This window comes from Trichosurus vulpecula, chromosome 6 (genome assembly GCF_011100635.1).
Source record: "Trichosurus vulpecula isolate mTriVul1 chromosome 6, mTriVul1.pri, whole genome shotgun sequence".
NCBI lineage: Eukaryota > Metazoa > Chordata > Mammalia > Diprotodontia > Phalangeridae > Trichosurus > Trichosurus vulpecula.
Genome location: NC_050578.1, coordinates 38,652,178 through 38,724,266, shown reverse-complemented (window position 1 = coordinate 38,724,266; position 72,089 = coordinate 38,652,178). Strand labels below are relative to the sequence as shown.

General features: G+C 36.1%; 1 protein-coding gene and 1 non-coding gene across 2 annotated transcripts; one reads left to right on the top strand and one right to left on the bottom strand.

The window, feature by feature from the left end:
* Positions 1-51,506: 51,506 nt before the first annotated feature.
* Positions 51,507-51,610, bottom strand: LOC118855617. Its single transcript, XR_005010786.1, has one exon. It is a non-coding gene; the product is annotated as a U6 spliceosomal RNA (small nuclear RNA).
* A 14,532-nt stretch (positions 51,611-66,142) lies between these two features.
* On the top strand, positions 66,143-66,511 carry LOC118855496 (biogenesis of lysosome-related organelles complex 1 subunit 2-like). The gene has a single exon (XM_036765599.1). It carries the CDS (start codon positions 66,146-66,148, stop codon positions 66,509-66,511), a length of 366 nt encoding a protein of 121 aa, XP_036621494.1. The 5' UTR covers positions 66,143-66,145.
* The last annotated feature ends 5,578 nt before the right edge of the window (positions 66,512-72,089 follow it).

Here is a 72,089-nt window from a genome sequence, read left to right as displayed (position 1 = left end):
GATAAGATGACCTAAAATGGCAATATAAAGTAGTATAAATTTACTTAACTCAACACACACTTGATACCTACCATGTGTTAACCAGTCTACATTATGTAATGATGCTAGATCACACAAAGACTGGAACCATGCCTTTGTGACTCCACTCTCCTCATGATTCCCTGATAATTAAATGATACCTGACTCTTCGTGACCCCATAGCAGCTTCTTTGTCAATAACTCGTTCCCACTGTCTATTTCATCACTCCATCATATTTTAGGGCTTGAACATCTCATAAAGATATCTGGTTTCTGAGAACATCTGCTAATGCAGTCCTCTGATCCCCTGAAGATCTCTCCTCTTAGGCATGTGTAAGGTTAAGCAGGGTGGGACTTTTTTACTGTTTTCTCTTTTGGAGCACTTATATAATTAAGTGCCTTTGATGAGTCTGAACTTTGTTTCTTTGATTAAGTCAGGACTCCTTGATGACCTGCTTACCTCAAAGGAAAGCCTAGTTTACATGGGTTTGAGCCACATGTTCGTGACACCCTTTGACCCTGAAGAGGCTTTTAGGTCATGTGGGTTTAAGTTACATGGTTGTGATGCCCTTTCACCCTGAGCAGGATATATAAACTCAGAAGTTAGCGTTTTGTTTGGGGTTCTCACTCACTGGAAGAGTTTTGGTGTAGAGATTCTGGGTAGCCACTGGAGCCCCCCAGCTTTGAAAAAAACCCAGATTTTGGTGTTTCCCTTTTTCATAACTATGTATGTGATATCTTGATTAGACAAAGCCTGTCTGTTGAATTGTGTTATTTGATCTGTTGCTATTTTCTGTTTGTAATTTCTATTTGTATTTGCTCTGAAGTTCAGAGTGTTGGCTTTTCTCCCAGAACTAAGTGAATGATATATGTATATTTGATTAAAATGAGATTGCTAACCCCTTAAAGATGCTTTCCTTAGAAAAGCAGATCAAAGAACATGTGCTGGCAGCTTTTGTGGCTGTTCTTGTTGGGTCTTACACCCTTACAGAAGCTGCTAGCCACATTGTTATTACAGCATGCTGGAATAAGTGGGTTTTCAGAATAACTATTAGTGGATTTGCTTCTCCAGTCCAGATCACTTACAGTGATCCCCTTCTGTTAAAATCTGTTGCAAAATAGAATTTAATACGATTCAAGTTAGCTTTACCAAAAACCGAGTCATATATTGGGGGCCAGCTCAAACCTTATAGTTTTACTGAGAACATCAAATTAGGAAGCTCTATACCAAAAAATTACATATTTTTTTTCCATCTTCCTTGCTGCCCCCCCAAAAAGTTATTTACTGATACTGTTTTCAAATTTCCCTATATGGTTTTGACTTTATCAAAATAAATTTCAAAAGTATCCTACTCCAAGTTTCAGTAGGATAAAGTTGACATGTAACCATTGACTTTGAGAAAGCCCTAATAATTTCCAATTAGTTTAGAATATCAAACTTTTATAAGTTGTTGGAAAGATCCCCTATCTGTTTGTTTGTTATTTTTTTTTTTTTATTTTGGTCACAATCAAAAGACAGAAGTTGTTTTTTTGTTTTGTTTTATTTTTGTTTTCTCCTTACTCTTGCACTTTAGACTTTAAACATAGATAACACAACAAAAGAGGCAGCAGAAGTGTCTCCTGGAAATATCTTGCTGGTTTAGCTGGTTAAGACCCCATCCTATTTTAGGCTCTCTGCCTAGCTAAAACTGAAGTCACACTGAAGCACATACAGGCAAAGCATAGACACACAGAGACCAAAAGACACAAAGACTGATAAAAACACACCCATACAATACAAAGTCTTATTGACTATAAATAAAGATTACTAGAAATAAAATTACTTTTAATGCATTCTCAGAAGATGTCAGAGCATGTCAGAAATTCCTAGCTCTCCAGATATTCTCCTCAAACAGAAAATTGCCACAAAATGAATGTAGAACAGCAAAAAATAAAGGAGTAAAGCAGTTGTCCTCCTAGGTCATCTTCAGAGGACCTCAGAGAAGACTTCAGTGCCTGAGGTTTGGTCTGAGTGATGTGTAAAACATCTCCAGGCTGACTTCACTGAATTAAGAAACAATGGGCCCTGAGAGAAGCAGACTAAGCCTCAGGAAATTTCACCTCAATTTTCACATCATTCACAGTCTCATGAACTTTTGCCTCAGTAACTTTTATCTCAAAAACTTTCACCTAAAGAACAGTAGGCAGCTGTGTTAAGACCTCCCTAATGTTTCCAGAAGTCAGGCCTAGTGGCTGACTAGATGTGATCCTGGGGTATTGCTGTGGGCAAGAAGGAGTGAGCACACTCCAGGTGAGTGTGGTACCACAGGGAGCAAGAACATTTTCAGGAAAGTGTTTTTGGGGGATTGACATGTGACTTAGAAGAGGAGAGGAACCTCTGAGATTAAGCCCTCAGACAGAAAGAAAAAAAAATAATAGCAAAGAGGACCTGAGGCATAGGACAACATTACATAAAACTAGGAATTAAAACTTGACTGGAATAATATTAAGTGCCCCAAAATAAAATAAGACAAATTAAAATAAGAATGAGTAAGCAAGAAAAAAAAAACAATGTTACCACTGATAGCTACTTTGGTGTAAAAGAAGATATGGTTCATATTCAGAAGATATTAAAGTTTAAAAAAAGTCACTGCTCCCCTCAAGAATCGACATCAAGTGGTCATATGCCCAAAAAGAAACCTTGGAAGAATGTAAAAAAGGCATTCAAAAATCTAACAAGTGAGAATGAGGGAAAATTATTTTTAAAAAAAATAAAAGCAGTAAAAGGAAAGTATGAAAAGAAAATTAATCAATTAGAAAAGGAGATACAAAATCTTAAGAAACAAAATAACTCCTTGAAAAGTAGAATTGGGCAAGTGGAATCAAATGACATTATAAGACAACAAGATATAATAAAACTAGAAAAATTAGAAGAAAATCTGAAACATTTTATGAGAAAAACAACAGATCAAGGAGAAAAAAATAAGGATTGCTGGTCTACCTGAAAGTTATAAAAAAATTATCTGGATACAATATTACAAGAAATTATTAAAGAAAATTTCCCTGATGTTCTAGAACAAGAAGGCAAAGAAATAAAAAGTATCCACCAATTACCACCTGAAAGAGAAGCTAGGGAAAAAATACAGGAATGTCATAGCCAAGTTTCAAAATTCCTAGCTTAAAGAGAAAATATTGCAAACAACAAGAAAATATATTCTAAAATACCACAGAAAAACAATCAAGATTTTCACAAGTTTCTACACTACAAGACCATATATCTGGGAAACTTATATTTTGAAAAGCAAAGGAGCTGGGGTTGCACCCAAGAATAACTTACTCAGCAAATCTGAGGATAATTCTTAATAGAAGAAATGGACATTTGATGAACGGAAAGACTTTCATGTATTTGTAACAAAAAGACCAGAACTCAATGGAAAATCTGATATAAGCTATCTAGAAGAAATGTAAGGAAATCATTAAAAAAACCTATAAGGCAACAATTAAGTTCAAATTGTTTACTAGTGTTATATGAAAACGCTATTAAAATATTATTAGTAGTATTAGTATTCTTAGCATTGCTATCATTACTAAAATAGTTTGAAAGAAAGATTGGGGCTGAATTGTGTATGATATGATTCTGAGGAAGAGAATTGTGTTAAAAAGGTAAAAGGGAGAAAATATCTTACGAAAATGGGTTGTGAAAAGAAGAACTAATAAGGAGGAAGCTCGTGGGGATGAAGGGTAGGTAATATTGGAACCTAACCCTCCTATGGGTTGAAGTGGAAACAATTTATACATCTAAAGAAGTTTAGAAGTCTTCTGAACTTCTAAAGAGGTGAGAAAATCAGGAGAGAAGGTTGAGGGAGGGACTTTTAGAAGGCTGTATATAATAAGATTAGGAGGGTAAGGAAAAAGATAAGGGAGGGAATTTGAGAGGGGTGGGTAAAATAAAGAATAAGAGGGTAAGGGGAGAAGATAAAGTAACAGAAATATGGTGAAAAGAGAGGCATAAAATAGTAAGTAAAAATAAGATGGAAGGAAATTCACAAATACTAATGACAACTTTGAAAGTTCATTAGAAAATGCAACTAGAAAATAAGGTACACAGGCAATGGGGCATAGAAATTTATCTTGCCCTACAAGAAAGGAAGGGAAAAGGGGATGGGAGGGGAGTAGGATAATAGAGGGGAGGGCTGACTGAGGAACAGGGCAATCAGAATATATGCCATCTTGGAGTGCGGGGGAGGGTAGAAATGGGGAGAAAATTTGTAATTCAAACTCTTGTGAAAATCAATGCTGAAAACTAAATATGTTAAATAAATAAATTTAAATTTAAAAAAATCTGGATAGGCAATTCAGTAGACACTAATAACTATTGTCAACTATGTTTATTTTCCATATCTTTAAAAATCTTTATTAATAACTTATGTATCTTTTGAGCTATCCCTCATGACAATAGCAGGTGATTTTTTGCTTATGTTACATAAAAAGGACACTATCTTCAAAATCACATGATTAAGATTTGTATGAAATACAAAATCCTGGGGGGCGGAGCCAAGATGGCCATGTGAAGGCAGTGTCTTACCAGAGCTCTCTCACAAGGTCTGTCAGATTCCCATAAAAAAGTGAATTTGAGCAGATTTGAGAGAGTCAGAAACCGCGAGCAGTCTGCGTGGGGCCACTTTCCGAGCCGGGAGAGTCTGAAAGGCTGAAGACACGATCCTGTAGGCTCGGAGAGTGCTCGGCTGCGGCGATGCTCCAGACCAAAGCAGAAACAGCCGGCGGGGAAATCCACGTGGGAGACGGGCTGGGAGAAAGCTGGGCGCCCGAAACCGGCAGAGATCCCCAGGACTCCCAACACAGGACGGCAATCTGTGGAAGCGACGAGAGGCAGCGCAACGCCACCGGCCGTGAAAACACCAATGAGGCACCAAGAAGTAATAAAACAAAACGTAAAGAATGAAAAAATAGAAAAAAATGTGAAATATCTGATTGGCAAAACAACTGACCTGGAAAATAGATCCAGGAGAGACAATTTGAGAGTTATTGGTCTACCGGAAATCCACAATGAAAAAAAGAGCCTTGACAGTATCTTTGAAGGAATTATCAAAGACAACTGCCCAGAGGTCCTAGAACCAGAGGGCAAAATAGTCATAGAAAGAATTCACCGATCACCCCCTGAAAGAGATCCCAAACTGAAAACACCAAGAAATATTATAGCCAAATTTCAGAGCTATAAACTCAAGGAGAAAATACTGCAAGCAGCCAAAAAGAAGCAATTCAAATATCGTGGAACTACAGTCAGGATCACGCAGGATCTCTCAGCTTCCACATTAAAAGACAGGAGAAATTGGAATATGATATTCCGAAGGGCAAAGGAGCTGGGACTACAACGAAGGATCAACTACCCAGCAAAACTAAGCATAATTTTCCAGGCAAGGCGATGGATATTCAATGAAATAAGGGAATTCCAGACCTTCCTGATGAAAAGGCCAGAACTCAATGGAAAATTTGATCTCCAAATACAAAACTCAAGAGAGACATAAAAAGGTAACCGGGGGAAAAACCCCACAAACCTTATTAACCAATAAGGGTAGGTTGTTTACATCTTTATGTGGGATTATATCATCTTATGTATGTTTTATACATACATGTATATATATATATACATATATATACATATATATATATATATATATATATATACACACACACACATATATATAAGTCATTCTTGTGAATGGTACAGCTATTATGACAATTGAAAGGGATATACATAGGTTGTGAATGCCTGTATAAATTAACTGATGTAAAGATATAAAATATAAGTAAGAGATATAAAGGGAGGGCTATGAGGGAAGTGGTAAGGAGGTAGTAGAAAAGGGTAAATTACACCAAATGAAGTGGCACAAAAACATATTATAGTAGAGGGAAAGAAGGGAGGGAGAAGAGCAGTATTTGAGCTTTACTGTCATCTGATCTAGTTCAAGAAGGGAATAACATACTCTGATAAGTTTAGAAATCTATCTTGTCCTACGGGAAGTGGGAGGGTAAGGGGGGAAAAAGGGAGGAGGGTGGTCAGAAGGTGGAGGAGAAGTAGCAAGTGGGTAACAGTAAGATAAGGGAGGGGAATAAAGAGGGAGGGGTAACTGAGGAAAGCGGTGGTCAAAAGCATAACTTTGTTGAGGAGGAGAAGGGGAAAGGGAGAAATAAAAGCATAAACAGGGGGAATTAGGATGGAGAAAAAGACACAGATAGAAATCATAACCCTGAACGTGCAGGGGATGAACATTCTCACAAAACAGAAGCAGATAGCAGAATGGATTAAAAACCATAATCCTACAATATGCTGTTTACAAGAAACGCATTTGAAACAGGGGGATACACATAGGTAAAGGTAAAAGGCTGGAGTAAAATATATTGGGCCTCAGCTAAACTAAAAAAAGCAGGTGTAGCAATCCTAATCTCAGACAAAGCAAAAATAAAGATAGATTCAATTAAAAGAGATAAGGAAGGACATTATATCCTGCTAAAAGGCACCATAAACAATGAAGCAATATCATTGCTTAACATATATGCACCAAGTGGTAAGGCATACAATTTCTTAGAGGAGAGGTTAAGGGAGTTACAGGAAGAATTAGACAGCAAAACTATAATATTGGGAGACTTCAACCTCCCCCTTTCTGAACTTGATAAATCTAACCTCAAACTAAATAAGAAAATAGTTAAGGAGGTAAACAGAATTTTTGAAAAGTCACATATGATAGACCTCTGGAGAAAACTGAATGGGGATAAAAGGGAATATACTTGCTTCTCAAAAGTACATGGCACATACTCAAAAATTGACCATGTACTAGGGCATAAAAACCTCACAATCCAGTGCAGAAAAGCAGAAGTAGTCAATGCATCCTTTTCAGATCATGATGCAATAAGAATCATTTTTAATAAAGTACCATGGAAAAATAAGCTAAAAACTAATTGGAAACTAAATAATTTAATTCTAAAGAGTGAGTGGGCCAAAGAACAAATCAGAGAAACAATTAATAATTTCATTCAAGAGAATAACAACAATGAAACAACATACCAAACCTTATGGGATGCAGCAAAAGCAGTTCTTAGGGGAAGTTTTATATCCCTAAATGCCTACATGAATAAAATAGGGAAAGAGGAGATCAATGATCTGGGCATACAGCTGAAAAAGCTAGAAAAAGAGCAAATTGAAAACCCCCAATTAAATACCAAATTAGAAATAATGAAAATCAAAGGAGAGATGAATAAAATTGAAACCAAGAAAACTATTGAATTAATAAATAAAACAAAGAGCCGGTTTTATGAAAAAACCAATCAAATTGATAAACCTTTGGCCAATTTGATTAAAAAAAAGAAAGAAGAAAATCAAATTACTAGTATCAAAAATGAAAAGGGTGAGGTCACCTCTAATGAAGAGGAAATCAAAACAATAATTAGGAATTATTTTGCCCATCTGTATGCCCGTAAATTTGACAACCTTAGAGATATGGATGAATATCTACAAAAACATAAACTGCCCAGGCTAACAGAGAAGGAAGTGAAATTTCTTAATGACCCCATATCAGAGAGAGAAATTGAGCATGCCATCAATGAACTCCCTAGGAAAAAATCTCCAGGGCCAGATGGTTTTACATGTGAATTCTATCAAACATTTAAAGAACAACTAATTCCAATACTTTGTAGACTATTTGGGAAAATAGGTGAAGAAGGAGTCCTACCAAATTCTTTTTATGACACAAATATGGTACTAATACCCAAAACAGGTAGAGTCAAAACAGAGAAAGAAAATTATAGACCAATTTCTCTAATGAATATTGATGCAAAAATTTTAAATAAAATATTAGCAAAAAGATTGCAGCAATTCATTACGAGAATAATACACTATGACCAGGTAGGATTTGTTCCAGGAATGCAAGGCTGGTTCAATATTAGGAAAACTATTAGCATAATTGACCATATCAACAACAAAACTAGCAGAAACCATATGATCATCTCAATAGACACAGAAAAGGCCTTTGACAAAGTACAACACCCATTCCTATTAAAAACACTAGAAAGCATAGGAATAAGGGGAACCTTCTTCAAAATTATAAATAGCATCTACCTAAAACCATCGACAAGCATTATTTGTAATGGGGATAAGCTAGATGTATTCCCAATAAGATCAGGGGTGAAACAAGGATGTCCATTATCACCCCTATTATTCAACTTGGTACTAGAAACGTTAGCTGTAGCAATAAGAGAAGAAAAGGAAATTGAAGGGATTAGAATAGGAAAAGAAGAAACTAAATTATCACTTTTTGCAGATGATATGATGATTTATCTAGAGAATCCTAGTGAATCAAGTAAAAAACTACTTGAAATAGTAAACAACTTTAGCAAAGTTGCAGGATATAAAATAAACCCACATAAATCCTCAGCATTCCTATACATTACTGACAAAGCCCAACAGCAAGAGATAGAAAGGGAAATTCCATTCAAAGTTACTGAAAGCACTATAAAATATTTGGGAGTCTATTTGCCAAGACAAACCCAGGGCCTATATGAACATAACTATGAAACGCTTTTCACGCGAATAAAATCAGATCTAAATAAATGGAAAAATGTCAGTTGCTCATGGTTAGGCCAAGCTAATATAATAAAAATGACAATTTTACCTAAATTAATCTATCTATTCAGTGCCATACCAATCGAACTACCAAAAAATTATTTTACTGAGCTGGACAAAATAATAACAAAATTCATTTGGAAAAACAAGAGGTCTAGAGTATCTAGGGTATTAATGAAAAGACATGCTAGAGAAGGTGGCTTAGCCACACCAGATATTAAACTGTACTACAGAGCAGCAGTCATCAAAACTGCCTGGTACTGGTTAAGAAATAGGGTTGTGAATCAGTGGAATAGGATAGGTACACAAGTAGGAGAAATCAACAAGTTTAGCAATCTACTCTTTGATAAACCCAAGAGGCCAGCTTCTGGGCTAATAATTCACTATTTCACAAAAACTGTTGGGAAAATTGGAAAATGGTAGGGCAAAAACTGGGCATAGACCAATATCTTACACCATATACCAAAATAAAGTCAAAATGGGTTCATGATTTAGGAGTAAAAGTTGATACTCTAAGTAATTTGGGAAAGCAAGGAATAGTTTACTTATCAGATTTATGGAAAAGTAAAGAATTCATGACCCAACAAGAGATAGAGAGCATTACAAAATGCAAAATGGATAATTTTGATTATGTCAAATTGAAATGTTTTTGTACAAAAAAAGCCAATGCAACAAGAATTAGGAGGGAAGCAAAAAATTGGGAGAAAATCTTTGCAACTAGTATCTCTGATAAAGGCCTCATTTCTAAAATATACAGGGAACTGAGCCAAATATATAGGAATACAAGCCATTCCCCAATTGAGAAATGCTCAAAGGATATGAACAGGCAGTTTTCAGAGGAAGAAATTAAAGCTATCTATAGGCATATGAAAAAATGCTCTGGATCACTACTGATTAGAGAAATGCAAATCAAAACAACTCTTAGATACCACATCTCTCCTGTCAGATTGGCTAAAATAACAAAACAGGAAAATGATAAATGCTGGAAAGCATGTGGGGAAATTGGAACATTGTTGCATTGCTGGTGGAGTTGTGAGCTGATCCAGCCATTTTGGAGAGCAGTTTGGAACTATGCCCAAAGGGCTATAGATATGTTCATACCCTTTGACCCAGTAATATCACTTCTAGGGTTGTATCCCAAAGAAATCACACAAGCAGGAAAAGGACCCATATGTACAAGGATATTTACAGCAGCTCTTTTTGTGGTAGCCAAGAATTGGAAATCAAAGGGATGCCCATCAGTTGGGGAATGGCTGAACAAGCTGTGGTATATGAAGGTGATGGAATACTACTGTGCCATAAGAAATGGGGATGATGCAGACTTCGCAACAACCTGCAAAAACCTACACGACATAATGCTGAGTGAGCAGAGCAGAGCCAGGAGAACGTTGTGCACAGCCACAGATATATGGATTCTGTGAGGACTAACCCTGACATATTGCGCTCTTATCAGCAACCTAAGGGGCAAGGACAACTCCAGGGGACTCATGATGGAGAATGCTATCTTCATCCAGAGAAAGAACTGTGAAGTTTGAATACAGAATGAGGCACACTACATGCTCGCCTTTTCTGCTTCTCTTTTGTTTTTGTGCTTGGGTTTTTTTTTTTTTTTTTGGTTCTGTTTCTTCTTTCTCATGATTCATTCCGTTGGTCAAAATTCTTCTCCACAACTTGACTACTGCATAAATTAATCCAATGCGAAGTTATACAGGACAGTTATATGAGCTTCCATGCCGTCTTGGGGAGGGAGGGGGGAGGGAGGGGAGAAAATCTGGAACTCAAAACTGTGTAGAACCATGTGTGGTAAACTAAAAATAAATAAATTAATTTAAAAAAAACCTACTACATAAAAAAAAAGAAATACAAAATCCTACTGTGTTCATTTTTTTTTATTGTTGTTACTTACCCTCTTCCTTCCCCAAAATAAAAATAATAAACTTGCCCCAGAAGAGCATAGATCACAAAAAAAAAAATAATTAAATTCATTTGGAAAAACAAAAAAAATGGGAAGAATAAAAAGAAACTAATGAAAAAAGTGTAATGCATCTTAAATAGTATTATAACACAGTAAATATCAGAACTATGTGGTACTAGCTAAGAAACAGAAAGGTAGATCAATGGAATAGAATAGACATACAGTTTACTGCATCAAATAAACTTAATAACCTTATATTTGACAAGTGAAAAGGACTAGGATTTTGGGATAAGAATTCATCATTGGGTATAAAAAATGTGGGAAAACTGGAAAGCTGTATTGTGAAAATTGGGTATATACCAATATCTTGCACCATTTAGCAAGAAAATGTCAAAATGGATACATGACCTAGATATAAAGAGAGATTTTACAAGAAAATTAGAAGAACATGAAATATATTACTTATCAGACTCATGGATAGGTAAACAATTTATGTATAAACAAAAGGTAGAGAGCAAACTATGGCATAAAATGGATAATTTTGATTACATCAAATTAATAAGTTTTTGTAGAAATAAAAAAATGTAGCCAAGATAAGAAGGAAAACATAAAGGTGGGGGAAAATTCTATAGACAGTTTATCAGATTAAGATCTCATATCAAAACTATATAAAGAACTTTGTAAAATCTCTAAGAATACGTGTCATTCCCCAATCGATACATGATTAAAGGAGATGAACAGACAGTTTTATGGTGAAGAAACCAAAATAAATTATGGTCTTATGAAAAAGATGTTCTAAATAATTATTGATGCAAGAAATGCAAACTAAAACAACTTTGAGATATCATTTTACATATACCAAGTTGGCTAAAATAATTGAGGGAAAAAGTGATAAATGCTGGAGGGGATGTGGAAAAAATGGACTCTAATTGTTGGTGAAACAATTTTGGTGTGAAATCTGGAACTATTCCCAGAGTTATTAAACCACCTATATGTTTTGACACAGCAATAGCACTATTTGGTGAATTTATGAAGATAATTGGGGGAAAAGAAAAAGAACCTATATGTGCTAAAATGTTTATTGCAGCTCTTTGAGGTGGCAAAGAACTGGAAATTGCCCGCATGGCCATCAATTGGGGAATGGTTGAACTAGTTGCGGTCTATGATTATGATGGAATATTACTTCACTGTTAAAAAATATGACCTCAAAATCTTAGTAAAATATGAAAAGACTTGCTTGAAATAATGAAGAGTGTAATTGTCAAAACTAAGAAAACACTGTATATAGTAATAGTAATATTGTTTTAAGAATGACTTTGAGCTAATAAGTTATTTTGACTATGTATATATACATAGGCATATATATATACACACACAGATATAGAAAAAGATAGATATAGATACAGATAGATTGATAGATAGAGATAGATAAAGATGTAGATAAAATATGGATGTAGATATAAATATGTAGATGTATAGATATACATATCTATATAGCTGTAGAGAGATAGAGATATATAAACATATATAGTTACAGAGATATAGATATATGATATAGAGATAGATATATGTATGTATATGTGTATACATGTATGTGTGTATATATATATATACATACACAGATATACACATAAACACACATATATACTTACATACGCATATATTACATGCATATGTCTATACATATACGCATACAAGTTCATATACATGTACAGGTCTTTGTAAAAAAATGACTTTTACACATTTACTAATTTCCAGATACAATTATAACAATGAAAGTAACTACATTCCAAATTCTTAAAAAAATAAATGAATAATATATACAATATTTATAGAGGCTAATTGAAACAGGTGTCAGTAACCCATAACTGCTTAATTTATTTTTTTTTATTTAAAAATATTTTATTTTTTCCAATCTCAAGTAAAGATAAATTTCAACATTCTTTTTTTATGATTTTGAATTCAAATTTTTTCTCCTTCTCTCCTTCCCACCCACCTCTGCAGGATATAAAGTAATCTTATATAGGTTACACATGTGCAATCATGTTAAACCTATGTAATTTACTTTTCTTTTTTTCCCTTTTTTATTTTATACTTTATAATTAATTTAATATTTTTAATTTTCAGAATTGATTTCCACAAGATTGTGAATTACAAATTTTCTCCCCATTTCTGCCCTTGCCCCAAATCCAAGATGGCATATATTCTGATTGCCTGGTTGCCCAGTCAGCCCTCCCTTCTGTCACCCCACTTCCCTCCCATCCTCTTTTCCCTTACTTTCTTGTAGGGCAACATAGATTTCTATGTCCCATTGCCTGTGTATCTTATTTCCTAGTTGAATGCAAAAACAATTTTTTTTTGAAAATCTGCTTTTAAAACTTTGAGTTCCAAATTCTCTCCCCTCTTCCCTCCCCACTCACCCTCCCTAAGAAAGCAAGCAATTCAACATAGGTCATACATGTATAATTATGCAAAACCCTTCCACAATACACATGTTGTGAAAGACTAAATATATTATCCTCCCTCCTATCTTGTCCCACTTTATTCAATTTTCACCCTTGACCCTGTCCCTTTACAAAAGTGTTTGCTTTTGATTACCTCCTCCCTCATCTGCCCTCCCTTCTATCATCCTCCCTTTTTATCCACTTCCCCCTACTTCCCAGGGGGGTAAGATACCCAAATGAGTGTGTATGTTATTGCCTCCTCAAGTCAAATCTGATGAGAGCAAGATTCACTCATTCCCCCTCACCTGCCCCTCTTCCCTTCCAATGAATTGCTTTTTCTTGCCACTTTCATATGAGATAATTTGCCCCATTCTATCTCTCCCTTTCTCACTCTCTCAATATAATCTTCTCATATCCCTTAATTTAATTTTATTTTTTTAGATATCATCCCTTCATATTCAACTCACCCTGTGCCCTCTGTCTATATATGCATATATATATACACACATATGCATATGTATATATATATTTATATATATACATATATATGTATATGTATATGTATATGTATGTATGTATGTATGTATGTATGTATGTATCTGTGTATGTATATTCCCTTAAGCTACCCTAACACTGAGGTCTTGTGAATTTCCCACATCATCTTCCCATGTGGGAATGTAAATAAAACAGTTCAACTTTAGTAAATCCCTTATGATTTCTCTTTCTTGTTTACCTTTTCATGCTTCCCTTGATTCTTGTGTTTGAAAGTCAAATTTTCTATTCAGCTCTTGTCTTTTTCACTGAGAAAACTTAAAAGGCCTCCATTTTATGAAAATCCATATTTTGCCTTGGAGCATGATACTCAGTTTTGCTAGGTAGGTGATTCTTGGTTTTAATCCTAGCTCCTCTGACCTCTGGAATATCATACTCCAATCCCTTCAACCCCTTAATTTAGAAGCTGCTAGATCTTGTGTTAACCTGATAGTGTTTCCACAGTACTCAAATCGTTTCTTTCTGGCTGCCTGTAATATTTTCTCTTTTATCTAGGAGCTCTGGAATGTGATGACAATATTCCTAGGAATTTTCTTTTTGGGATCATTTTCAGGAAGAAATTGGTGGATTCTTTCAATTTCTATGTTTCCCTCTGGCTCTAGAATATCAAGGCAGTTCTCCTTGATAATTTCTTGAAAGATGATGTCTAGGCTCTTTTTTGATGATGGCTTTCAGGTATTCCAATAATTTTTAAATTATCTTTCCTGGATCTATTTTCCAGGTCAGTGGTTTTTCTAATGAGATATTTCACATTCACTTCCATTTTTTCATTCCTTTTGTTCTGTTTTATAATATCTTGATTTCTCATAAAGTCACTAGCTTCCACTTGCTCCAATCTAATTTCTAAGGTAGTATTTTCTTCAGTGGTCTTTTGGACCTCCTTTTCCATTTGGCTAATTCTGCTTTTCAAGGCATTCTTCTCCTCCTTGGCTTTTTGGAGCTCTTTTGCCATCTGAGTTAGTCTAGTTTTAAGGTGTTGTTTTCTTCAGTATTTTGGGGGGTCTCCTTTTGCAAGTCATTGACTTGTTTTTCACAGTTTTTTCACATCATTCTCGTTTCTCTTCCGCAATTTTTGTTCTACTTCTCTTTCTTTTCCAAATCCTTTTTGAGCTCTTCCATGGCCTGAGACCAATTCATATTTTTCTTGAAGGCTTTTGATGTAGGTTCTTTGACTTTGTTGACTTCTTCTGGCTCTATGTTTTGGTCTTCTTTTTCAACAAAAAAGATCCAAAGTCTGAGTCTGAATCTGAGACCATTTTCACTGCCTGTTCATGTTCCTAGACTCTTTGTAGAGTAGAGAGTACTTTGTCCCAAACTTGAGGGGTTGTGCTGCTGTTTTCAGAGCTACTTCTATACGGGAAGCTCTGCCACGCCAACGTTCCTTCTGCCAGCCAGGATTGTGGCCCAGATCCACGCAGTGCAAAGCAGGCTTTGCACTCTTGCTCTAATCTGTGAGTTAATTCCCCCTACCAGGTGGGCCTGGAGCTGAAAACAACTGCAGCTGTAGCTCTGGAAGCAGCCTCAGAAGTGCACCACCTCCACTGCCCCTGGGGCACTGGCCAAATGCAAACTCCTTTCACTCTGTCCCAGCAGCTTTTCCCACTAACCTTCTCTGTTGTCTTTGGTGCTTATGGGTTGAGAAGTCTGGTAACTGACAGAGCTCACTGATTCATCGTGCTACTCTCTCTTCTGCCCGGCTCCTGGTCTGGTTGGTCCTGGCATGGCCCCCACTGAGCTCTGCTCCATTCCACTCCCAGCTCCTTGCAATAGACCCTTCCCAGAGACCATCCAGGCTGTTCTGAGCTGGAGCCCTGCTTCCCGCTGCTATTTCATGGGTTCTGCAGCTCTAGAATTTGTTCACAGACATTTTATACAGTTGTTTGGAGGGACCTGGGGGGGAACTTAAACATGCCCCTGCTTTCCAGCTGCCATCTTGACTCTGCCTCCCTTTGATTTGCTTTCCAAGGAGAAAAAGACCTGCCAGAAAACTTAAGGCACTCTGGACAGAGATTTCACCTTTTCTTTTCACTTCACGGTGCTTGGATATCTGGCTTGGCAGGAGACTGTCTGTTTTTAGCATTTTTTTCTGTATTATCCTACTGTTTTTGATCATCTTCTCCTATAACCAGTTGCTCCAATCATCACGTCTTACCTTTCAAGCTGGACCCAAGCACTATTGCCCTCTTCAGTACACTAGCCTATTGCCAAAGTTAGTAATAAGCATCTTAAAATAACTTGTGCTCAAAGGGAATACACACACACACACACACACACACACACACACACACACACACAGCAACCAGAGATTTAAAACTCACCATCAGAATCATTTAAGAAAGAATATGTGTTCATTGTGGTGTGCTAATAGTTACTGCAGCACCTGAAGAGAAGGAAAGGAGAAAAAATTCCTTCTCTTATCATGAGAGATTTTGAAGAGTCTACACACCCAATATGTGAGAAGAAAGAATAATAGTGGAAGTTGTCTCTTTTTCTTTATAAATTCTACTGCAGCACTCTTCCTCCTCAACAACCAATATTCTTTTTATTCCCTCTGACATGAGGATGGCAAGGGTCAAATACACTTTTGATATGAGGAAATATTTTACAATAGTTAATGTCAGAAGAGGTGACATTATTCCCCTCATTGAGTATATTTAAGAGGAAATACTTTCAGGGGTATGAAGACTAGATGACTGCTAAAATCCTTTTAAATTCTGAAAGTCACTAATTCTTATAACCATAATAATGTAAAAGAAAAAAATGACAACAAAATAATTAAAGATATATGCTATTGATTTATGATGAATGAGCTTCATACCAAACATGAGATATGAGAAGACTTTGCTCCCTGTTCTTTTTCAGAGGTAGTGGTCCACGTATTGGGAACCCTGAAAATAATGTCAATTTTTTTTCTTGGTTGATTCTACTTTAGACTTTTTTTTTTTACTTCTTTTTTCCTTTACTTTGAAGGATGGCTCTTTTGAAGGTGGTTGGGGGAGTAATGTAGTGGGGAAAATGGATAAAATAAATAAAAAAAACAAAGATTACCTGTAAAATATTTTAATAGTAATATGTAGTATTATTCTGAGTTGAATCACTGTTTTTTATAAAAAAGTATGCAAATTATTGGGATAAGCAATAATTTTGATATAATTTCATTTTGTTACAGTAATTGTAAAGGGTGCCTCTATGTAATGGCAAGCAAAGTGGGGCTTTTCACTGTTCTTTTCCTTTGGAATGTTTCTCAGAACTAAGGCAATCAAGTGCCTTTGATTGAGTCTTGCCTTTGTTTCAGTCAATAGTCTTTGATCAAATCAAGAGTCTTTGATGTGCTTAAGTCACAAGATAGCCTAAACCACAGGAGTTTGAGTCACAAGGTTGTGCCACCCTCTGACTCTGAAGAAGTGCATATATACTCTGAGGTCAATATTTTGCTTCAGGGGGCTCACTCATTGGAGAGGAGTTCATGTGATTTGGCAGATGAGACTCTGGGTTGCCATTAAGGAACCCCCCTGGCTTTGAAAACCCAGATGTTGGTGCTTCTCTCTCAGATAACTATGTATGTATTGCTATGGACAGACAGAAGCCCTATCCATGTCCCCTTAACTATGTGAATGCTATACATATGTTTAATTAAAGTGAGATTATAAAGCCCTTAAAGTTGCTTTCCTTAAAAAAGCAGATTAAAGAACCTCTGCTAGTAGCCCTCCTGTGTACTGGTGTTGTTGGTCTTACACCTTCACAGCAGCTGCTGTAACATGGCTGTTACACTCTATTGACACTAAACTGAATCAGAAATATTCAGTGTTGAAAAAATGAAACTAGATTAAGCTAAATTAAGTTGGTTTCCTTGCTTTTCATTATTTCCATCAGTTGAGTATATGATTTAGCAATCATTATTTTCTTTGGTTGTTACTACTGCTGCTTTTTAAAAGTGTGGTTACTTCTACAATGAACCATGAGAAAGTCGTAGATCTTAAAAATCATATTTTAATGACCACTAGAGATATTGCAGTTTTTTTTTTTCAGTGTAGAGAACTCAAGTGTGTGAATGATCATTTGAGCCCATAAATAAACAGAATAAATCCCACCAAAGTGGGGAGGAAAATGCAGACCAAAAACTTGTAAAACCCTACTTAAAAACTACTTGTGCAAAATGGACTAAGTACTACTTAAAACAATAAAAGACTTCCAGGAAGACTTAGGACATGGAACAATTGTTACACATTTATCTATAATAAAGCATAAGCTTCTAGAAGTTTGAATGACAGTAATGTCAATTTAAGAAAACAAGCATTAACCATAGCTATAAAAGAAACAAACATTTGTTACAGGAAGCAAATATAAAAGTTAGACCACTGCCGTTTGTAGACTTTTCTTTAACTGATGTAACTTGTGTTGTTGTTCTCATTATTCAAGATTATGCCAAAACCTTTGTTAGGTAAGTATCGTGGCCCATTCATTATACTATGTCTGCAAGTAAAAGTAAACTGGTGTGTGTGTGTGTGTGTGTGTGTGTGTGTGTGTGTGTGTGTGGGCACATGTGCACACATGTGTATGCCTGTATGTGAAATTTCTTTTAGCATCAGTGGGCTTAGCAGTCTTGTATTTATCTAGGAGAATGATAAAATAGGGTAAATATCTAATGAATCATTACCTTTTCTGTGATTTGATTCTTATATAGTAATTATACATTTATTAGACATCTCCAAGGACATATCTCTTTGGACAAGTGAAAGTATAGTATGGACTGGTACCTATTAAATGTTAAAAAATTTGAAGAAAGGCTTCCATTACATTGATTAGATACTCCACAGGAGATATGGGGAAAATAGAAGAATATGGAAAAGAATGGCAGACAAGGGTATGACATGTCTGAGTTGAGACTGGCAGAGTGAGTGTTCTCGTTCTGTCCATGTGAACAAGTGTTCATGTTGATGAAATTATGGATATCAATTTATCAAAGCAATGATATAATTTCTTGTAATTATTTTTTTCAATACCAGTATTATATTGAATAGAAAAATCTGGCTTTCACTAATGAAGAAGAAATAATATTTACTTTATGTTTTGTTCTAGTCTCTTAGAGATAGGTTTATTATTATTACAAGCAAATGCAGGGGCACCTGGTGAACTAACATGAACTAACATTGAGGCAGTGAAATCTGTTTAAAGGCAATTGCTAGCAGTTAAAAAAAAAACATAAAATGCAGAAGTAATATCAAGGGCAGTTAGGCAGTGTCATAATCAGTGACTAAAAAATCCTATTACCTCAAGGATCACACATAATCTTTTTTTGGTCTTTAAAACTGTACACAGCATAGTCCCTTTTTGCGTTTTTTTGTCTTAAATACTTTGCCTTCCCCCTCCATGGGCCATATATTCTAACAACATTTCTTTTTGGTCAGATGCAGTATTCCATCTCCTATCTCTGTACACTTATCTTGGCTATACTCTATGTCTGGAATGCATTTTCTCTTCATTTTCACCTCTTAGAATCACTGGATTCCTTCAAGATTTATTTGAAGAGGAACAGAACCAAGATGGTGGCTGGAAAACAGGGGCTTGACTAAAGCTCTACCCCAAAATACTTCAAACACCTATAAAAAATTGTTCTGAACAAATTCTAGAACTGCAGATCACAAAAATAGCAGAGGGAAGCATGGGACCCAGCCCAGGACAGCCTGGATGGTCTCTGAGTAAGGTCTATCACAGTGTGCCAGGAGCGAGGCAGAGCAAAGCCCAGCATGGGCAGTGCCCTGACCAACCTTACCCAGGAGCCAGACAGAACAGGCCGTACCACCCTGAATTAGTGAGCTTTGGCAGTTACAAGACTTCTCAACCCACAAACACCAAAGACAATAGAGAAAATTAACGGGAAAAACTGCAGGAACAGAATGAAAGGAGTTCCAAGTTGGCTACTGCCCCAGGGGGCAGCGGAGGTAGTGCAGCTGTGAGGCTGCTTTCAGAGCCACAGCTGCAGTTGCTTCTGGCCCCAGGCACAACCGGTGGGAGGAATTAAGTGGTGGATCAGGGCAGGAGTGCAAAGCCTCCTTTGATCTGAGTCGTGGTCCTGGTTGGCGGTTCTTGGGGGAGGAGGAATGCTGGTGTGGCAGAGCTGGCTGTGTAGAAATAGCTCTGAAAACAACAGCACAGCCCCTCAAGTTTGGGACAAACTACTCTCTACTCTACAAGCAGTCATACCCCAAAGAAAAGCCCTAGGGTCAAGTAGTTGGTTGGGAACATGAACAGGCAGCTAAAATGGTCTCAGATTCGGATTCAGACTTTGGATTCTTTCTTTGGTGACAAACACAATCAGAATAACCCAAGATCTAGCAGCTTCTACGCTAAGAGATCGAAGGGCTTGGAATACAATATTCCAGAGGTCAGGGGAGCTAGGATCAAAAGCAAGAATTACCTATCCAGCAAAATTCAGTATCATGCTCCAAGGCAAAATATGGATTTTCAATAAAATAGAGGACTTTTAAGCTTTCTCAGAGAAAAGACCAGAGGATATCCACAGTTAGAAGGCATAAAAGTGATAGAGGTATAGGAGAAAAAAAAGATTAAGGAGAGCTATTCAGATAGATAAGAGTTGAACCAAGAGATGAGAGTTAGGAAAGCTAGAGAAGAAGTACCCAGTAGGAGAACATAATCAACAACGTTAAATGCTACAGAAAAACCAGAAAGGATTAGGCTTGAGAAAGTTCATTCAATTCCACAAATAAGACTTCATCATTGGCAACATTAGAGAAGGCAGTTTGAACTGAGTGATTAAATCAGAAGGTAGATTTCAAAGGCTTATAATTGATTGATAATAGAGAAAGTTTGTGCACAAAGTAAAAGAAGTTTTTGTTTGTCTCTTTATTTGTTTTTCCATTGAGTTTACCCAACAAGGGCAAAGGAAATATAGGATGACTGATATCAGAGATAGTAGGATGGAAATCAAGGTTTATCCAGGATGTGGAAAACATGAACATGACTGTGGTCAGTAGAGAAAGAGCTGGTAGAAAAAGATTGAGATACAGTGGTGATAATACCAGGGACAACTTCTTGGAGAAGATAGGAGGAAATAGAAGCAATGGTGCATGTAAGGTGTTTTTACAGAGGAGAGCTAATTATCCATCAGACACTGCAGTAAAGAAGAAAGTGTGGGATGATGTCACATTTCCCTCTCACACAGAGAAAAGAGGGAACACTTAAAAAAATGACCTTAATAATACTTTGGGTAAAGTATGAGTTGAGGTGGTCAACTGAGAGTATAGCAGGGGAGGAAGGGGAAGTAAAAAGAGTATTGTGGGAGGTATTAGGAGATAAGAGGTTTGGAACAGTTGCTGTGGAGAGTAGGATCTAGAATTGATCAGAGAGGAGGAAAGATCAGATAATATTAACTTCTAGTGAATATAATCTGCACAGTTTTGTGGCTTCCTCCAACTCCAGGACATTAGTAGGACTGAAGGAGATAGAAGGTAAAAGTGATTCAGGATTAGCTTTGGCCAAGGTGTTATCATCAAGGCAAGGGTAAGAAATGAAGAGTTGAAGATAATGTGAAATTGAGCTTATTCACTAATGGACAGAGATTGAGAAGAGAGGAGATGATAGCCTCTGCAGGAATGAGGGGTAGAGGGATTGAAAATCATGGTAGGGATGGAGAATAAGGTCAAGTGTGGCAAAGGAATAGGTAAATATGATAAAATATTAGATATACAATGATAAAAAATTTAAAGTTCATGGACATGGAAGTGGAGTATTTGTTGATTATGGTAAAATGAAGTGAGTGACTATTTCTATATATAACTGAAGTGGAGTAGAGAATTAAGTCATGAGAAATGAGTAAACCATAGAACTTTGAAATCAAAACATCAGAAGGAACACACATCAACCCACACACAAGAAGCTAGGGCACAGTGAATAATTGTGGACAAAAGCAGTAAACTCTTTAAAGAAGGAAAAATGATGTTCTAGTAGTTGGTTGTTAAAGGTCACCAGGATCTTGATTGGGTGATAAATTTGTGTGTTACAAACCTCAAAGGATCTGAAAGGTGGTAAAGGGAAAATATAGAAGTGACCATGTGGAGGAAGAAATGTTATAATTCTATTCTGACAATGCATTGATAGTATGAGAGGAAATCAACTAGTATTCATTATGTACGTAGTACTTGCCAGGCAAATACTAGTTACTATATGATGGCAGTACTAGAAAGGTTGGTTGTCCAGGGAAGCATTGTTGTTGGAAGAGAGTTTGGTCTCAGTGAAAGCTAGAAAATGGAGCAAGAGAGGAAGAGGATGAAGAGGAAGATAATTGTTAATTATGCAAATTGTGGAGAAAACATTCTAGAAGGCAAAGTTGATGCTAGGGACAGAGAAACAAAGTCTATGAAAATAACCTCTGTTGCTCTAAGGAGGCAGCAGAGTGATATAGATAGAAAGATAGATAGATAGATAGATAGATAGATAGATAGATGGATAGATGGATAGATAGATAGATATAGATACATATGTATATATTCCTTCCTAACTAAACTAACTAGCTAAACAATCTATAATTCCAAAGAAATTTCCCAACTTATTACACAAATTTTTTTTCCTTATATCATATCAAATTCAATATTTTAAAAAAAAGGAAGCAAAACAAATAGGTACAAGTTGATACAAGTTCAGTGCAAATAGGGCCCCACTGAAGTATGGCAGTTGTATAAATTGCTGTTTATCATGGCAAATAAAATTTTCAGAGCCAATCAAGATACATTTTTCGTTAGCCTAATATATGATAATATTGTATATTTCTACAATTCTTCTTCCTTCACAACAGTGGTGAGGGGTAGCAATTGCAAGTATTATAATCTTCATTTTATAGATGGGGAAACTAAGGCTCAAAGTATTTAAGTAGCTTGATTCCTGTCACTATGTGGAGTACAGGCAGTTCTTTTATTCAAATACAGGACTTCCGAATACAAGTACACTACTCTTTCTACTAATCTACCAGGCCTCTGTTCCCAGGGTATTTCTTGTGCCATAGAACAAACTGTTTAAGTAAATATCTAAATCCATTGTACCTCTTCTTAACATTTGTAAAGTGCTACAAAGAGAAATTGCTTCCTCCATGTTAATTGTTTTGAACATATGTTACTGAAAATAAAATGAGTACTCAGTAAGATATTTCAATGCATGCAAAATGAGAAAGGCATTTAGTGAGTAGACCCTGAATGCTAGCCCTAACATCCCATCTTGCACTTATTTCATTGGCTTTGGGAAGACACTAAGACAGACTGTAGTTTACTAGCAATAAAATATTGACATTGACAATCCTAGTTTAAGCAGATGTTCTGCAGATGCAGAGAAAGATTTAGAATGTGTTCTGGACAAGCAGCCTGAAAATTACTCTTGCACAGATGAGTAAGTACCAAAATAGAATACACTGTCACAAGCCTTGTATTTCTGTATAACAGATAATGAAAAACCATCTGGCCACTGTAGTGATTTGACTAAAAGTCAGACTCACAACTTATTCTGCTTTCCTGTATTTAAAAATTCTCTAATAAGCAGAATTTCTTATCAAGTTTCTTTTTCCTTATAATCAATAAAAAGAAAAAAAAATCAATTGTCTACCTTAACCTAGTTCAGTCATGTAGATAATCAATGAATTAATACCTGGTGTGGTTGTTGCTGTTGGTGGTGGACACGTTTAGATTCAAATCTACCAAACAAACAAAAAATGCAGAAAATTTCATTGAAAGTTGTTTCTCTTTACTTTCATTTAAAGTCTGCATTGAAACAGAAACAGTGTGTGTGTGTGTGTGTGTGTGTGTGTGTGTGTGTGTGTGTACTTCTAAGGAAGGGGTTGTGAGCTGAAGGGGGTACAAAGATTTGGAGCAAGAAAAAAAAAGAAAAGCATCAGAGCATTGGTCTATGAACTGGCAATACTGAACGTATTGACCTCCTCATATTTTCCAGGTTAATTTTGGAGTATGAGTAAAAAAAAAAAGAAAACTAAATGGAAATATCTACTTCAGTTTTTTTTGGAGGTAAGAGTAGGAGGGATAGAAATTTTGGAACCCAAAAACTTGTGGAACAGAGTGTTATAAACTAAAAATAAAAAATAAATTAAAAAAAAGAATTTGTATGCCATACCATTTGGTACATTTAAGTTTAACATTGAAATTACTTAATTGTCTAATATTGAACCATCCTTGCATTCCTGGAATAAATCCTACCTGGTCATAGTGTATTATTGTCGTAATGAGTTTCTGCAATCTTTTTGCTAATATTTTATTTAAAATTTTTGCATCAATATTCATTAGAGAAATTGGTCTATAATTTTCTTTCTCTGTTTTAACTCTACCTGGTTTGGGTATTAGTACCATATTTGTGTCATAAAAAGAATTTGGTAGGACTCCTTCTTCACCTATTTTCCCAAATAGTCTACAAAGTATTGGAATTAGTTGTTCTTTAAATGTTTGATAGAATTCACATGTAAAACCATCTGGCCCTGGAGATTTTTTCCTAGGGAGTTCGTTGATGGCCTGCTCAATTTCTTTTTCTGATATGGGGTGATTAAGAAATTTCACTTCCTTCTCTGTTAGTCTGGGCAGTTTATGTTTTTGTAGATATTCATCCATATCTCTAAGGTTGTCAAATTTATGGGCATACAGTTGGGCAAAATAATTCCTAATTATTGTTTTGATTTCCTCTTCATTAGAGATGACCTCACCCTTTTCATTTTTTATACTGGTAATTTGATTTTCTTCTTTTTTTTTAATCAAATTGGCCAAAGTTTTGTCAATTTTATTGGTTTTTTCATAAAACCAGCTCTTTGTTTTATTTATTAATTCAATAGTTTTCTTGGTTTCAATTTTATTCATCTCTCCTTTGATTTTCAGTATTTCTAATTTGGTATTTAATTGGGGGTTTTCAATTTGCTCTTTTTCTAGCTTTTTCAGCTGTATGCCCAGATCATTGATCTCCTCTTTTCCTATTTTATTCATGTAGGCATTTAGAGATATAAAACTTCCCCTAAGAACTGCTTTTGCTGCATCCCATAAGTTTTGGTATGTTGTTTCATTATTGTCATTCTCTTGAATGAAATTATTAATTGTTTCTCTGATTTGTTCTTTGGCCCACTCATTCTTTAGAATTAAATTATTTAGTTTCCAATTAGTTTTTAGCTTATTTTTCCATGGTAATTTATTAAAACTGATTCTTATTGCATCATGATCTGAAAAGGATGCATTGACTACTTCTGCTTTTCTGCACTGGATTGTGAGGTTTTTATGCCCTAGTACATGGTCAATTTTTGAGTATGTGCCATGTACTTTTGAGAAGAAAGTATATTCCTTTTTATCCCCATTCAGTTTTCTCCAGAGGTCTATCATATGTGCCTTTTCTAAAATTCTGTTTACCTCCTTAACTTTTTTCTTATTTATTTTGAGGTTAGATTTATCAAGTTCAGAAAGGGGGAGGTTGAGGTCTCCCAATATTATAGTTTTGCTGTCTATTTCTTCCTGTAACTCCCTTAACCTCTCCTCTAAGAAATTGTATGCCTTACCACTTGGTGCATATATGTTAAGCAATGATATTGCTTCATTGTTTATGGTGCCTTTTAGCAGGATATAATGTCCTTCCTTATCTCTTTTAATTGAATCTATCTTTACTTTTGCTTTGTCTAAGATTAGGATTGCTACACCTGCTTTTTTACTTTAGCTGAGGCCCAATATATTTTACTCCAGCCTTTTACCTTAACCCTATGTGTATCCCCCTGTTTCAGATGCGTTTCTTGTAAACAGCATATTGTAGGATTATGGTTTTCAATCCATTCTGCTATCTGCTTCTGTTTTGTGAGAATGTTCATCCCCTGCACGTTCAGGGTTATGATTTCTATCTGTGTCTCTTTCTCCATCCTAATTCCCCCTGTTTATGCTTTTATTTCTCCCTTTCCCCTTCTCCTCCTCAACAAAGTTTTGCTTTTGACCGCCGCTTTCCTCAGTCAACGCTCCCTCTTTATTCCCCTCCCTTATCTTACCGTTACCCACTTGCTACTTCTCCTCTTCCTTCTGCCCTCCCCCCTCCCTTTTTCCCTCCTTACCCTCCCACTTCCCGTAGGACAAGTTAGATTTCTAAACTTATCAGAGTATGTTATTCCCTTCTTGAACTAGATCAGATGACAGTAAAGCTCAAATACTGCTCTTCTCCCTCCCTTCTTTCCCTCTACTATAATATGTTTTTTTGCCACTTCCTTTGGTGTAATTTACCCTTTTCTACTACCTCCTTACCACTTCCCTCATAGCCCTCCCTTTATACCTCTTATTTATATTTTATATCTTTACATCAGTTAATTTATACAGGCATTCACAACCTATGTATATCCCTTTCATTTGTCATAATAGTTGTACCATTCGCAAGAATGACTTATATATGTATATGTGTATATATGTATATATATATATATATATATATATATACATACATACATAAAAAACATACATAAGATGATATAATCCCACATAAAGATGTAAACAACCTAACCTTATTGGTTAATGAGGTTTGTGGGGTTTTTCCCCCTGGTTACCTTTTTATGTCTCTCTTGAGTTTTTTATTTGGAGATCAAATTTTCCATTGAGTTCTGGCCTTTTCATCAGGAAGGTCTGGAATTCCCTTATTTCATTGAATGTCCATCGCCTTGCGTGGAAATTTATGCTTAGTTTTGCCGGGTAGTTGATCCTTGGTTGTAGTCCCAGCTCCTTTGCCCTTCAGAATATCATATTCCAATTTCTCCTGTCTTTTAATGTGGAAGCTGAGAGATCCTGCGTGATCCTGACTGTAGTTCCACGATATTTGAATTGCTTCTTTTTGGCTGCTTGCAGTATTTTCTCCTTGAGTTTATAGCTCTGAAATTTGGCTATAACATTTCTTGGTGCTTTCAGTTTGGGATCTCTTTCAGGGGGTGATCGGTGAATTCTTTCAATGACTATTTTGCCCTCTGGTTCTAGGACCTCTGGGCAGTTGTCTTTGATAATTTCTTCGAAGATACTGTCAAGGCTCCTTTTTTCATCGTGGATTTCCGGTAGACCAATAACTCTCAAATTGTCTCTCCTGGATCTATTTTCCAGGTCACTTGTTTTGCCAATCAGATATTTCACATTTTTGTCTATTTTTTCATTCTTTACGTTTTATTTTATTACTTCTTGATGCCTCATAGATTCATTAGCTTCCACTTGCTCAAGTCTAATTTTAAATGAGTTAGTGTTTACATTTTGCTTTTGAGCCTCCATTTTCAATTGGTTGATTTCACCTCTCAGGGTGTCCTTTTCTCTCTCTAGATTCTGAATCTCCGTAGCCATTTCGCCAATCTTATTCTTTAGGGACTTGATTTCATCAGTGGATTTTTTCTCCCTTTTTTCCATTTTTTCCATATTTTCTTTTAGCTCCCTAATTTGGTTTTTAAAATCCTCCTTTAGCTCTTCCAGCAGTGCTTTTTGGGCTGGTGACCAGTTCATATTAGCTTTTGAGGTATCTGATGTATCTACCGTGTCATTGCCGTTCTCCTCCATATCGATATTTTGAACCTGCCTGTCTCCATAAAAAGAATCTAGTGTCCTCGGTTTTTTTGTATTCTTCTTCATGTTTGTTGTTTTCCCTTTTCCTGGCGTTACAACGAATTTCTATCTTTGGGCTCTCTGTCCCAGCTTTCTTATTCTGGGGGTTGTGAGTCTAGAATTATAACCTTCAGTTTCCTGAGGTGTGGTAAACTAAAAATAAATAAAGAAATTTATAAAAAAAAAAAGAAATTACTTAATTGTCTATGGTATCTTTTATTTAGCAAGATGTAGCTTCTTTCCTTATCTCCCTTAATTAAATCTATTTCTGCTTTTGCTTTGTCTGAGATCAGGATTGCTACCCCTATTGTTTTATTCTTCAGATGAAGCAGGATAGATTATGCTCCAGCTCCTTATGTTTACTCTCTCTCTCTCTCTCTCTCTCTCTCTCTCTCTCTCTCTCTCTCTCTCTCTCTCTCTCTCTTTCTGTGTGTGTGTGTGTGTGTGTGTGTGTGTGTATGTGTGTGTGCTTCTAGTGTGCTTCTTGTAAACAAGATATTGTAGAATTCTGGGTTTTGATCCACCTTGCAATCTGCTTCTACTTAATAGGAGAGTTCATTCCATTCACATTCACAGTTATGATTACTAACTGCGTACTCCCCCCATGCTAATTTTGCTCCTATTTATTCTCTCTTTCCTTTCACCTTTTCTCTTCTTGACAGAATTTTGCTTCTGTATTCCACCTTCCTTGGTCTGCCCTCTCTTCTGCCAGTCCCGTCCCCCTTTATTTAATCTCCTTCCCTCCTGCTTCCGTGTCAGGTAAGATAGAATCCTCTATTTTCTGTATTCATCTGATTTTGTATATTATTCCCTCTCCAAGCCAATATTGATGAGAGTAAGGTTCAAGCAATACCCATTGCCAACCCTCCCATCCTCCCCTCCACTGTAAAAGCTCTTTCATACCTCTTCATGTGAAATAATTTACCCCCTTCTTCCTTTCCCTTCCTTCTGTATCCAGGGTACTTGTAATGGTAAATAGGGTGGGAATATTTTTTATTTTTACTGTTTTCTTATTTGGAGCACTGAGGTAATCAAGTACCTTTAATGAGTCTGGCCTTTGTTTCTTTGATTAAATGTGGAGTCTTTGACCTGCTTAAGAAACAAGAAAGCCTAGTTCACATACGTTTGAGTTACATGGTTGTGATGTTGTACTAGAAGCGAGCGAGACACACCACAGAGTATAAGTTTTAAGTGGAGAATTTATTAGCCAGCGGCCATCGGGGTATGGCACCACAAATCAATGGCAAATGTGTTGGGGTGATGGCTTGGCTTATATAGGATATGGGGGTACAGGGTGGGGGGAGCAGGAACAAAGGTCCTGGCTGATCAAAAGATTCAGTCAGGTTATCATACTAGTGGGATAATCTCATTTACATTCCTTGGTGGAGTCATGGAGCCCCAGGGATATCTGCTAGAAAGGGTCTGCCAGGTTATGCTTCAGTTGGATGGTCCTATCTATTCACATTCCTTGGTGGAGTCATGGAGTCCCAGGGGGTTTGCTAAATGGCAAAGATATCTGAGTCCATTCTTTCTGGGGGTGCTTGTCAGTAGCTAGGGGTTACTCAGGGGTTCCTAATTTTCCTTGTATTACAGTGACACCCTTTGATCCTGAACAGGGTATAAAAGATGTGAGGCTGATTTGTTTTAGGGCTCTCACTCACTGGAATATTTGACCAGACAAGACTCTGGGTAGCCTCTGGAGCCCACCAGCTTTGAAAACCCAGATGTTGGTGCTTCTCTGGTAACTATGTATTGAGATGTTGGACAGACAGCTAGAAACGTGTCTGCTGGTTTGTGTTATTTGCTCTGTTTATACAATTTCTGATTATAATTTCTGTTTGTATTCTCTCTGAAGTTCAGGGTGGTGGTTTTTCTGCATGCATTAAGTGAATGCTGTATGTATGTTTAGACTGTAAACCCCTTAAAGTGGCTTTCCTTAGAAAAGCAGATCAATGGACCTGAGCTAGCAGCCTTTTTGTGTGCTGGTGTTACGTAGCCACAGTAGCAGCAAGAAGCATTGTTATTATGTTATCCTTCTCTCATATCCCTTAATTGTTTCTATGTCATTACCTCAAAGCCACCTAATACCCATATATTCTGTGTATATTACTTCTTACTTTACAATTTAAAAAAAAATTACAAGCATCATCTTTCCTTAATAGGGATGTAAATAATTCAGCTACATTCAATCCCTTATATTTTCTTTTCCCTTTTTCCCTGTTTATGTTTCTCTTGGGTCTTGATATTGGAGCTCAAATTTTTGGTTTTGTTCTGGTTTTCTCCTTATGAAAGCTTGGAATTCCTCTATTTTGTTGAATAGCCATTTTTCCCCTTGATGTATTATCCTTAATTTTTCTCAGTAAGTGATTCTTGATTGTAACCCTACCTCTTTTGCCTTCCAGAATATCATCTTCCGTGACCTCAAGGCCTTTAATGTAGAAGCTGCCAAGTCCTATGTAATTCAGATTGTGACTCCCCAATATTTGAATTGTTTCTTTCTGGCCACTTGTAGTATTTTTTCCTTGACCAGATATTTCAGAAATTTAGTCCTAATATTCCTTGTATTTTTTTTTTATTTTGAGATCTCTTTCCTGAGGTGACTGGTGGATTATGTCAATGCCTATTTTGCCCTCTGGTTCCAGGGTGTCAGGGCAGTTTTCCTTCATAATTTCTTGAAAGATGCTATCCAAGTCATCCTTTTGATTATGGCTCTCAGGGAGTCCAATGATTCTAATATTGCCTCTCCTGGATCTGTACTTTTTCAGGTTACTTGTTTATCCAATGAGGTATTTTACATTTTCTTCTATTTTTTTCCATTCCTTTGAATGTATTTGATTGATTCTTGATGTCTCAGAGATGTATTAGCTTCCACTTCCCCAATTCTAACTTTAAAGGAGATGTTTTCCTCAGTCAGCTTTTGTACTTCCTTTTCCATTTGCCTAATTCTAGTTTTTAAGCAGTTGTTTTATTTTTCTAAGCTGTTGACTTTTTTTTCTTAATTTCCTTGCATCACTATCATTACTTTTCCCATTTTTCTTTTACCTTTTTTACCTGATTTCTAAATTCATTTTTGAGCTCACCCATGAGTTGTTTCTGGCCTTGAGACCACTTCCTGTTTTTATGTAGCGTTTTGCCCACAGGTGTCTTGACATTGCTGTCCTCTTCTGAGTTTGCATCTTGGTCTTCCATCACCATGATAATATTCTACGGTTAGATCCTTTGTGTGGTTGTTGTTGTTGCTATTGTTTGCTCATCTTTTTTTGGGGGGAGGGGGTTTCCTTTCTTTTAAATTTGAATACTGTTCCTAGGGTGGAAGGCACCCACTCAGACTTCTTCTGCCAAGGCTTTCAAGCCCTGGCTGTTTACCTGGGCCTGCACTGATGTTGCCCTGAGGTCTACAGGGGACACTCATATCTTGTGCTGCATAGAGGGAGTGTGGTGGGGAAGTACTGGTGCTGCTTGAGGCTGCAGGACTTTGGCAGCTTACAATGGTGCTGATACAGGGTCCTAACAGTCCTGTCTGAGATGTGCTAAGGCTGGCAGAGTGTTTCTTCATTTCCCCTGGGATACATTAAAGTTCTTGATGGTCTGGCCACTGGCTGCTGTTTGTTTTCTCTGGGCTAAGCTGAACCACATGGCAGGGGTAGATGTTGGTGGCTGCCTATTGGCTTAGGCACCCATTGGGTTGGCATCTACTTGGTTGCCAAGTCTATGCTGAAGCATGTGGTGGTCTTGGTGCTGGAGGTTGCCTGTTTGTCTGGGATTATGCTATATACATTGCAGTTTAGGGAGCTGGAGTCTGTGCATTCCCCTGGCTTTGCTGAAGTATGTGGGGGATCCTGGTATTGCCTTTTTCAAGCTCTACTACACTGGAGCTCAGGATTTTCAACTTGTTCACTTAGGTGGATCTTGCTGCTGCCTTGCTGAGATGCTTCCTGGCCTGGCCTGTACTCTCCTTTCACCCAAGTGAGGCAGACTTTTCTTTCCAATCTTCCAAGTTTCTTGGGCTCAAATATTGTTTCATTCTGTCTTTTTGTTGGTTTTGCTGTACCAGGATTTGTTTGGGGGCACTATTTTATGGTTATTTGGAGGTGAATATGGGAGAGTTAGGGTGATTTACTGCTTACTCTACCATCTTTGCTCCCCTTAACTCATTTCTGTACAACAAATGTTCATATTGTGCTCACAGGCAAAACAATAATTCTATATACTCTAAGGATCAGACATTCTGCGGGAACCCAGAGGATAGAAGTAGTAACAATGGATAAATATTATAGGATAATAGATTAAAACTCTATATAGGAAAAAAAATCTTAATCATTAAACTTAGTTTGTAGTGAAGCACACAAAACATTGGACTTAGATTCCAAAAGACCTGTCTTGGAATCATGACTGAGATACTTACTGGCTGTGTGTTCTGAACAAGTCACTTAATCTTCTGCGCCTCAGTTTCATCATCTACAAAATGGGGATAATAATAACATCTAAATGAGTTATTTATATAGACTATTTTGCAAATCTTAAAGCACTCCTACTACTGTTACTACTATTACTACCAGTACCACCACCACCACCACTACTACTACTGCTACTACTACTACTACTACCACTATTACTATTATTATTAATCTGGTACATGTTTATTTCCAAAGCTGATTAGAGAAAGAGGGGGAAAAACTATATTGTTAAAATATTTATAGCAGCTCTTTTTGTGGTAGTGGAAAATTGTGTGGATGCCTTTCAACTGGGGAATTGCTGAACAAGTTGTGGTATATAATTATGGTGGAATGCATCTATGCTATAAGACTGTAGAAAAATATGGATAGATTTACATACAATAATGAAAATGAAAAGAGCAGAACCAAGAGAATATTGTATACAGTACAGCAATATTGTTTTAAAAATAACTTTGAGTGACTAAGTGATTTTGACTACTATGAACATCCAAATTTACTATAAAGATCATATGAAGAAAGATACTATCTACATCCAGAGAAAGAACTGACAAATAGAAGAACGTCCAGAATGTCTAATAGTAGCCATCTCTAGTGTGTTGGGGAAGGGAAGGAAAAAAGGAAAAAAAAAGTTACATGTAACTTTAAAATATGTTTAAAAGGAATAACAAGTTGTACAAAATAGATGTGCAGTTTCTTGTGCAATCATCTTTTTATTATTATTGTTATTATACTATGTTATGGAAATGCTTGTATTATTTCATAAATTAAAAATAAAATTAAACAGAAAAAATAAACAGAAGTGATAGTGGTTGGAGTGGGAGTAGCACCAGCAGTAGCAACATCAGCAGCAGCTCTAGTAGTAGAAATAGAAGTAGTAGTAACTATTTTGTAGAGTGCTTTAAGATTTGCAAAAGACTTTACATAAACAACTCATTTAGATATGATTATAAATGAGCTGTCCGATAAGATGGTAGGCTTCCTTTCATTGGATGTTTACAAGCAGAAACTTAATGTTCAAATAGGAATACCGTAGAAGACATTCAAATGCATTTTTGTAGTCAGAGTTGCAGGAGATTACTCCTTGGATCCCTTCCCAATTAAGAATTTGATCATTCTCCTTCTTTTCACACAGGTTCTTAATCTTGAAGTTATCTTCCACTTCTTGCTCTCCCCCACTCATCTCAACCCTGCCTTCCAAACCTCCTATAGTGATTATTCTATAATAAAGCACTTTTGGGATAATACAATATTAAGTGCTTGTTTCTTAAATATATATATATATTACTATTGGGATCATAGGCAGAAGGATAACAGAAATATTTAAGTCATTCTACCATATTATCTCTATGAATATGAAATCATAACTGCTTTATTGGTAATATTATAAAATCTAGGAAATAATCGATATTTGTAATGACTGGGCATAGCTTAAATATGGTTTTATAGGAAGGTAACACAATATAATTTTGTCATAAAAAATGATAACTGTAAAATAAAGGAAACAGACTCATTAAGTACTATGGAATATAGAAATAAGAATCAGAACAAATTCTACACGCTCAATAACTTTTTAAAGGTGACACTTTTAAAAAGAAGAAAGATAAATGAGATGACAAGGAAGCAGTTTTTATAAAAGTGTAGAGTTGTCTTTCAAGGCATTTCAAATAATTTTGATTATGCTTTTAAAACCAAAATCTTACATTTTGGCTTTTTTTGAAATAATCATTTTTATAAAATTGTTTCACAAGTTTAGACTCTACAAGAAGTAAACATATACAATGATACTTCATAAAGAATAAAGTTATTTTATTGCTTATAACAGTTTTCAGGTGTACTGCTTTCCCAGGACTTGGTTATCTTGGTGAACAGTACCTATGGTTTACAAAATAGAAAATTGAAAAAAGAAAATATCATTTCTAAACACTGTAACCAATTTTAACACTGCCTCTCCTACAGACAAGTAAGGTTACATTTTATCCTTCTCTCAATATTCTCCAGTACCCTTTAAGGGGTTTGGGGCCCTAACTGATGTTATTCCCTCAAGTGTGCAAAAGATATCCTGAAACCTAGTTCCATTTAACCACTCAAAAGTAAGATTAGTTTTTTAAAAGAATGTTTAATTCAAAAGGCATAATAACAAATATACAAACTTTCTCTCCAGTGTATGAGAGATGATCTTTCTCCTCCCACACATCTTCATACTCTGGGGAAGGGAAAAGGAATAGTTTCATAGCTTAGTTAAGTTTCTATAGAACACAGTTTGAGTTCCAAGTCCAAATCATCTCTCAGGTTTGAATCTCAGGTTCCCTGGCTTCTACGGACTTTCCTAACAGGCTAGCTGGTTATACTGTCCTGCCTGTAATCCTTCCTCTAAGGGCATCATGGCTCAGATTCCCAAGTCTGATGGAGATCCAAGCCTCTATCTGGAAATGAGAAATATCAACAACATTGAATAGAAGCAAACTATCCTTGATGCATTTCTCAGAGCAAGAGTAAAAGAGGGAGAAAAGGGGGAAGGAGTCCTTCCTTTCTCACTGGTTTATTTCATGACTCCTGCATGTGGTTAACCTGGGATCCTCACTCATTGGAGGCAGCAGGAAGGACTAAGAACCAGAAAGAGAACTACTGTACCAGTTTGGCCACTTTTAAATATATAGCTAATCAAAAGAGGCTACCCCCACCCATGTGATAAAGGGTATAAGGAGCATCCCTAATAGGTGATCTGGGAATGACCAGACAAGCTCCATTATAAATTATTCATTCATTATAATTCATTTGTTGTTAAGTTAAAACAATAAATACATATTAATGTACTACACATTGGTAAGAATTTAACCAACACTAACCTACCATGTGCAAAACACTATATATGTCTTAGCCACTGGGGTAAGGAGGTAAAGAAATATGTGAGATATGACATTTTAAAATCCCATGGAAAAATCATCCCTCAGTTATTTTCTATCCTGAAAGGAATATTGATATTTACATCAAATGACCTTTATGACTTTTTCTCACTATTAAAAAAGAATGCAAAACTATATTTGAATGAAGATGAAAATGTGTTTTAATGGGTACTGAATCCTTCTTAATTTAAGAAATAGAAGGGAAAAGAGGGATGAAATTTAGAAAATATAAACAGCTTGACATTTAAAATGATAATACTAATGATTCCAACCCTGTAACAGACATTTGCCTGTGAACCAATGAATTTTCCTCATTTGTGGACATTTTATCTTCTATTTCTAATTGCAAATTCAAGAACTTAAAAATACATTGTAAGAAAAAATCAAGAATTTTTTAGGATAAAATAGTAGTAAAGAGAACACCAATAACTATTTCCCTTTATATAAGGTAAGTATATCTTTGTATATACATAGATAGATAAATATATATATGTATATTATGCATGCTATCTTGATAGCAATAGGACACACTCATATCATATGTAGGATAAACTTCCCAACATTCACTAACAAATGCCTTTAGTGAAATAGTATAGTAAGAATATTTATGATAGAATGCCCCCCCAAACCTTAGCACATACTCTCATAAATACATATAAACAATGAGAGGTGAGAATGAGTAGACATAGAGATCACACATGAGGGAGAATATATATGGAGGGACAAGTGGCACCTCCAATCACTTATGATCCCTGAAGTCTTTGATGATTTTAAGATTCATCCCTTTTACTCATCATAATATCTTTGCTGAGGGAGATGTCTCCACCTGGGTGAGCTACCTCGACACGTCTTGTTTTCCATTGGTTGCACCATCTCTTCTGGGGATATTTTTTTTTCCCCAGGAAATGATCTGATGATTTTAATGTTTCTCCTGTATTCTGCTTCCTACTACTGTCTTCTGCAATCTAATCTTCAGGACCAACCAAGCCATCAGCTTTATTGTGTTAAGCATTAACATCAAACTCAAAAAGAAACAGGGGCCACATAATGACTTAGTTTTAAAATGTAATATAGTCGTGCTTTATTGTATTTTTATTTATTTTATTAAACATTTCCATATTACATATTAATCTGATTTTGATCCACCCCAAAATGTTACATTTTGGATACTTCTTTGTTAGAGTTTACTGTCTAAAATCACTTAATTAAGAGAAAATAAAATAACTTTGATGCACCTGTGGAGTATATAGTGTATTGCATTATTTAATCTACATAGTGTGAGAAAAATGTTTTTAATACATATTTTACTGTAAAAAAAGTGCATGCATTACCAGAAATGAATCATAAATATTAAATTCCTAATGTCTAACACCTTTAGAATTTAAGGTGGGGTCTAATTAAAAATTCTATAAATCCAATATTGCTGTGTAATTATTTTTGCTAGAAAATACAGTTTTGCATTACCATTTCACTTTCCATATTCCAGTTCTAACTTCCTGAGAAATGCTAAAAACTTTAAGGTTTAACAACTTAAATAATTGTACTTTTAATCTTATTTATTTGAAACTATAAAATAAAATTAAATAACCTTATTAAAATGACTTTTAAGAGAGTTATTCAGCCTACCATTTTCAATATCAAGGGCTTTGTGACATGACTCACTTTTCAGAGAACTTAAATATCTTAATTGTCCTCTCATAAATATCTAAGTACTTTTTTTTTTTGGGGGGGGAGGGCAATTGGGGTTAAGTGACTTGCCCAAGGTCACACAGCTAGTACATGTGTCAACTGTCTGAGGCCGGATTTGAACTCAGGTCCTCCTGACTCCAGGGCCGGTGCTCTACTGACTGCGCCACCTAGCTGCCCCATATCTAAGTACTTTTAAAAGAGAAAGAAACAAATACTCATACCACATTTAGAAGGTTGACACATAATTCATTTTTACACTAAATATTTCATACATATACAATGAAGAAAGGTGTAGTATCCTGCATTTAGGGTCCACACTCCTGTTTTACAGATGAGAAAAAAAAGAGATACAGAGAAGTTGCATTAGGGAGTGTCCCAGAAAGAATTTGTACTTTGGGCTTCAGACCTCAGGCTCATTGCTCTCATAAAAGGGAAGTAAAGTGTAGGCCACTTAAACTATTTTATTTTCATTAGTTGAAACTAATTAAGGAGATGTGTAGAGAAAAGGGTATAGATTATATGATAATTTATTTCTGCCACTATTATTTTGCAATTAGATTTTTTTTTTAGTTAGGGAATATAATATAGCATTTTATAGACTAAATTTCTGCCTTCAAGAAGTTAACTTGGTATGTATATGTGTGTATATATATATATATATATATATATATATATATATATATATATATATGTATATATGAATCAAGTGTCACTAGGTTACTGCCTGGCCTATTCTATAGGTCTGGCCTATAGCGTATACCTAAGAATGTATTTTTACATTTAAAAATGAAGTTTTTATTGAATTAAAAAATGTAAAAACATTCCTAACTCAAAGGACAAAATAGCCAGTTGCTTATGCAAAAAACTACAACAACAACAACAACAAAAAAAAACGAACAGCTAGGCCAATGTCTACTTATTTTTAGCTGACCTCTGATTAAATGATAGATTTAAGATACAATGTAATGAGCACCTGGAAGAGGGGAGCTAGTCTAGAGAACAAAAAAGTTAGCATTTGAATTAATTAGGGTAAGGGGAAGAGAACATATCTTCAGATCTGAGGGAAGATAGTAAAAATATAATACTTGACGGCAAAGTAATTGATTACTCAAAAACTTGAGTATGAGCTCCTTAATTGATATTTTAAACTTCCAGTCTCAACTAGAGTTGAGGCCTTTGATAATTTCTCATCTTTAATTCAAGTGAGAATAGAAGACATAAGCAAAAAGAAAACGTGAAGTTGTGTAGAAATCAAGTATTATTCTTAAATCTTTCCTGGGTTGATGTGATATCAAACATCCAGAATGTATGAAAAAAATATACAATTATTTGATTTTTTTTCAAATTTGTAGGTATTTGGCAATAAGTAGGTCAAAGTAAAGAGCAGATCTCTGAAAAATGCAATTTTTGTGAATACATTTTATTGTGCATTCAGATTTCATGCTACCTGAAATGGCTATATCTCAAAAGCTAAACAAAAAATTTGGTGTATTGGGGTTATGTTATAGGAATTTTGGCAACTGTGTGGGTTGGATAATTGTAAAGACTTCACAGGGTATGTCTAATGGAGAGGTTCTAGGATTTGGCCTTGTAATTTTGGGAAGGTATGCCCTTCCCCCCTCTCTCTCAGATGTTAGAAGATAATGAACTTCCTGTGAGGTATTTGTTTCCTGCTCTGGGAAGGGTCTCTCCTTCCCCCATCCCATTTCTCCTCCTAGACTTTCAGACGCCACCTTGGCAGTTGAGTTCTGATAGGGAAAAACCTGTACGAACCGGATCAATCTTGGTCCTCTGTGTAGTTTTTGCGCCTAGACTGTAAGCCCACCCACCCCAGCCAATGGTGAGAAGGGATAGAGGTGGGTGGGAATCTTCTTCATTAAGACTATAAATGAAGGAAGGTTCTCTTTTATTTTGCCTCCTCCCTTATGGAGGTGTGCCCAAGTCTTGCAAGGTTTGTAGAATAAATTTACTTTCTTTCTCTTAAAGATGTCTCTCCTATTATTTAAAAATTCTGTCCCATACACAACCATTCCTTCATTATAGTCACTAATATCCTATTTCTCCACAGTGGTAGAGCTGTTTTCTCCACTGTCTTATGGTTGGGCCAGTTCATATTTTTGTTTCAACCTAAAGGTTTTTCATGTGCAAGTCAAAAGCAGTCTATTTTTTTTAAATGGTATTCACTTTAAAATATTCATCTAACTTAATTTTGGAATGATCGTTCTTTCACATATCCTTTAGAAACATGTTTTTGTCTGATACTGGTTATGCATTTTCTTAAGTAAGTATTACTTTGAGGCCATTATGTACTATGTTTTAAAAAAAAGTTTTATTTATTTATTTTAATAAATTTAAAGGTCTGTCATAGATGGGGCTAGATCTGTGACTTCATTGGCATAGGAAACTGCAGAGAATAAACTACAAATTTGGGTTAGCAAGCTGGCTTAATGAGTGAGTGTGCAGTCTTGGAGTCAGAAAGACTCAGGCCTTTCTGGTAAAATCTTAACTCATACAGTGATTAGTTGTGTAACCTCAGGAAAGTCTGGCCTCTTTGCCTCAAGTTCTCCAACTGTAAATTAGGAGTAATAATGTCACCTATCTCCCAGTGCTGATATGATGATCAAGTGAAACAGCATGTGTACAATATGTTGCAACTTTTAAGTGCAGAATTAACCTTTAATTTAGTATTTTTAGTATTAAATCCAGCCAGCAGAGCAGAACAGATCTTTTTCTTTTCTTTTTTTTGCAATTTAGTTTTAGTTGCCCAGGGCAATGCAAGATTAAGTGACTTGACTAGGATTATACAGAAAGAATAGAAAAGATCAAAGGAGGGACTTAACCCAGATTCTTTTTAAAGAATGTTTTTTTTTAATTTTTTTTCTCAATTACATTTAAAAACTATTTTGACTTTTTTTAAAAAAAATTGATTCCCAAATACCCTCCTTTTCTCCTTTCCCTCCCCCCTCCTTGAGAAGGAAAGCACTTTGAAATATATTATACATATGAAGTAATGAAAAACGTTTTTATATCAGCCACACTGAAAAAAGAACACTGACAAAAACAGGGAAAAAAGAAAGTACTATATGTGCCTATACAGGTGCGTATGTACATACACATACACACATGCATACATACCTATTTATGAATGTACGTACTTATGTGCATAAGTGTACTTTGATCTACATTCGGATTCCATCAGTTCTATCTCTGGAGGTGGATAGCATTTTTTCATGAAGTCTTTCTGAATTGTCTTGCCCTACTGTATTGCTGAGAATAACTAAGTCATTCTCAATTAATTGTCATATAATATTGCTGTTACTATGTACAATGATGTCATGACTCTGCTCACTTCACTTTGCATCAATTCATGTACGTTTTTCCCGATCTTTCTGAAAGCATCCTGCTTGTCCTTCGTTATAGTACAATTAACATTCCATCACAATCATATGCCACAACTTATTTAGGCATTCCTTAATTAATGAGCACCTGCTCAGTTTCTAATTCTTTTCCACCACAAAAAGGTCTGCTATGAATATTTTTGTACATACAGGTCATTTTCTTTTTTCCTCTGATCTCTGTGGGAAACAGACTTAGTAGTGGTATTGCTATGTGAAAGAATATGCTAAGTATTGTAGCTTTTTGGATATAGTTACAAATTCTTTTCCAAAATATTTAGACTGGTTCACAACTCTACCAACAGGTCATCAGTGTACCTATATTTCTTGAACCTCTCCAGCATTTCTCATTTCTGATAGATGTGAGCTGGTACCTCAGAGTTGTTTTAATTTGCATTGACCAAATCAATATTGATTTAGAACATATTTACATGACTATTGATAGTTTCATTTTTTTCCTGCTGAGAACTCCTGTTCATACCCATTGACCATTTATCATTTGAGGAAAGGCTTTAACAAATTGACTCAATTCCCTATATGTTTGAAAAATTTATCAAAGAATTTTCCTGTATTTTTGAATATTAATTCATTATCTATGGTGCTTTTTAGAACAATTTAATTTTCCTGATTATCACCTTTAATTAGGTCTATTTTTGAGTTTGCTTTGTTTGAGTTCATGAATGCTAGCCCTGCTCTTTTCACTTGAGCTGAAGCATAATAGATTCTGCTGCTGCACTTTATTTTAACACTTTACGTATATTTCTGCTTCAAATGTTCCTCTTGTAAAGCATATATTATTGGACTTTAGTTTCTAATCCATCTTGCTATCTGCTTCTGTTTTGTGAGTGAGTTCATACTATTCACAAAAACAGTTATGATTAATTATTATGTATTTCTCTCCTTCCCATTTTCTATTTCTCCTCTATCTTCATTCCCTGTCTCCACTCAAAAATCTGTTTTCCTGCTGACCACTGCCTCCCTTAATCCACTTTCCATTTTATTGTCTCCCTTCTTTTTCTTTCCCCTCCTACATTTTTATTGAGTCAGATAAATTTCTATTCTCAATGGAGTGTGTGTCTGCACATGTGTGTGCATTTGTATTCTTCCTTCCTTGAAGCAAATCTGATGAGTGTTGTTCAAGAACCTACCCTGCCCCTTTATTTCACTCCACTGTCAAAGTTCTTTCTTGCATACCTCTTTTATGTGACAAAAAATCCCTTTTCTTCCTCTTCCCCGTTCTCCCAGTGATACCTCTTTCTCATTCCCTCATTCTTTTTGAGATTATCCAACATAATCTACTTACATCTGTTCACCTTTGTCTATGCAGATTCAAACTGCCCTAATAATGCTAAGTTACATGTATCATTTTCCCATATAGAAATGTAAATAGCATAACCTTAGTGAGAGTCTGTTATGCTTTCTCTTTCATGTTTATGTCTTTATGCTTAAGACATGTTTAAATGTCAGATTTTCTATACAGTTCTGGTCTTTTCATTAGGAATTCTTGAAAGTCTTCTATTTCATTGCATATCCATTTTTTTTCCTCTTTGAAGGATTATAACCAGTTTTGCTAGGTAGGTGTTTGATTAGCATTTTCTTTGAAGCTTTGGTTATGGGTCTTTTCACATTATTGTTTTCTTCTGCATTGGTTTCTTTATCTTCCCTGCCACCATATTAGACTTTTACGGTCAAGTTCTTTTGCTGTTGTTATTTTGTGTGCTCATTTTTTTCCAGTCTATTTCTTGACTTTGAGCTTTATGTTAAAATTGGGCTCTGATCACCTGGGGTGAGGCATCACTGAGCCAAGTTTCATGCTTTTTCATGCTGCTGTTTTTGGAGCTAGTTCTGGGGGTCTGTATATAAGTAAGACATTTGACAAACAATGCCAACTCCTGCACCCAGTGTCAGTAAAAAGGATGCCCAGAAAACTCTTTCTGACCAGTAGTCTTACTACCACTTAACACTCCTAAAATTGCTTCTTCCCTCACTGTCACAACTACCATACTTCCCCATGTATAAGATGCACCCTGTTCTGAAAAAAATGTGGGGTCTAAAAACTGGGTGTGTCTTATACAGTGGTTGTAGATTTTGTTTTACTTGCATTTCCCACTCTTCTGCACTTGTTGTCTTTGAGCTTATTGTTTCACATTTGTAACCGGTATATTAGGTTACGTTTTGCCACGTTCTGCCCAGAAATGGCTCAAAAAAAAATTTTTGTACAGTGATGAATTCAAGTTCAAAGTGATCCAGTTTGCCAAAGCGAATGGAAATCTTGCTGCTGAACATAGGTTTGATCCTCCTCCAACTGAGAAAACAATCTGAGACTGGCTATGGGAAGAAGAAACCCTACTGAAAATGCCATGGCAGAAGAAGGCCATGAAAAGCAAGTCAGCAAAATGGCCTGATTTAGAGAAGGAATTGAAGATATGGATTGAAGAGCAAAGGACAATTGGAATTACTGTGTCCACAAAGATGTTTCAGCATGAGGCAAGAAGAATTGCTGATGAAAAAGAAGTTACTAATTTCAAATGATGCTTCAGGTTCATGAAACGGAATGTATGCATGTACATACCAGACTTGCCCAAAAGATGCCTGAAAGCTCTGAGCAGAAGGTCCTTAAATTTCATCATATTATTGCATGAACTTTATGAGAACTAAAACTCGACTTCAATAACTTTATGTAATACATTTTTCCCAGTTTTGGGCCCCCAAATTAAAGTGTGTCTGATAGATGGGGAAATATGGTACATACAAGCTCTGACTCCTCTTGCTCTCCAGGTCTCCTACATTGTCTTAGGCTAGAAAAATGTCTCATCTTGACATTTTGTTGGCTCTAACATTCCAGAATTTGATTTGAAGTGCTGTTTTAAAGATATTTAGAGGACAGGGTTAGGAGATTTCAGTTGGCTTCTGCCTCTATTCTGCTGTCTTGGCTCCAATCCCATTAATTTCATTGTCCATCATCATTGCTTGCCCAAGATACACACACACACACACATACATACATACATACATAATACATACAACTATACATGTACAATATTTATAAAGACACATACATACATATATACATATGCAGATATATGTTCATACATATACACATTTATTTATTTAAAAGCCATCTCTATGTGTTGTCCATCCTACTTTATATTACATCCTACACAATAGGTTTTCTTTATTCACTTTTTTTTTTCCTAACAAGATAGCTAGGGCCAACTATTTTGAGGGATCCTACACATCGTTTAGGAAATTAGACAATGTTTCAGCTCCTTGTGTAATAACTATAATGTTATCTTCAAAGTTTAATTATCCAATTTAAAAAGGAACATTACATTAGCTAGCAATGAATTGATATGCAAATGTATACCTGAAATTAATATGGTGAGTATGTACATCTCTGGATTACTGGGCCTGACAATGTTCATCCCAAGCTGGCAATCAGGGTAATGACTAAGCCAGTTAATGTCTTAACAACATCTCCAATAGTTCCTCAAAATTAGTTGTGGTAGTCCCAAACCTGTTGTAGTCTCAGGGAACATCTTTTAAGAGAAAAAACAGGCAATCCTGGCTTTTCATTGTCAATGCTATCAATCTTTTATAATTCAAGTTCAGTTCTAGATGGCCTCTGTGATAGGGCCTTTGTAGGGTAGGAGAAAATATCCTAGGATGGACGATTCTTTGAAGAAAGCTATAACTGCATAGGCAGTTTAAAGGGGATTCCTGAACAACTGAGATACCTTATTTGCACTTAGGAAGAAGATATAGCAAAGCTGGGATTGCAATATGATATGATATGATATGATATGATATGATATGATATGATATGATATATGATATGATATATGATATGAGGCATGACATGACATCATATGACATCATTTTGTATCATATAATGTAATATACTGAAATGCAATGCAATGGTATGCTATGCTATGTCCTATCATATATCATATCATATCGTATCATATCATATTGTATCGTATCATATAGTATATTAATTATGCTATATTATGTTATGCTACGTTATGTTACATTATATCATGTCATGTGATGTGATGTCATGTCATGCCATATCATATCATATTATGTCACATCACGTTATATTACATTACATTATGTTGTGTTGTGTCATGTCATGTTGTATCATATCATATCTGTATTGCATTGTGTTGCATTGCATTATATTGCCTTGTTATGTTATGTTATACATTATGTGTGTGTTATATGTACATGTGTGTAGATGTATATATTGTTAATTAACATAAATATCTTCACAGATTCATAAATTAAGATCTGGAAAAGAGATTCAGAGGTCATCTCATCTGACCCTCTCATTTTACAGATGAGGAAACTGAGACACAGAGAGAGGATGTGACTTATTCAGGGTCTTGCAGCTAATAAACATTTGAGATGAGATTCAAACTCAGGTCTTCCTGACACTGAGTACAGTACTCAATGCATTATACTATGATGTTCTACCAGATGAAAGACAGATTTGAGTAGAAGGAGATGTTATTGATGGAACTCTTTCATGAGGAGCTAAGCAACAGCTTAAAGTTCATCGTCAAGCATTTTATACATGAAGGTAAGGCAACTTTGAGTGATATGGCCATGTAAATCATTGACCAATCTGAAGGCATGAAGTGGAGATCATACAGAAGGAGAAGCCAATATACTGTGGCCCTAGGGTGACAGAAAAGCAAATCAACAGTAAGCAGTTGTGTACCATCTGTAGTCTCAATCAAGGGTTGCAAAGCTACATTTATGTTGCAAGCCTCTTTTGAACTTGCAAAAGAAAAATTTTTAATCTAACTTCCTATGAATATCCCATTTGCAGCATTGAAAATTGCATTTATTCTGTTATAAATGTTTAATTCTTCAGTAAGTCGTATTTCCTCTTCTGGGACCAAAAGATTCCTGTAGCACACAAGTTTGTGAACACAGACACATAAATATCCATAGAAATACTTCTATAGTCTTTTGGTTCAAGTAGAGGCCACCAACTTTTTCAATGCTCTTAACTGAAAGTAAAGGGTAAGCTTATAAATTGATAGGAGGAGTTAGGAAATTAGGAAAACAAGGGTTTGAATCCTGAAACATTTACTAGCCATGTAATCACAGGTAAGCTACTTCAGTTCTATGTCTCAGTTTCTTTGGCTGGAAAAGGAGGAGGTTGAAATAGATGACATTTGATCCCCTTCCCAGCTTTAAAATTTTGTCAGTCTTCTTAAGGAGAGGCACGTCTTTAGAATCATAAGCACTGAGAATCTTCTTCCATCTGCCCTGAGATGATTTTAAAAATATGCAGATCAAGTCCAAAATTTGGGTATAAATTTACTCATATAAATTTTTTAGGAACGCTATATATCTGAGCTATATATTAAACCATGAACAAAAGATAAATCACCCTGGTTTTTGGAGGGAAAATAGTCGGAAACACAAAGGAGGATATTTAAGATCTATGTTCTTAGAATTATGCAACTAAGTCCCTATCAGATTTCATGACTGGGAGCCCTGATTAGCATGTGAATTATAATCCCAAATTAACTGAACTATACGTGAAAATCTTGAATCCAGTATCTTTAAAAGTGTTTAAGTTTTTACATTTCACTTAAAAAATGTGGAGCCATAAAATCTTCATATTTATTTTTAGCCAACTGTGACAGTTTTCTTTTAACAAATAAGTAATGGAGATAGTTAAGTTTAAAACAAAACAAAACAAAACAAAAAGGTACCCATACTATTGCAGAGTGTGATCCACTGAAATATAGTTCTGATTCAGTAATAGTACCAGTTAGGTTTACGATTTCAAGTTTTATAATTTCACTTCTCAACAAAAAGTAGTAAATAAGGCTTTGGCAAAGAAAAGTGATGACATAACCGTAAATCATAGAACTTCATTCTTTGCAAATAAATTTTGCATTGTATTCTTAAAACTTACAAGAAGCTATTATTAAAACAATTGAAAGCTTCTCATCCTTCCCTCCCTGATTTACTGCATATACTCATAAGTGAAAGAAAACAGCATTGATAAAATGGGATTTTTCATTATGGTTAATAGTTTTGGTAATAGAAATTAGTAAGAAGTTTATTTGGATTAAGGAACTTATTGATTGCAATTTGAAACAATGGCCTTTGACAACTTAAAAGAGCTAAAATTTTAAAATTGTAATAGCATTTTTCAAAAAATGTGGCAGCTAGGTGGTCTATTATGTATAGCACTGGGCCTGGAGCCAGGAAGAACTGACTTAAAATTCAGCCTCAGATACTTATTAGCTGTATGTTTATATTAGGAAGGCAGAATTTATGATTTCAAAGAGAATCTCATATGTGCCTGAAAGGTCTGGAACCGCAGGATACAAGGAATTCTCTAGGCAGAAGACAGGAGAACTAAAGCATGTATTTACACTCCACAGTAACAAGCCCAGAAACCAGCGTCCCCATTTTGATATTTTCATCAAAAGCTTCCAGGGCCAATAAGTCCACCTCACAAGGGTAACCAGGAGGCCACAGAGAAGCGAGATGGTATAAGGCAAAATCGTATACATGCTTCACCTCTACGGTAAGAAGATTACCCACTAGCCTCCAGTCAGCTCTGCTACTGGCAGCTCAGCTTCGGCTGTAGGCGTCTCTGGCTCCAACCAGAAAAGGAAAAGAAGATCTTCAAGCTGTCCTCTCCCCTCTTATAGAGTTTTTGACATCATCAAGCACCAGCTGAACGACCAGGGCTGATTGGTTCTTGACTTGGCCCCTCCCACTAGCGTAGACCAGGTTAACACACCTCCCCTCAGCCAGCCCCATGACTCATCACACAGGAAATTCTCTGATTCCTGGCATGGTCGCCGGGCTTCCTGCCCCGGAAGAGCAAGCCCCAGTGTCCAGGGAAGCTCAATGAGGTAAGCTGAGTCATTCAAAGAAAACAAAGTCCATTCTGGTTACAATGTTCCTGGGCAAGTCAGAAAATCTCTGACTTGGCTTCCTTACCTGTAAAAAGGCGATAAGCATCTACTTCACAGAGTTGTGAAGATCAAATGAAATAAATATAAAAAAAGTGTTTAGGTTCTGTGCTCATGCATAGTAGGTACTCCTTCTTTCCCACCACAATGGATAGAGAGCTGTACCTGGAGTCAGAAATGTATGATTTCAAATCACCCTCAAATACTTATTAGCCACGGGGTCTTGGTCAAGTCACTTAGCCTATATTTTTCCTCAGTTTCTTCATCCCTAAACAGGATTTTAGTAGCACTTACTTCACTAGATTGTTGAGAGGATCAAAGAAAATAATATTTTTAAAGCTCTTGCAAACCTTAATATGCTCTACGAATGTTAGGTATTCTCATCTGTGTTAAAAATAAATCAGGAAATGTACTTTAGATTTAATCTTATTTTATATACTAGGTAAAATTTCAGATATCTCTGTGAGAAAAAAAAATATTACCTTTGGAAAAAATGGTTTTGCTATATTTACTGTGCCAGATATTATATTAAGTGAAAATTAATGCCCTAAATAGAAAGTAGTTTGCTTGCCTGTTTCCTAATAGAGGATTGAGGAAACTAGTCCTCAACAAATGCAAGAGATTATTTATGGCAGCCTGAAGCCCTAGGAGACCAGAGGAATTTAAAAGGAAAATGAGTCAAAAAGTATGGTGAAAATGCATGAAAAAATGCATTAAATGAAGACATGATGGAATATGAAGAACTAAAAATGATCTTCATATGAATACTTTCCATTCTTTTTTAAAATTAGTTTTTAGTCATGTCTTTTTTCCTTTGGAAGGGCAATTCGGGTTAAGTGACTTGCCCAAGGTCACATAGCTAGTAAATGTGTCAAGTGTCTGAGGCAGGATTTGAATTCAGCTCCTCCTGACTCCAAGACCAGTGCTCTACTCCCTGTGCCACCTAGCAGCCCCAATCATGTCTTTTTTTAAACATTGCCTGAGATTCTCCTCTCCCTCAAAAGAGAATATCTCTTCTACAATCATATTCAAAAGTGCTCTAAATCATTATTGATTTGGGAAATGAATATCAACACAACTCTGAGGTACCACATCACACCTATCAGATTGGCTAACATGAAAATAATACACATTGGAGAAGATGTTTGAAAATTAGAACACTAATGCATTGTTGGTGGAGCTGTGAACTCATCTAACCATTCTGGAAAGCAATTTGGAACAATGCTCAAAGGCCTATAAATCTGTGCCTATCCTTTGATACAGTAATATCACTTCTAGGTATGCATCCCAAGGAGATCATAAAATGGAAAAAGACCCACATATATAAAAGTATTTATAGCAGCTCTTTTTTTGTTAACCAGTAATTGGAATTTGAGAGGATGCCCATCAATTGGGGAATGGCTGCACAAACTGTGATATAAGAATATAATGGAATACTATTATTCCATAAGAAATGATGAGTAGGCAGACTTCAAAAAAATCCTGGAAAGATTTATATGAACTGATGCTGAGTGAAGTGAGCGGAACCAGGAGAACATTGTACACAGTAACAGCAACATTTTGTGATGACTAACTTTCATAGACTTGGCTCTTCTCGGCAATGCAAGGATCTAAGACAACTCCAAAAGACTCATGATGGAAAATGCTATCCACAGCCGGAGAAAGAGCTATGGGGTCTGAAAGCAGATTGAATCATACAATCTGTTTTCTCCTTTTGTTGTTTTGTTTTCTTTCTTCTTTCTCATGGTTCCTCCCATTGATTCTAATTCTTTATAACATGACCAATGTGTTTAATATGAAAACAAAAAAGGCAATCTATAAAGTTCATGAGGACACACTCATTATAGATAAAAGAAATATAGTCAGAGGCAAAATTCTTATTCCTGTCAAAATAAATTACTCTGTTACTATTCATGAATATTTACAAACTTCTAGTTGTGATTGTGAACAAACTTTCTTTTAAGTAACTGTTAAGTGTTTCTACGTAAAATGTATTTTTTTAAGAAAAAGAAAATGCTTAACTTTGTTCCCTCCCTACAGTTCAAACTTATCTGTAATAAGTACATGTCTGTGCAGCAACCAACTTTAGAACTCCATGCCTTAGGATAACAATAGCAACCTGAAGTCTGAAATACAAAAATGAAAGATAAAGAAAAATAGAAGCCAGAATATAATTAAGGCAATTTGGTGGCCCAGTGGATGCAGCACTGACCCTAGAGTCAGAAAGACCGGAGTTCAAATTTGCTGTCCAACACTGATTAGTTATGTGGCCTTGGGAAACTCATTTAGCATTTTTTTATCTCAGATTCCTCGTCTGTAAAATGAGAATAATGAAAGCACCCACCTCCCAGGGTTGTGTGGATTAAATAAGGTAATATCGATAAGGTGCTTAGCACAGTTTTTGACACATAGTAGGTGCTATGTAAATGTTATGTGTGATAATAATAATAAGTGATAAATAATTGGGCAGGTGATCATTTTCAAGTATGTCAGAAGAAGAGATTGCATAGTAGGGAATTCATAAAGGATTATTGGTCAGGAGAGCAGGACTGATATATTTGAAAATGACTGTGATGTTAAATGAAAAGGCGTTAATGAAAGGAAAATAAGAGATCTTCTTGGAATGAAAATATAATAAATGATTATGTATAAATATACATATATGTATACACTTATACATATATGTATATATACACATATACACATGTGTATATGTGTTTGTGTATATATCCAGTTAAGCCATGTCCTCAACTCTTTTGGATTCTCCTTATAGCAGTTCCTATATTCTCCTACATGGTTGACACCATTTTGGCAAACTGATGAGGTCTGCACTGCACATTTTGACAGACTCCCATTTTAACAGGCTACATTTGAAGTTGGAAAGGAATTTAGGGACCAATTTTTTTTTTCTGATTTCCTCATTTTATAGATAAACCCTGAAGATAACCATGATTACACAATAAGACACAAGGTCTTTACTGCACCTGCACCAGACACATTAAAAAGTACGATTGTCTCTTTTCTCCAGAGGCAGAAAATGAACCCAGAGTTGTCCAGTGACTTAGCCATGATCACACAGCTAGCAAGTTGCAGAGAAGCAGTTAAAATCCATGTCTTTAAAAATCAGGTTCAATATCTTCTATAATGCTTTTGACTACTGTAAGGTTAATGGAATATAAGATCTTTCCCATCCATTAATAGGCCTATGTGACCACATGTATTCCCTTTCTTCCTTGGGACAGGGGCCATGTTCCCAGGTCTAAAAGGCACACAGATATTTCAACTATGGATATCTTGGTGCTTTCAGTTTGGCCCAGTTTACAGCTGTGGTACATCCTGAGTTATACAGAGAACATTGGAGGAGGAACTTGCAACTTGCCTAAGGGAAAGCTTGCTTACAGGGAGGCTTGCCTGCAGGAAGGCTTTCACACCTTTTGGTACTAAGCTAATTAGACACGGAGTCTTGAGGGTTGTGGTGCCTTCTGGCACCGAGCCTATTAGCTGAAAGTATATATATATATATATTCTGAGGTGAGATTTTGCTTTGGTGCTCACTCACGGGAAGAATGTTCTCTTGAGGTCTTTGTGATTTGGCCAGACAAGATTCTGGGTACCTCTTGTTAAGGAGCCCCCTGGCTTTGTGAGCCCAGATGATGGTGCTACCTGTCTGGTAACTATGTATCTATTACTTTATTCAGACAGTTGGAGCCCTGTCTCTTGGATCTCTGTGCTAATTTCTCTGCTTGCTTTTTCTCCACATTCAGGGTGCTGACCTTTCCCCTGAACTAGTGAGTGATTTATATATGTTTGATTAAAGTAAGTTTGTGGACTTAAAGATGCCTTTCCTTTAGAAAAGCAGAACAAAGAACCTGTGCTAGCAGGCCATTCTGGATGTGGCAGAATGCTTGCTGATACAACTACCTGAAGTGGCATCTAACTGTTTAGGTGCTGAAATATTATTGTTTTTAAAATATTTAAAATAATTACTGAATAATAGAATTTGATGTGTATATAGCACTCATAGGATTGCAAAATTACATATATTATTTTTGTTTTATCTTTTGCTCTTCACAACAGACCTGTCAAGGAATTTTTTTCTCTATTTCTCTCTTTCTGTATTTTATTTTTTTTAAAAAAATATTTATCTATCTTATAACTCTCTGTTTTACACATGAAAAAACTGGAGGTCAAAATGATTAAGGGACAATCAGAGGAACAGAGCTTTAGAATTAGAAAGGCACTTAGAGATTAGAGGGATAATGGAGATCATGGATTTAGAGGTTGAAGGGACCATAGAGATCATTGTGTCCATCCCTACCCCTTTATTTTATAATGTTGAAATCGATCCCAGAGAGATTAAGTGATTAGGTTTAGGCAACAAGTAAGTATCTAAGAAAAGATTCAAACCCTGGTCTTCCTATCTCTAGGACAAGTACCATCTTTACTATACTATATTGCCCCTCCCATAGTCAAATAACTAGTAAATATTGGTGGAGGAATTAAAACGTAGGTTTCATCTAATTTTGCATTCAATATTCTTTCTGTTCTAACACACTAAAGAAATAATTTCATTCCTCTTTCTAAAATTCATCAAAATTTTATAATTTATATAATTATTATCATCAGCATGATTATTATTATTTAATTTCTATTTTTTGACTGGGTCTTCTTTTCTTTTTCAGATTGGGAGTTCAAGGTTACTCACAGCTTGAACCCACTCTGGTCAGCATGGGAGCTTTGACTTGTTTTCTTTCCAAACCAGGCTTGTTTGCCCCCTCCTCAAAGCAACATGGTGGCTACCCATTACCAGGGTTTCATTATATTCATATAGAATTTGGTTCAGACAGTTTATTATTTGCGGCCACTGAAGCTCAAAAGCCCTGGCCTCAGAAGATATGATTAAACCTTATTTATTTTGTTATTTTTTTCCTTTTTTAAAAAGCACTAAATTTTTGCATTCTTTCCTTCAAAAATATGAAATGCTTTTTGAATTTGCAAATAATCCTTGTGCAGGGGCCATGCTAATCTTCTCTGTAATGTTCCAATTTAGTATATGTGTTGCTGAAGCAAGCAGTGTAATTAGCTTTTCAAAGTGCTTCAAGTATATAAATTCATTGGATTCTTCCAATAACTTTATAAGGTCATTATGATCAACATTTTTGTGGTCATTTGAAAGATGGTTACATTTTCAAAGAAATGAAATTTTTATCTTTGAATCATTTTTGATACATATTTCATAATTTGTGGTGCTATAGATGGAGAGAATTAGAAATTGCTAAAGTTATATAAAACTCTCAATTATCTTTGCTTTCATGGGACATTTGAAACATTCAGAAGATTCTAATGCTTCAACTCCAAAGGAGTGTGATACAGGATATGAACATTCTAAGGGTAGTAAACTATAACTCATTATATGGAAATGTAACAGCAATATTCATAATGTTTAAGATATTCGCTTAATCTTGGATTTGATATTTGCCCATATTGATGCTTACATAAAGAAAAATTCCTGTCCTTTAAGAATCTTTACGGCTTGAATCAAAGGAACTTTGAGAATTTTAATTTGATCATTGATTTATGACCCAATGGAATCGGAGAGACCCACCAATCCCAATACCCCTTATAATAAGTAAACTGAGAGCTAGGGAGGCTAAGGTGAGTTAGGCAGAGCATAAACATGAGAGACCAGATTTAATCTCAGCTTCTCTGGCCATAAAGTCAATATTCCTGGCCCAAAGTGAATATACTTTGACCAGGGAGGTGGTTTTAACTATATTCTATTTCTTTTTAAAAAAAAATTATACTAAAGTGAGCTTTTGTGGTCAAAGAAAAAAATTTGCCATGGATTTCATTTACTATGTATTTAATTTAAATATAAACAATTTCAAAAATATCTTTCATGATGAATCTATTAAAATAACCACAGGCTTTTCCCCACTACTCTCACTTTGCAACATTGCTCTCTATTATTAAAAGCTTTTACTGGGTTTTCAATGTGATGCTAATGTAGAGAAAATGATAATAAATATAATTTTGAATAGGAGAAATTCTTTGTTTTTATTTTATATCAAGGGGATTGAGAGAACTAAAGAGGAAAACAAAATCATATAAAGAGAAAGGATGAACAAAAAGGAGCAAAAAATGGCATGAAGAATAGTGTTCCCAGACTGTTAGTCAGGAGATCTAGATTCTAATTCTAGTCCTACAACTGACTAAGAATAAGTCACTGATTTGGTCTGGATTATGGTTCTCTCATCTGGACAATTAAAGATGGTATTAGGTTGTTCCCAGTGTTAAAATTCATGTATTCAATGAAAATTTTAAGTACCTACATACCACTGTGCTAAACACTATTACCGATGCTGTGAATAGCCGCAATTCTTCTCCAGTGCCTAATAGCCTTGAAGAGAAAATACAAAACCACTATTTTGAATACTGATGTTTATTAAAATCTATATTGATATAGAGAGTATTGCTGGGTTGTTTTGGATTAGTTAATATACTTCTTATTCATTGGCAAAAAAAATCATATTCTTTGTATTTCTATTTCAAATAACATATAAAGTTGAGCCCTGAGAAACTTTGGACCTTTGACTTGAGTATGGTTACTCACTCTACCTGAACCAATTTATATCCCATTGTGAGTATGGAAGCTGCAAAGTTAGATTATTTCTAGCAGCTCTTCTCTTCTACTTATGAGCAATAATAAAATTTGTTAAAGCCATCTCTGTACAGGAAGGTGTTCTTCTGAATTTCCTGAAGTACAAATAGAGTCCTTACTGGTCTTCCTATTAACCACTCTGGAACCTTCCTCAAAACTCTCCACAGCTCATCTAAGCATCCCAAATCAGGCTTCATTTTGTAAGTCTTCTATATCACTCTATGATGAAAACTCCTTATTATGTATTAGAACAAATATTATATGTTACTGATTTTCAAGTCCTTCCATATTTTCATCTCATTATAGTTAACCAAATTTATTTGCATGCTGTTTTCTGTGTGTGTGTGTGTATGTACATGTGTGCATAACTCTTATTCTTAATTTCTAAACAGGTATGTCTAGAACTCTCAAACTAACTCCGCATATAAAGGAATGGTGAGGAGTACTATGTAGTTTTGAATTATAGCTGTATTTCCTGAGTATGTTAGGATAATTGCTTCATCTAATATCATTAATTTTCAAAAACTGAATGTCCAAAGCAGACAACACCAATCTATAGGAGTGGCTTCAAAACAGAAAAGGCTCCATGAGAAGGAATCTATTGTCTCTCTCCAAGTTGATGTTTTATGTCTGAGGATCATAAGATCATAGATCTAGACAGTGTAGAGTATAATCACACCATTTTGCAAAGGAAAGAATTCAGGGAGAGTAAAATGCACTATCTCACTCAGTGCCACAACCCTAAGAATTGGCAGAACTGGGATCAAGCCCAGTCAGGGTAGCATCACTCCAAACTCAGTGTTCCTCCACTTCGTTATTCTTCTATTTGCCCTAATAGTTGTTCTCTCATGGCCCAACTACATTTCTACAATAGGGATGAGCCACACCCATTTCACTTGCAATACTTCCATAATAGAAACATAAATTAAGATGCAAATAAAAATGATGATGTTTTCCCAAGCAATAATACTTAGACACTGTTTGGGGACTTTCTTTCTTGTAGATTACTGAAATAAAACCCTTGAGCTGCTTGAAGTCCGGCACTAATTTTCATCTAAACTTTAAAGCCAGAACATATCCCAATTCTTGACAGAGGCTATTGAGTAAAGAAAGAAAGAAATTTGATCATTGCCTTCCTGCACAAACAAAAAGTGATATTTAGGCACTAAATTGCTTACGTACAGTAGCACTTCTATTTGTATGTATGTCAACTTTCATCTAAATATGTAGCAACCCCAAAATAAATAATGAGAATACTGTTTAACACCATTAACAACATACACAGCATCCCATGAAAAGCCCCTTCAACTGAAAGAAATTATTTGCGTTTAATAATAACCCAAGTCTTCTGAAAGCAATTTGAAAAGGCAGACCTTTTTTTTGAGCGAACATCATGTTTGTAAATAACTCTGTGTATGTGTGTGTGTGTGTATACACACATACATATACATTTAAATTACTGGGTTTTGTTAAAATCCACATGATTTTTTTTAACTTGAAAACAACATGAAAACATGCCATTTAGGGCATTTAGCTTGCACAGTGGAGGATAGCATACTGAGCTTTATTTTTTTTAGAAAAAGGATTTGTATTAAAAAAACAACATGCTGAACCAGGCCAGTGTATTGAATTAGACAGAAGTACAACCTGAAGTTGAATATTTTATAAATATTCCTACCTGAGTTAAAATTGGTATGCTGATTTCCCATTCTCTTTCACAAATACTGTTGTCACATTGCCATTCATTTGGAGTCAGTAACGCAAAGTTCCAGATGCCAAAAAAGTAAATGAGAGATATAGTTCAAAACTGGAACCTCACTCAAGTAACAAAGTAGGTTTCATGTTGTTGGTCTGAGAGGTGATTTTTGCTGGGCAATGATCCCTTGTGTGGTGCTAGGTCAAGTTCCTAGACGTTCTGATATATCGAACATTGTAAAAATAGACCTGTGATACCACGAGCATAGAAAATGTCTCAGTGGTTTTCAAGGAAAAACTACCTTTACCTTCATGGAGTAAAGGGATGAGATAGTGCTCTTACTATACTTTGATTTGAATTCTGGCCCTTTGACTTCTTATGTATCAGTGGTCAGTCATATATTTTCTCTATCTAGACATCATTTTACTCATATAAAAAATGAAGGGCTATGCTATATCATTTCCAAGTCTTATCAGATTTTAAACATGATGATACTGGAATCCAATCACCTCATTTATAGATGAAGAAATCGAAGCTTGAAAAGATAACATCTTTCCCCAAATGGCACAGATTGTAAGAGGCAACATTAAAATTTGAAACCACATAGAATCTTAGATTTTCAATTGAAAGGGACTTTAAAGGTCGTATGGGATCTCTTTGTTCCTCAATATGCCCATCTTTACTCCAACTCATCCAGATACCACCATGATCTCCTCTTTCCATTAAAGAACCCTATGAACTCCTGGGTGTTGCCATGTGTGCTTGTGCTACACCCTAAAGACCAACTAGCCTTTCCCTTCAATGGGAAGCCCAGCTTTGTCATATACGTTTGATTAGAAGCTTTTTGAAAGGAAGGGTTGTCTTGCTCTTGTGAGAGATGGCCAGTAGTGCCATTTCCTCAGGCTTAGGTTTGGTTTCCCAAGAAAAGAAGCAGAACTCTATGTTAAATTTCCATTTCTCCAAATCCACGTCAACATAGGCAGTTCCTGGCTGATTGTACTTCCTGGTACACGTGAGCATCTAGCTTCCAAACATGGGCACGTTTTCTTCTATTGGGTTACTAGCCGCCGCATTTAGAATGTACATTCTGAGTACCCAGCTAATGGGGAAAGAGGTAAGAGAGTGGGAGGGTGCATGCATTAGGGCAATAAAACTCTGCTTCTCCTAGGCAGCAGGCACAGTCTCTGGCTGCCTCTGTTTGAGCAACAAGGGCTGTGCCCTTTCTCGTGAGGAAGAATAAAGACCTTTTCTGATCTGTGGTTCAGACTCCGGACTTTTGATTCTGGTGGTTGTCGTTCCACACACTCTTCTTTTGTGTTCTTCACTTGCCAAATAGTAAGCACTATTTTTTGCATTCATCCTATTATATCTATTCTACCCTTTTTTATTTTACAGGTGAGGAACTAAAGCCAAAAATGGTTAAGTGACTTGGCACAGTTTAAACAGGTAGAAAGCATGTGATCTGAAGTTCACATTCAGATACTACTATTCCAAGTTCAGAGCTCCAAGCTCAGTTGTCTTTATAGTGCACCTATCAGGGAACAACACAGAGAACTCACTTTCTCATGATAGAAGTGAATATGTCCTTAAAGTGATGGGGTGCTATTGCTGGAAATGGCAACATCTTCGACTTCCTAGGGAGGATGTATTTCTAAATTCTGTGAGGGACACTTTTCCTTAGCAAAGTTCTATTTTACCTCATTTTCAATCTTACTTTCAACTAAAAATGTTTTTCAATTAATAGTTACCAGCTGAATAGTAAAGAAAAGAAGCATAAACACTAAGAAATGCTGGAGGGTGCATGGAGAGGGGGAAGTAAGAGAAAGAAAAAATAAGCAGCAACTCTCAGGGAAGTGTGATGAAGAACTATCAAAATCAGTTGGGTGAAGATATTTCCTTAGGGCTTTTTTCTTTACCTCTTTCTCCTGGTAGTAGGTATCATTTGTCTCTGAAGCTCATTTCCTCATCTAGGTAACTCCAAAAATAGAAGCCACATGGGTCTGTGGAAGAATTCAGATTTAAGCTCAGGCCCTCTAAATCCAAGTTCAGCCCTCTTTCCACTCTACCCCATTGGCTCATCAAAGCAATGTAGCAAGTGTTTGTAATAAATGTTCTTTCTGAGTATTGCCTGCAAAATTAAAAGACAAGAAACAGATTGGAGAAATATATTGGCAGTAAATATCTCAGATAAAATGTGTTAAGTGAAGTTAACAAATATTTATCAAGCACCCGTTATATGTGAGGCACTAGGCTAAGCCCTGAGGATACTGGTATACTGAGGCTTTGCTGCACATCCAAAGATCCCTTCAAGGATATTTTAATTCCTTAGGGGCGGAGTTAAATGTGATATGCCTGAACTGCAGGGAGTGGGAGTCAGAGTTCTCACACAGAGAAAGGCAAACAAAAAAAAATGTCCCTGCTCTCAAGGAGACCACAGTTTAACAGGGGTAGACCGCATGCAAACAATTATGCCTGAGAGATGAGGGCCAAAACAGAGATAGTTTTTTTCTGTAGTGGGGAAAGAACTAAGATTAAAGTGAAATGGGATAGAACTTGTACAAAAGATAGGACTTAAGTTGAGGCTTAAAAGAAGCCAGGGAAGCCTATGGATGGATATAAGCAAGGAGAGAATTTCAGTCATTGGGAGACTTTTAATTCTATGCTAAAGTGGGGTTCTGATTCTCAAATTGAGGGGGACTGTCCCAAGCTTCAAGCTTTTTGTGCCACTGTTTTCAGAGGTAATTCTGGGGACCCATAACTTTTGGGCTCTTCCAAGGTAGTATGATATAAGGAGAGGTGTTGTTACTACTTTATTGCACGGTGCACTGGTTAGTGAATGACACAAGCATTCATTTCAACCCTGGAACTGTGAGCAGGTTCCCTGCTCCCCTGCAACAGCAAATTCTGCTGTGCTAGTGCTCCTCCTAGGATCTGCTGGTACTAAGACCTAATATTGTGACCCAGATCCAAGTATAGGCAATGCAACAGAGTCGTGCCCCTGGTGCCAGTGAAGAGACTCCCTGTTAATCTCCGTCTGACCCATTGTCCGATTCCCTTGCTGTCTGTGGGCTGAGAGGCCTGGAAACTGCCACTGGTGCCACTGATTCAGTCACCCTGAGGCCTGTTCCTGGTTTGCTGGGTCCTGTTCTGCTCTGGCATAGCCTGCACTAGACTGCTCCATTTTACCCTGGTGCAACAGACCTTTCCTACCAACCTACTGTCTTACACTGGAAAATTATTTCACTCCATCTGTCTATGGGTTCTGTCATTATTTAAAGGTATTTGGAGGGATTTGGGGGAGAGGTAAGGCAAGTGGCTACACGATCTTGGCTCCACCTCTGTCCATCAGTTCTATTAAGAAAAAGGGGTATTACGTTTTATCTTAAGTCTTCTAAAGATATGTTTTTTTTTTCATTGCATTGGTCAAAATTCTTCAGGCTTTATTGTTTTTTTTCTGTTTGTTTGCTTATTGACAATGTTGCTGTTCCTTTAAAAATTATTCTCCTAGTTCTGCTCATATAATTTTATCATAGATCAAACTACCCAGACATCGTTTTTCTTTAAATTGGTCCTGTCATTTCTTATGGTGAAATAACACCTCATTACAATCATATACTCAATTTTTTTAGCCATCCCTCAAGGGTCTAAGAAGCATTTTAAGACACCCCCCTTAGATCTCTTCTCTTCCCTTTCCTTTATCCTTTTGTTTTCCTTGCTTTTTATTTCTTTCCTCTTCTCTCCCCTCTTGTACCAGCCTTTCCCAGAATCAGAAAGCTAATTTTCCTGACAGCCATCTCTTTCTCAGTATTACTTTTTGAATTTATTTTTATTGTTAGTTTACAACACTCAGTTTCACAAGTTTTTGAGTTCCAAATTTTCTCCCCGCCCTCTCCTCCCCACTCCTCCCACAAGAAGGCATGTAATCCAATATAGATTCTACATATACCTTCAAATTTAACTTATTTTCATAATAGTCAAGTTGTAAAGAAGGATTATAACAAATGGAATGAACTACAAGAAAGAAGAAACAAAACCAAAGAGAGAGAGAGAGAGAGAGAGAGAGAGAGAGAGAGAGAGAGAGAGAGAGCAAATAGCTTCAGTCTGCATTCAGACTCTTTAATTGTTTCTCTGGATGTGGATAGCGTTTTCCATCAAGAGTCTTTGGGAGTCATCTTAGAACCTTGCATTTCTAAGAAGAGCCAAGTCTATCACAAAGGTAGTCATCACAGATACCAGATACCATGTGTCTGTAATCATGTACAACATTCTCCTGGTTCTGCTCCCCTCGCTCAGCATCATATTATATAAGTCTTCACAGGTTATTATGAAGTCCGTCTGCTCCTCATTTCTTATAGCACAATAGTATTCCATTATATTCATATACCACAACTTGTTTAGCCATTCCCCAATTGATGGGCAGAGCCTTGATTTCTACTTCTTTGCCACCACAAAAAGAGCTGCTATAAATATTTTTGTACATATTGATCTTTTTCCCACTTGTATGATCATTTTGGGATACAGCCCTAGAAGTGGTATTGCTGGGTCAAAGGGTATGCACATTTTTATAGCCCTTTAGGCATAGTTCTAAATTTCTCTCCAAAATGGTTGTATCAATTCACAACTCCACCAACAATGCAATAGTGTTCCAATTTTCTCACATCTTCTCTAGCATTTATAATTTTCCTCTTTTGTCTCTCAGTATTATTCTTTCTCTTAATGACCTCTCTGTAGAGTTCAACACATTTCTACATCATCCATTTTCATTGATGTGTGAGTCAAGTTCTCTGATACCCACTCCCCCCAAATACTCTTTTATCATCTATATATATCCTTTCTACATATCCCATTTTTAAGAAGTGACAAGACCTTCCATTTTATTCTCTTTTCTATATTCTGTATTCTATATTCTGTATTCCTGTTAGTGAATTTTTCATCCCCCCTCTTCAAATCTTCAGAACAGAACCAATCCACTCCAAGGACCTTTGTTTTCATTGTTTGTCTTCACCTACCTATAAGCTTTGAAGACATTAAGATCCTTAAGTAGCAATGTGTCTTCTCTCCTTATTAGATACACTACATTATCATAAAATCCCTTACAATGGCTCAAATACATGTAATTTTCCAGCTTTCTCTGCACTCCTGTGTTTGTATTTCAAAGTTCCTACTCAGCTCTGCTCTTTTCATCAGAAATGCTTGAAAGAATGGTTAGCTCTATATGCATTTTAGTAGTATTATAATTAATATTTCCAAGTAAATTATTCTTGGTTGCAAGTTTATTTTTTTTCTTTATGGAATATTGCATTTTAATATTTCCTTCCTTCCTTCCTTCCTTCCTTCCTTCTCTCTCTCTCTCTCTCTCTCTCTCTCTCTCTCTCTCTCTCCCTTTCTTTCTTTCATTCATTCATTCAGTATTAGCTCCTAGTTTTTAATGTGCTATTGACTCTGATCTTTTGGTACTTGTTCTGTTTCTGAATGGTTGCAGTGTGTTTTTTTCTTTTGTTTTTTCTTCTAGATTTTGCCTAAGATTTTTTTTTTTGTTTTTGTTTTTGTTTTCTTTTGGCACCAGGGGTCTGCTAGAAAATGTTTAAAATAGCTATTTAGAAAAAAATATTCTTAACATATTTCTGATTCCATTAAGTCTAGATAATTATCAAAACCGATAACACAACAATCAAGTTCTGATTTATATAATTTACTATGAATTATAAAATTCATAATAAAAATTAACAATAAGATCACCATAGATATTTCAAGCTAGCTCTAACATTTCCTTATCCCAGACATGGAACTTTGAAGGCTAAGAGTTTGCTAATTAGTTTCTACTTCCAAAACTTTTCTTAGCTACCAACTTCACTTAGGCCCTTATCATCTCTCACCTAGAGCATTACAGCAATCTTTTAAATGTTTTCCCTTTCTCAAGCCTCTTACCTCTCCAAGTCATCCTACATACCGTAGCCAAAGTAATCTATGCTTACCTGGTGCTGGTGAGGTCCCCTTTTCTGTTTCCCTTAGGTTTGTGATTGAATATTTTTGCTCTTCTGAGGTACAAAGAAGTCACTTACAATTGTTTTGGATTGGATTACTTTATCATTATTTTGTCTGATGTGAACTTGAGAGTTTTGGTAGAATAAATGTTGGGGAGCTGCATAATCTGCCTTCCATTCAGGTAGCCATATTATCAGGAAATCCATTGAGTTCCATTGAAAGTTTACTTCTCAGAATCTGTTAAATATATAAGCAGTACATTAATATTGTAAGAGATTTTAAAAGTCAGTTGGAATGTGGTTGGCTGGAAAAGACTCTACAACCATACAATTCAATCTATATCCTAAAGGAATTACCAACAAGACATTATGTCCAGAAAGCTTTTGTCCAGACAACTCATTCCATTTTTGCATATTTGGAACTGTTATGAAATTTTTCCCTTATGACAAATCCTAATTTTACTCTTTGCAGCTTTGCAGCTATTATAAACTCCTTGAACCTTAGCTTCTCTGATCTAAATATCCCCAGATCTCTCAATTCATATGACATGGTCATTGTGAAAATCAAATAAGAAAATGTATATAAAGGACATTCTAACCATAAACACATCTATCCACACACACACACGCGCGCGCGCACACACACAGAGAGAGAGAGAGAGAGAGAGAGAGAGAGACGGATGTATATAAACATAGAGATATAGATATCATGAATGTAATGTTCAGAGAGGACTAAAATCTCTATTGTGAGGACTTGATTATCTCTTTTCAGGGCTGCTCATCCACATTTGGTGTTCATGTCACCCAACTCTCACCTGTGAATCCAAGAAGCTTTAGGTTGCACAATGGCCACATCCTGCTAAAACCATCTTGGCTGATGGGTTAAAACAGGTTGAGGGTAACTGACAGGCTTCAAATCCAATGGTGAGTTGGGGGGGGGGGGGATATCTACCCCAAGCATGCAAAGACTTCCCCTGGTAGAATGGGCAAATGTGAACAATTGTTCTAATGCCCGTGAAGATGGCTAAAGCCGGCTCTGTGGAACACTCAGACTTTACTCAAAGATGTCATGGTCAGCCACTGCAACCTAGGCCATTGCCGGTCATCTTGATTTTTATCCTGCACAAGACTCTGGAAGAGAGAGTGAGGCTGACAACTTTGTGTACAATTCATGCACAAGTCAAGCCATCACCCCATGATGTCACTGGTCTTCGAAAATGAAGGATGAACCACAAATCATCTTTATTATTATTATTATTAACCTTATTTTTTAGTTTGCTAATTTGTCGAGTAGTTGGATATGAAAACTTGGAATCAAGATTTAAGCTTTATAGCCCAAGAATACTTTTCTGCACTTGAGTAAAAATAACGCCAACTTGTTCTTAGACTTGCTAAGAAATACACAAAAACCAAAGGTTTCTAGACATGTTCACAGGACATACTAATAAATATTTAATGAGAGCTTCTGACAATATTTAGAGAGAGGTTGTGTCTCAAGGTAACTACTAACCTCACCAGTTCAAAATATTAAACACTAGATAGTGTAATTAAAATTCTAGTTACGATAAAGGAGAGAAATAATTTCTCACAATGTATGAAGCACAAGGATCAGGAAAATATTATCTAGAAGACTTCATTAAAGACCCACACCATCTAGCTTTACCCCTTACATCCTACTACTAACATAAGATCTTCACAAAGCCTACCATTTGAGGTTTGGCTAAGATAGCTTCTGTCTCAACTCTTTGAACTCCTCTGCCCATGATAACCTAATCTTATTAGGTTGAATTATTAGGATGAAACCATTTGCCAATTAAAGTCCTTTGATAGAAAAAGCAGATATCTTAGGTGGGTAGGAGACCCTAACATAAGACATCCTGTTACAATTCTATCTGGAACAGAGGAGCAAGTACCTCTGTAAAAAGGTAGAGAATGGGTATAAACTTAGCTCTTTTTGTTTGTCCTATGATTTTTTGTGCTCTGCCCCTTACTATGAATGAACCAGGGGAGGTCATTGAAGCAATACAGTGCCAGTGGTCTGGATATAAGAAAAAGAGTAGAGCATAGAAGTAGCAGTGCAACAAGGTGGAATATGATATAATACTACCTAAAAGAAAAACTCAGAGACAGAGACAGAAAGAGATATAGAAAGAAAAGAGCCAGCTTTCATAAGCTGCAAAAATAGTTTGGGTTTAAGCATAGTCCATATTCAGCTAAACCAACAGTGAAGTAAAGAGGGAGACAGAGAGACAGAGAGAGAGAGAGAGAGAGAGAGAGAGAGAGAGAGAGAGACAGAGAGACAGAGAGAAAGAGAGACAGAGAGACGGAGACAGAGACAGAGAGACAGAAACAGAGAGACAGAGACAGAGAGAAAGACAGAGAGAGACAGACACAGAAAGAGACAGAGATAGAGAGAGCATTCTGAAAGAAGACAAAACACAATGAATAAAAACTATACACTGAGGGGAGACTAGTCAAAGAGAATGAAAACAGGAAAGGGGTCAAGACAGAGATCACAAGTTGTATTCCACCAGAGGTTAGGTAATACACATATGTCTATTTATGGGTGTGTGTGTGTGCAATGCATGTGTGTGTGTGCCTCTGTCTATGTCTGTGTCGATATATATGTTGGTGAAAGGGACTTACAAGTGGAGAAAAACCTTAAAAGTTTTGTTTTATTCTGAGAAAAAGGGTTGGGTACCTCAGGAATGCATCATACATACCTCAAGTAAAGGCCTGTCTGCTATGTAGAGTCAATTGGATTGGAACTGGCCTTTAACCTGTGGGTGACCAGAGTCAAACAAATAGAGCAGACTAGAGACAGGAGAGTCAGGACATAAACAGAATTTTAATTAATTTCAAAATGAGGAAAATGATGTATATATATGAAAGCATGTCACCCCCCCCAAGAAAAAGAGCTTAAGACTGCTAAGACTGGGGTCACTTATATACATGAAAGGTGTTGGCTCAGAGCACAATCATTCTTAGATCTTATGGCATTTCCTGGGACAATATAGGCATTCTTGGGTCTTGTGGGAACAGTCGTTGTTTTCGGTGTCATGGACACCCTGCCAGGTACAAAGCCAGAGCTCTGTGAGAGGAACAGGAATATGCTACCTGTCAGTGATAGTGAACATGTGGTGGATGGCCCTGGGAAACAGAGCAAGCTAAATCCTTTGCGAACACCTGGTGCTGGTCCAAGCAATACACTTTTCCAGAAAGTGATATCCTGAATGCAAAGGAATATTATTGTGCCAAGCCCAGGGCACAGTATGCTTGTTAGGCCTTAGCTCTGAATAATAGGGTATCTCCAAAATATTTTGACAGTAGGTCAACAGACAGGAAATATAGAACTGTCTGAATGTAAAACTAGTACATGGAGAGCCTAAGGATAAAACAACTGGGCCAGTGAGAAGTGACACAGAGCAGCTTCTACCATTATCACTTTACTCTGACTTATTAATGAATTGATACATCTACAATGAACCTCAGAGAAGGAAGGGAGATGGTGTAGACACAAATGGAGAGCAAGAGGAAGAAAGAGTTAGGGAAAGAAAGACAAATAGAGAGATGGAGAGATTGGTAAATTCATAAGATCAGCAATCAAACTAATAAATGAAACAGTTCTTCATCTGCATGTGTATAGCATTTTCCATCATGAGTCCTTTGTAATTGTCTTGGATCATTGTATTGCTGAGAGGAGCTAAGTCATTCATAGTTGCTTCTCAATATTGCTGATAGTGTGTAAAATGTTTTCTTGGTTTTGCTCATTTCACTTTGCATCAGTTCATATAAGTCTTTCCAGGTTTTTTCTGAAATCTGCCAGCTGATCATTTCTTATTGCACCATAGTATTCCATTACATTCATATACCATAACTTGTTTGGCCATTCCCTAACTGATGGGCATCCCTTCAATTTCAAATTCTTTGCCACCACAAAAAGAGCTGGCATAAATAATTTTGCGTATGTAGTTCCTTCTCTCTTTTTTTTAGGATGCATACATAGTAGTGGTAGTATTGCTGGATCAAAGTTTCATTCAAACTATCTAATTTTATAGATTAGGAAACTAAGGCTGAGTGGGTAAATGATCTGTCCTAAGTCACACATAGAATGATCATCAGAAGCAGTCTTTTAACTCAGAGGCTGTGCTCTGGAGTCTATACTCATTCAAACAGGATGTCCCAGAGATAGGTCAGCATCAACATATTTAAAACTGAAAGATACTGATGTTTTCCGCAAAACCATTCTCTCTGCCAAACTTCTCATTTCTATGAAAAGCACTATTATTCTTCCAGTCTCCTAGATTCACACCCTCAGCCTTATCCTGGAGTCCTTATCCTCTCTCATCCCCAAATACCTAATTATTTTCCAAATCTTAAAGTTTCTACTTCCACAAATTTTCTCAGCTACTAACTTCACTTAGGCCTTGTCATCTCTCACATAGAGCATTCCAGCAATCTCTTAAATGATTTCCCTTCCTCAAGTCTCTTACCTCTCCAGGTCATCCTATATACTGTAGCCAAAGTAATTTTTCCTTAATTACAGATGTGACCATTTGAATCCCTCAAATAATCAACTTCAGTGATTTCCCAATGCCTCTAGGATAAAGCATAAGCTCATCTGTTCAGCCTTGTAAGTCTGACACAACCAGATCCCATCTCATCTTTCCAGCCCCTTTGTACATTACTCCTCTCTCCAACTTTGCAATCTAACCAAAAACTGGTATTTTCTCTGTTTTCCACACAAGGCATTTAATCTTTTATCCCTGTGCCTTTACTAATAGCTAATAATAGCTAACATTTGTATTGCAATTACCACTGTGATAAGCACTTTACAATTATCTCCTTTGGTTCTCCCAACAATCCTGTGAGGTAGGTGCCAATATTATCCTCATTTTAAAGGTGAAGAAACTGAGGCAAACTGGTTAAGTGAGTTGCCCAAAGTAACACAGCTAGTAAGCACTTAAGCCTGGATTTGAAGTCAGGTCTTACTGACTCTAAGCCCAGCACTCTATCTACTGTGTCTCCCAGTGACACCTTTGTAAGGGGCACCCCAAATGCCTCAAAAGTATTGCCTCTTTACTTTCCTCTAATTAAGCCTTTCAATTTTTTTATGAAATAGTTCAAGTTCTGCCCCTTTTCTCCCTTCCCCTCCACTCCTGCCCCTCTCCCTTGCCCTCCCTCCCCTTCTCTTCCCCCCTTCTTCCCCATCCCATCCTTCCCTCCATCCTTTCTCCTACCTCCCTTCCCCGGCCTAGATGATGCCATGGTGGAGAGGGCAGAGGAGGCCATGGAGCCCACTGAGGCGGACATCACCGGGCTGTGCCAGGACATGTTCTCCAAAATGGCCACGTACCTGACGGGCAAGCTGACAGCTACCAGTGAAGACCATAAACTTCTGGAAAATATGAACAAACTGACTAGCTTGAAGTATCTAGAAATGAAAGATATTGCAGTAAACATAGGTAGAAACCTAAAGGACTTAAACCAGAAATATGCAGCACTTCAGCCTTATCTGGATCAGATCACTCTAACTGAAGTGCAAGTAGCAGCTCTTGAGCGGCCAGCTTACAAGTTGGATGCATATTCAAAGAAACTAGAAGCAAAGTACAAGAAGTTAGAGAGGCGATGAAAGAATTCTGTAGCACAAAGGCTTTTAACTACAAGAACGTTTTATAAGAGCTGAAATAAGCGGGATGGAACTTACAACTATGCTTCAATTCCTAAAAAGAAGCGGTGCTGCTGATCCAAGGAGAATCCCAGCCCCTACCTCTGGTTGGATGTGTAACTCTGGCCACCCCCACCCCGCCATGTTTTCCTAAACCTGTACCCCCCGACCTCATCTTATGGCGTCCTTCGTTGTATGCCCTGGACCAAGGCTCAGAAATCAGGATCAACCCTGTCTAGAGCAGACACAGACGAGAGAGTCTCGTCTCCCTGTCTCCTCCCTCCCTCTCCCCTAGGCCCTCCCACATCCACCCCTTTCACAAGCTGTTCTTGAACTTAAATAATAAATGCCAACATATGACCCTGGAAAAAAAAAAAGAAATAGTTCAAGTTCCTAATGAAGCCTCTACTTATCCTTACCCTCTCAACCGATAGTTCCCTCACTCCCAAATTACCCCCCTCTGCTTATTTTATTTGTATTTTCATTCGTTCCCTTTGTTGTTGTTGTTGCTACTCTCTTGTTCTCAAAGAGGATCATGGCATCAGTAAGGAGATGTCATGACTTGCAAGTGAATTGGATATAAGTGAGGCACGGCTGTGCAAAATCACCAGCCTCACTCCCTTGTACACAGATGTCTAGGTCCAGTGGGAAGATATATTCATTCCTCTTACATATATGCTGTATATATTTGGATAAGTATTTGTCACTTTGATTAGGACACAAGCTCCATGGAAGTAGGGATCATTCATTCTTTAATTTGTATCCTCATTGCCTTTCAAAGTGGCTAGGAAATAGCAAGTGCTTAATAAATATATTTGTTAATTGATTTATTTTATTGTGTTGTTTCCTCCTATAGCAGCTTTATCAACATGGAGAGTGTAAATTTAAGGATACAGAATTCTAATTGCTCATAGCAATTTATAAACAATTTGTGGCTGGAGGACTTGGTTTCTCTTTCTCAAGGTGTGAGAAAATGAGTGCTTCAAACTCAACCTCATTACCTGAGGCATTATTTACATAAGTCACTGCCTAAGATTTGTATAAACTTTAGAATTTACACAGTATTATAAACTATATTAATCTAAGTTCTGTGCCAATGAAACATCTGTATCTATATTTTAAAATATGCAAAAAGAAAATATGAGAAATAGTTGAACCAAAATCAAGGCATTAAAATATTTTGTAACTCATCTCCCTGGATTTTATCCAGTGAGAAAATAGTGTAGCACATGCCCTCAGCAAGATGACCATGTGTTTAAAAACATTTCCTGAATCCTCCTTTTATTCCTGCTATTCCTACTTGTCCTATATAACATACATTACTATAATTTGGTTCGCGTTTACTAATGGGAAAAAATGAAATATGTGAAAGAATTCCTTGCTTTGCAATTTTATATTATGTGATTTAGTAAGCAGCATAAGGAAGTATGCCTTTTAAATAATGGTGGATTTTTTAATAACAAAAATATACTTCCACCTCAGTAGTTCTATATCATCAATGTGAATAGGCATTTTAAAAATTTTGATGTACTTTATCTTTTGAAGAAAATACAAACTCAATTCTGAATAATGATAGGTAGTAGATGGAAAAGTATTAGAAACTAAATTAGTAGATTAAAAAGTATTAGATACATTATAATATCAATATAAATAATATAAATAAATATAAATTAACTATATTAAAACTAAAATTAATCTGGAAAAATGGTCTAGGTGGAAGAAATCACATTTCCCCCCATTTTTTAAAGATCTGTTGGTCCCATATAGAGAATGGGAATCTAATGACAAAGATTCCTGTGCTTACCCTAAGTGAGATCATACCTAGAAATCTCTAAGAAAAAAAAATGAAAGATTTAAAGAAATCTTGGACTAGTAATTAATTGTTTGGGAAATCTTTGATTTTCACAATAAATGTGGAAATCATTTTCTTATAGATCTATATATCCTACACTTTATCTTTCTGATCTCCATTGATTTTTGATTATTTTATCTGCTTATGGATTTTTTTAGTTTTAATATGCTTCAGAATCTCTAAAGAAATAGTGGAAGTGAATACATCAGAAGACATAAAACAGGAAAACCAGATTACCTGTAAACAGAATTGAAAATTGCAATGAATTACTTATGGATAGATTCAGATAAAATAACTGGAGAAATATTTTAACAATATTGGTGATGGAGAGGGATATAGAGAAGACACATTAGGAAAGTTGGGTTTTATTTTACAAATTCAATATGTAATATATAATTTCTCGTTCATGCACATATACATAGCAGAATATTCCAAATATACATACATATTCATGTACACATGTATTTAGTTAGGATTTCCTTTTCCCCTATTATATATACAAACAATTTTTAACTTTTGCTTATAAAGATTCAATTTCCAAATTCTCTCCCTTCCTCACCCCCTCCATAGAGAAGGCAAGCAATTCAATATGTTATTCATTTGTAGTCATGCAAAACATTTCCATGTTAGTCATATTGTAAAAGAAAATATGGACCAAAAAAAACCCTTAAGAAAAATAAAGTTAAAAAAAAAGATATGTTTCAATCTGTATTCAAACACATCAGTTTTTCTATAGGAATGGATAGAATTTTTCATCATAAGTCCTTCAGAGTTGTCTTGGATCCTTGTATTACTGAGAATAGCTAAGTCATTCATAGCTCATCATCTTGTATTCCTGTTACAGTGTTACACTTTGCATCAGTTTCTGCATGTCTTTCCAGGATTTTCTGAGAGCACTGTATTCATCATTTCTCATAGCACAGTAACATTCCACATCAATCACATAGCACAATGTGTCCAGTCATTCCCCAGTTGAAGTGCATATCCTCAATTTCCAATTAATTGCCACTAGAAAAGAGCTGCTATAAATATTTTTCTACATATTGTTACTTTTCCTTTATTTTAAAATATCTTATAGACCTAGAAGAAGTATTGCAAGGTTAAAAGGTATACCTGGTTTTATAGCCCTTTGGGCATAGTTACAAATTGCTCTCCAGAATGGTTTACTCAGTTCACAACTACACCAATTGTGTAATGTCTCATTTTCCCCACATTCCCTCCAACATTTGTCTTTTTCCTTTTCTGTCCTATTAACTAACCTCATAGGTATGAGGTAGTACCTCAGAATTGTTTTAATCTAGGTTTCTCCAATCAATAGTGAGCTAGAGCATTATTAAACTATGGCTATAGATAGCTTTGATTACTTCATTTGAAGGCTTTACATCTTTTGATCATTTAGGAATTGGGGAATTTCTGTTATTTTCATAAATTTGACTCAGATCTTTATGTTTGGGAAATGAGGCCTTTATCAGAGAAACTTGCTTCAAAATGTTATTCACAGGAACTATTGCTAACAATATTTCCCTCCATCCTATTCCCCACTTTGTTTATTCTCCTCTCTCTCTCTCTCTCTCTCTCTCTCTCTCTCTCTCTCTCTCTCACTCTCTCTCTCTCTGTCCCTCCCTCCTTAAAAATGTTTTGCCTTTGCCTACCTCCACCCCACCCTCCACTTCCTCCCTCCCATCACCAGCTCTTCTCTTCCCTTCCACTCCCTACACTCCCGTAGGGTAAGATCAAGGTCTATACCCAATTGAGTGTGTATGTTACTCCCTTTGAGCCAATTCTGACGAGAGCAAGGTACACTCATTTCCTCTTACCTCTCCCAGTTTCCTCTCCACTATAAAAGCTTTGTCTTGCCTCTTTTAAGTAAGGAAAATTGCCCCATTTTCTGTTTCCTTTTCCTTTCTTGCAGGGCATTCCTCTCTCAAACTCTTTTTTTTTTTTTTTAGATATCATCTCTTCATTTTCAACTCACACTCTTCCCCTCTGTCTACACACATACACACACACATATGTGTATGTATATATATATATATATATATATACATATATATATATATATATATATATACCCCTAGCTACCCTAAAAATGAGAAAGTTCTTATGAGTACCAATTTCCATTTTCCCATGTAAGAATATAAACAGTTTATCCTTATTAAGTCCCTTATGATTTCCCTTTTCTGTTTATCTTTTTATGTTTCTTCTGAAACTTCTATTTGAAAATCAAATTTTCTATTCTGCTCTCATTTTTTCATCAGGAATTCTTGAAAATCCTTCATTTCATTGAATGTCAATTTTTCCCCCTGAAGGATTATACTGTTTTGTTGAGAAGGTGATTGTAATCACTTGCTTGTAATCCTAGCTCCTTTTCCCTCTGGAATATCGTATTCCAAACCGTCCTATCCTTTATTGGAGAAGCAGCTAAATTTTGTATTATCCTGACTGTAGCTTCATGATACTTGAATTGTTTCTTTCTGGATGATTACAATATTCTCTCCTTGGTCTTGAAGCTCTGGAATTTGGCTATAATATTCATGGGAGATTTAATTTTGGGATCTCTTTCAGGAGGCTTTCACTGGATTCTTTCAATGTCTATTTCCCCACTGGTTTTAGAACATCAGGAGAGTTTTCTTTGATAACATCTTGAAAAATGATGCCTAAATTCTTTTTTTGTTTGTTTTATCATGGCTTTCAGGTAGTCTAATAATTTTTAAATTATTTATCTTCAGTGTATTTTCCAAGTTAGTTTTTATTCCAGTAAGATATTTCACAATGTCTTCTTTTTCCATTATTTTGTTTTTGTTTTACTGTTTCTTGGTTTCTCAAAGAGTTATTAGTTTCCCTTTGCTCAATTTTAATTTTTAAGGAATTGTTTTCTTCAGTGAGCTTTTGCACATCCTTTTTCATTTGGCCAATTCTATTTTTTAAGAAGTTTTTTTTTTCTTCAGTGAATTTTTGTCTCTTTTTCCATTTGCTTAATTCTCCTTTTTAAGGCATTCCTCTCCTTACTGGCTTTTAGTACCTCTTTTTTCCCAATCTAGTCTATTCTATTTTCAAAGGTATAATATTCTTCCATATTTTTTGTGTCTCCATCACTGAGCTATTGACTGTTTTTACATGATTTTCTTGCATCACTCTCATATCTCTTCCCAAGTTTTTCTCTACCTCTTTTACTTGATTTCTCAAAATCCTTTTTGAGCTCATCCATAGCCTCTAATTTATATTTTTATTGCAGGCTTTGGATGTAGGAGTTTTGATTTCATTATCTTTTTCTGAGTGTGTGTTTTAATGTTCCTTGTCACCATAGTAATTTTCTATGATCAGATTTTTTTTTCTGTTTGCTCATTTTTCCAGTCTATTTATCTACTTTTATTTGTTGTTAAACTTAGATTATGCTTCCAGGAAAGAGGGTGTACTGTCCCAAGATTCAGTGGTTTTGTGGAGCTGTTTTCAGAGATACTTCTAGGTATCTGTATGTTTTCAGTTCTTTCAAGTTGGTATGATCTAAGGAAAAGTGTGTTTCCTACTTGTGCTCTTTTCTATGAGTACCTTAAGCCCTGGATTCTGGTGAGGGTCCCTGAACCAATGAATTCTTAAGGTCTGGTGGGCTAGTGCTCCTCCTCAACTCGGGATTGCCATGCAGGACTGCACACTGGATCTGAATATGAGCAAAGCCAGGGGAAAAAACAC

Excerpts from the sequence above, each read along its gene's own strand:
- LOC118855496 (XM_036765599.1), top strand. The coding sequence starts at position 66,146 with ATGGTGGAGAGGGCAGAGGAGGCCATGGAGCCCACTGAGGCGGACATC.